The sequence below is a fragment of the Hydra vulgaris genome, chromosome 11, assembly GCF_038396675.1.
Source record: "Hydra vulgaris chromosome 11, alternate assembly HydraT2T_AEP".
NCBI classification, from domain to species: domain Eukaryota; kingdom Metazoa; phylum Cnidaria; class Hydrozoa; order Anthoathecata; family Hydridae; genus Hydra; species Hydra vulgaris.
Window position 1 is genome coordinate 44,889,450 of NC_088930.1, and position 72,089 is coordinate 44,961,538.

Consider the following 72,089-nt stretch of genomic DNA (forward strand, 5'->3'; position numbering starts at 1 on the left):
TTAATTAGATTAAAGATAAAGTTTGTTTGACTTCTATATTCAATACTTTTATGCTTTAATGCATTACTTAATTGAAATTGAGTGTTATCATCACAATATACTTTTCTATATTGATTTATAAAAAACCACTGAAAACTTTCTACACCAAAATCAAACAAAGAACTATGTTGTTTTAAAAAAAGAGCAACCATATTAAGTTTGTCTTGTTAGTTTGACATATATTCATTGACACTTTTGTTTTTATTATTTGCTGAGATTTGCTAATTGTATCTGTTAATTGTAATATGCCTGAAGTTTGCTGTTTTGGGATTTTAAAAGCATTTCTCATTTATTTAAAGCAATATATTTTTATTGAAAAGTTTAGTTACTTTAGTTCTTTTTTTTATTATTTGATTTGAAACCTGTTTGTTTTTTTCATTATTCGACAAAAAGTTTTTTGTAATAAAGTTATGAAGTTTATTTATAAAAATATGAAAATATTTATAAACTGTTTTTATAAATTTATATAAATCGTTACATTGACTATTTTAATTTATTTTTTTATTTGATTTGAAACTTATTTGTTTTTTTCATTATTTGACAAAAGGTTTTTTGTAATAAAGTTATGAAGTTTAATTATAAAAATATGAAAATATTTATAAACTGTTTTTATAAATTTATATAAATCGTTACAGTGTCTATTTTAATTTTCAGATATTTTATAAAGTAATCCATTAAATAAACCATGTGTTTTAAAACAAATTTTAATTAAATAAAAAAGTTGAATTTTAAACATTTAGATTTAATTTGTCGTTTTCATTTTCAAATATCAACCTCCAATTTTTTTGCAGACCAAAACATTTTAACAACCACAAACATTTTGTTGATTTAAATATATAGATAAATTTATATGATAATGCTTTGTGTATTATTTGGCATAATTACATTGATTGGCATTTGGAATACCAAGAACTAAATGTAAATACTGAGGATAAGGGTTCGGTCAGGGTTTTAGTCATGATAAAGTCATAAAAGACAAGTAAACTATAGGATTCAGAAAATGTGTCTGCGCATATTTTAACGGAAACGAAAAATTTAAATTATCTGAACCAAATGTCTGAAATTATTTTTGCATAATTATCTAATTATCTTACGAGTTTTTCATTACTTTTTTTTTTTTTTTTTTTTCGGTTTAAGCTACATATAATCAATCGATATAAACTTTTGTAAGTGTTTCTTACTTCAATTTAAAGTGATTTAGAATCAAGAAATCGTGTATTTTCGTCATTCAAAATGTTTAAAATGGAAAGCATCAAAATTTCGAATTATTTGATAAATCTTGATCGAGAGAAGCGTTCTGGCACTGCTTAGCAAGTAACAAAACTGTTCAATAGTCGAAGGAACGCCTTGCAGCGCATAAAAGATCAACTTGTCCAAACGCCAGTGTCGAGGAAAAAAGATTGTTTTCTAAGCGTAATTATGAATCGTCACATCTAATCAATGAATCCATCTACGTCTGATTCACCGACGCAGCATGTACATCAACCAAATTAATGAAGAGCTCAAAAATGATATCGACACGAAGCTTGCTAATTTCTTTTACCGTACGGGTATATCATTTCGTTTAGTCGAATCGGAGACCCTTAAAGATTTTGTTGAGTCACTCAATCCATCGTACGCATCTGTCATCCCGAATGCTAAAGCCTTATCAGGATCTCTGCTCGACAAACAATACACAAAATGTTCTACTTCTGTAAATGAAATTTTGAATTCTGAAACAAACTTAACACTGATGTCTGACGGCTGGACGAACATAAGAGGCAATCGCATATTGAACTTTGGTATTAAAGCGCCCGATCAGAAGGCTCTTTACAACAGGTATTGGAATTGCTTTCATGTTAACGCCCAAAAATGCTGCAGGTTTATATTTGAATGAAGATAAAACCGATTTTATCACTGCTACAGTTGAATTCGCCAAAAAGATCAAACCTGAAATTGCTGACACTGCTGAGGATGAATTGATTGCTTTTATAGGAGAAATGGCTGCGCTGCCTGAGAGAAGAAAAGAAACAATATTCAAGATGAACGCGCAAAATTATTGGAATATTATTGGTCGCGATAAATATCCTGTTCTTTACAAAATTGCTAAGCCTATAAAACGAAATGATCTGCTCATCGGCTACAGCGGAAAGAGCTTGGTCGACCTTTCGATTTATTCACTCGCGACTAAGAAATCTTCTAACGAATGAGAGAGTTGAAAAGCTGGTATTCTTGTATACCAATAGCGTGCTTATGGACACAAATGACAAGACTGATTACATTCTTGAAGAGGGTGCAATTCTCAATGAAATTTAATGTCAAGAAGTCACCGAATAGGCGCCAGCATTATATTTTTTTATTACTATAAGAATCTTTGAAAACTCCTATTGTTACTCATCACTGAATTTATAATAAAGTTAAAATATTACTTTAAACATCTTTTAAGTTTAAAACTTTTTTTGTTGATTTCAAAAAATCGTCTGTAAAGCAGTAAATTTTGTCGACGGCGCCGACGTCTGCGCAGAATTCTCCGCAGACAAATTACACTGTCTGCGCAATCTGCGCAGATCTGCGCAAATAGTCCGAACCCTAGTAAACTATCATTTCGTTAAAAAGTATTTAGTTAAACTAAATGGTTTTAACGTCGCGTAAATCAAGTAACGTTCTTCCACTGTAAACGGATGGAAGAAGAAAGCAGTGTTAGGGGACCTCGAGTATCACTATAAGCGACTGTACATCCAAGGCTGGCGCGAATGATGTGTGACCTCCCCCTCCCCTCCTTCCTCCTATCAATGAATTTTATTTCATTATGCCTGCAAATGTAGCTTTTTTAGACTAGCAAATCGGCATATGTAGATCATGGACTTTTAGTACTTCGGCAAATATGAAAAGTGAGGACCTTTTTTTTTTAAACAAAAAAATGTTTATGGTATTTTTGCTACTGTCAATAAAAATTCTGGATCCGCCCCTGAGCATTGTAAAGTTTCGCACATGCGCATAGAATATATTGCGTTTTATGTATTTTTTGAATCAAAAAAAAACTTTTGGAGCACCGCTTTCTTTTTACTTTACTTAAAAATAAGTTTTTCTCATAAAAAAAAAAAAAGGTTTTTCCAACTCGTCAATGTTGCAACACACCCAACCCGTCAGTATGTCATCATGGGAAGAAGTCATCATTTTCATTAAAACAAGCTGTGTCTGCCTTGTTTAAAAGATAAAATTAAGTATTCCACTAAGTGTATACAATTTGGATATAAAATGCATGAAAATTCCCTTATTGCACAGTTGATAATAAAATCACAATCTTAAGTATATGAAGGGAATCAAACTACAACAGCACATCCCAAAATCGATTTTTGTTGATTATAAAAACAATATTTGTGCACAAAGGACGTATTTTCACTAAAACTAATGTAAAGTCAGTATAATCATGTAGGTCTAATCCCTTTTTCACCAAAACCAATTTTTATGGAAATATGACCGGTATACCATCATAGGCGCTATGCCATCATAGGCGCCTTTCCCCTATGCATATTAAAAAAAAAATCGTGGGCCACTTTTGTAGAAAAGCTTTCCCATCATTGTTACCGAAAAGGATATTTCGCTTCATCATTTTAAAATTAAATCAAAGCGGTGTTTATTACACACAGATATTGATTTATCTAGTTTCTTTTAAAATAAATCAATAAAAAAAAAGGTCATCTAAAAAACTACATCAACTAAAAAACAATGTTATTAATTTAAGTTAATCTCAAATTCAATGACCCTGTAATTTCAAAAACTAAATTAAACAATTACTGACATTAATTACTAACAATTACTAACATTAACGTATTTTTTTATGGAAAGATTATCTACTCAATTCCTGCCATTATTGACGCTTCTCTGCACCGCTGTTCGAAGTCTTTTAATTTTTTTCCACAAAGTATTCATTAACAAAAGCAACGTACCTTAACGTACGTTGGTTAAACTACTCAGTTGATTAACTAGTTAAATTAACTATTTGTTGTTAGGCTTTAGATGTAACGGTGTCCTATGGAATGGTTTTTTCTGAAATCATTGGCACTCAAGTTTAACGGTGGCCCCCACAAACAATAAATATAGAAATACACCTTATATTGGCTAAAAGTGTTTCTGCATTCTTTTAAAAACAAACATGTTGTAGTACGTTTGTCTTGATGGGATGGGATGGGTTTCATATAGCATTGTACATTAAGTACAACAGCCGCGGTCCTAAGGCATAGCCGTTGTAGCGAAGACCTACGTTAAAATCATTATCGATAGAAAAATAATATATTACTCGCAAATTTTAAAAAAAGAAACTACTTTTAATACGGTATACTTCAATTTTATAAATTGTTGCAATGTCATATGTATGTCAATGTAAAACCAACTTTCAAAAACAATTATTCAGTTGAAGGCGGTATTTTAAGGCGGTATGTTATTATTTTTTATATTTTTTTACTTTAAGCTTATTTTTTGTTCTTTAACTTCTTAATTACATAATAAAGTTATTTTAACAGTGAATATATAAATAAAACAAAATATTGCAAAGCGTTTTTACAAAAATAATAAACAAACTTTACTCTAATACTGTAAAAAGAACGCGGAAAACTTGCAGAAAACCTATGGTCTAGTCATCAAGAACCGTTTTACATTGCCATAAATTTAAAAACATATTTGTAAAAATTTTACTTAAAATTAAATTACATTACAATGGTATTAAAGCGTTAGATAACAAGTATACCAATATATTTATTGTTTTTAGAGAATACGTTTCCTACAAAAAACACAAAAAATATCTAAACTTTTATACTTTAAAATGCTCATTTAATTAGTTTAATAGCTATAAATGTTTCGAATTAAACAACCATCAGTCATTCCACAGTATAAAGCAGTTTTGTGGCTGAAATAACATAATTTTACAAAGAAAAATTTATAAAATTTGTGTTTTTTTACAAGTAATTTTACAAATAATTTTTTATACTCAATTAAAATGAAGTAAAATTTTCTCATTAATTAGTACAAAAAAAGATTTTAATTGCTTTGAAAAATTTTTAGGTGATATGGTGACCGAACTTATGAAATGGTTTTTAAAGTGTGGTCAAACTAGCTGTTTTCATTGGTAATAAAATTTCGAATGTTAGCTTTTTTTCTTTATGTTTTTTTTAACAATTTAGGTAAATAGTTGTCTCAGAAAAAACTTAAAAAAAGTTTACATATACCTAAGATATAAATGTTCAAAGCTTAAGTGGCCAAACTTGCGCGATTTTAGAGGCAATTTTACGGCACATAACTATAAAAAAACTAAGCATAATCAAAATCAAGCAAAATTATTTTTTAAAACCCACAAGTTGCTGAAGATGACTTATTAGTCTATTATTAGTTGGAATCTAGGGGAACCTGTTGTACCTTTGACCACTTTTTGCTTTAAAGCGTTTTTTGCATAGTCTATTGAATAAATTTAAACCATTCCAACTATATAATAATCTCTTACTTAAGACTTTTTTTTTCATTCGATCAAGAAGTATCTTTTTACCGCGTTTTAAAAAAAGAAGTCAATTGGTCAAAGGTACAACGTGTACGTTGTACCTTTGACCGATGCGCGTTATTTCTTTGACAAAAATGTTATTATTAAAAAATCATGCAATGTTTGAACCTCTTTAATAAATTAGCTTGTTATATATTATATAGCAACTTCTGGCCTACCTTATATCATTAAAAAAACAAATCTAACTATTTTGTAATCAATCCTAATTGTCTAAAAAAAAAATTAGAAAAATCAATCTTTACAATCTTGCAAAGACTTGTGTATCGAAGTTACAATACTCAGTATTACTATTTTTTTTAAATAAAATTAGTTACTATAATTATTTAGATAAAGTCACATATTTTCTTTAGTTTTTGTTGGTCAAAGGTACAACATCCTAGTCTGGTCAAAGGTACACGAGATGGGTTTCTTTAACAATTATTGTCTTAATCCCCCTTTACGGTCAGACATAATCATCCAAACTTTTCAATAACAAAAAATGATGTTGGGTAATGTTTATAATGTAGTAGATAAATCAAACAACAATTTATCACATTTTTAAAATCAAAATAAGATTAACACAAATATTTACTTTTTAAGAGCCAAAACTTATAATTACTTGTGGATCGATACCATCTATCCCAAGTATGATGTTTTACGGTAAGAAGAGTCGTCATGGACTGTTATTTCAAATGGCACTTCACTTTTTTTTTTTTAAATAATAGTAAGCCGACAGAGGAGAGTGACCAAAGGTACAACGTGGTCAAAAGGTACAACAGATTCCCCTAAACGAATGGCTTGAACTTTCGGCATTTTTAATTCACCATAAAACGTTAAAGTTATCAAACCATATAGTTACGACGTTTTAACAATTTTGTGACGCTTCAACGTTTTAACAATTTTGTGTAATTTGATGCATGTAAGATTATTTTTAAAAAATGTTGCAATAAAATCTGTCTGATAAGTTAACATCTTCATTTCATATTTGAAATTTTCAGGCCAATGTTATTAAAAACTTGAAAACAGTTTGTTTTTTTTATGCCTTTTTTTTCATGTAAGTGCTTACACAAAATGACTGACATGTCTCTCATACATGTTCGACAACATAAAAAAATCACATTATGTGCTTCCCAACAACAAACCTACTAATAATTTGAATTCTTTCATTATGTGCTCAAGCGTTTAAAACAATTGTGTTACTATAGTTTCCTTAATTTAACTTTTTCCCCCTTTGTTTTTGATTGTATGAAATATTTTTGTGTGTGTTCTTGATTTTGACAAAATAAAATTTTCCAAATTATACCTTGCGCACTTTAGAACCGAAGAAAAAATTGATGTATGACTCTTCGCACCAAGATGAAACTTTGCAGCATTTTCACTTGTTGGTAGATGAATTTAACTGAAAAGATGTAGATTCTGTTTCAGATCCAGAGACAGAAAAATTTTCAAATAAATTTTCAATGAACATTTTAATTTTTTTGTCCAACTCATTCCTAATTTAAATTACCTTTCGGTAAATTATGTTACAGCTATTATTCTAGTTGACTTTTGGTCTATTAAAAATTCAGTGTCTCTAATGGCATCAGGAGTTCTGTTGCGGTCTGCTTTGACTGTTGTTACAATATTTTCGCAGCTTATGTCAAAAAGTTCACTTAAAGCGTTTTTGTTGTCAGTTTTAAAAATTGAAACTGGCAATAAAAAAACATCAAATGAACTTCTTTTTAAAAAAAAATAAAACATTTTTGCTTAAAAAGAAGTTCAACTTAATATGAAAAATATAAAAACATAGTTCAAACGTTTAGAAATTAAGATATATTAACCTGTTAAAATAAAAAAATGTTCATATATTGTTAAAATATTGAAAAACTCTTGTTTTATGGTCTATTTGTTTTCTCCATTTATTGTAAAGCCTTTCAATTTTATCTTTAATGATCCAACGTCTCATCAAGAAGTTGTTTTGAAAACCTGCTCTGCACCATATATTTATTAATTCTTTGACAGGACGCTCTTTAATACCTGTCTCATATTTTGCACCAATGATTTTAACTATCAACTGCATTCAACTCAAATACATCCTAAAAAACTTAAACTTTACTTTAAGGTGGTTATATGGTAAAAACTTAGCGATTTCTATTGAAAAAATTAATTTTTGTTTTATTAGCTAACAATTTATTAAACTTAACTGGCTTTTCAACCATATATAACATGATATGGTTTTAATAACAAAAAATAGTTAAAAAATTAGTTTTTTGATTATGAGTTAAGAAATTTACTTAGTTACGCCCATAGCAACCAATCTTCTTATTGATACATTTATCTAAGAACTAAATTTTAAATAGTTGTTTTTATTTTTGGGTTTGTATAACTACTAAACCGTAACAACCGGGGAAGCAGCAGAGTCATTTTCCGCCTCCCCCTTCCCCCAATAATTTTTCAAATAAATAATTTTGAAGTTAGTTTTTTGAAAGAAACGATTACAAATTAAGATATAAAAGAAAAATGGATTGAAAAAACCTAATTTTTTAATCCATATTACAGGCGTAAGTTCCTTTGACAAAAAGTTTTGACCTTCAACTGTTTGACTTATTGTCCCCCCTTCCCCACAGAGGCGGATTAAGATTTTTCGGGGTCCGGGGATATTTTTTTGGAGAAAAAATGACTTAAAAAATAAGAAAAAAGGGCCTTAAAACTATTTCGGGGTCCCTTAATCCGGCACTACCCTTCCCTCCCAATATAATTTTTGTTCCTACGGGCTTGTAAACTACTTAAAAACCAAAGTTGTAAATCTGGTAATGTTGTTAGTTAAAGTGAGTGTTTAAAGTTTTAATTTATTTTATTGCTTTTAAACTTTGAAGCTTGATTTCTCAATTGTATTTTTTTGTCTGACTGTGAACAGCAAATCAATCATATCTTTTTATCCAGATATGAAATTAACTTTAAATTTTCAAGGTTGTTTCTTTATAGAGATAAAACTCCAATACCTTACTAGAACTAACCTTAAACTTGTTTCCAATTGAATATATTTATATTTTACCAAAGGTTTTTGCACCAAAAATATCCTTTAAAATCAAAAGAGCTGTCATTTTAAAAATAATTATTATTTAAGTTTTTCTAGTAAGGTTTTGTTTATTACACTATAATCCATCAGTGCGGTAAGTTTTAGTTTGTAATGTCATAAAAAAACTGAAAAAATGTAGTTCTCTTTTTTATTGATTTTTCTGCATTTAATGCTGAATCAGCATAAAAAAGATTAAATAAATTTTTATTCCAGCATTTTAAATTAAATTAAGCATTATTTAGCCTTGCTATTAAATTTGGTATGTAGAAAAAGTTAGAAATCAAAATATTTTTTTTTTACTATATAAGTTATATAGTGGTAATATAATATCCACCTTAATATTGATTTAACATTTATAAATCTAGTGGTTGTGAAACAGGTTTTACATATTAAACTATTCAAAAAATTAACCAAGATGATTTATATATTCTTTGTGTATTGATCAATATGTTACGATGAAGTTATTTGTAAATATATGGGAATGTTAATCATTATAAACATGTAAACATATTGGAATATTTATTATTGTAAACATGTAAACATATCGTCGCGTTGCAACGCGACGATATGTTTACATGTTTACATCAAATGTTTTTAATGTTTACATGTAAAGATTAAAAAAAAAATTAAAAGATTTTTTTTTTAATTCTCCTAATATAAATAATTTCAGTTAGAACCTTGTCAAACCAACGCGTTAGTTTCAGTTAGAACCTTGTCAAACCAACACGTTGGTTTGACAAGGTTCTAACCGAAATTATTTATATTAAGAGAATTAAAAAAAAAATCTTTTAATTTTTTTAATGTTTAATTAAAGTTATTTATATTATTGTTTTTTTATTTGTTTATGTATTCTATTTTTGATTGATGTATAAAAATACATAAATAAATAAAAAAAAGTCATACAAATACTTTTATTTAAGTATTAAAAAAAAGAAGAAAAGATTTATTTGTTATTCTCCTTATATAAAAAAAATTAGTTACAACCTTGTCAAACCAACACGACAATACGGGCATTTTTATCATTGTAAACATGTAAACGCATGGAATATTTATTATTGAAAACATTTAAACATATCGGAATTATTGGGAAATTTTTAATGTTTATCATAAGGAGATTTTTAATGCATATCTTTTAATCTTTTAATAATATCTTTTTAACTGAATTTCTTAATCTTTATAATAAAGCATTCCCGGAAGTTACTAAAGTTATCAAAACAAAAACACTTTTAAACCCCTGGATCACGAGGGGCATTCTTAAATCCTCAAAAAAAAAACAACGTTTATATAACAAGTTTCTTAAAAAAAAAACTCTTAGAAATGAAATTAATTACAAAACCTATAAACGGCTATATGAATCAGTTTTAAAACGCTCAAAGAAACATTACTATACGGAACAATTATTTAAACACAAAAATGATTCGAAAAAAACATGGCAAATTATAAAGGAGGTAATCGGTAAAAAACGTTTATACGGTAATTTACTTCCGAAAAAATCTTAAAGTTAATAACAATTGTATTGTAAATAAATCCTTAGTGGCCGAAACACTTAATCAGTTTTTTGTAAATATAGGTCCTATTTTATCATCAAATATAGCAAATTCTAAAATACACTTTAAGTCTTACGTAACCTCAAACAACATTAGTGTTATGTCTAATCCTAAACTTACGGAAATAAATTATTAGACGCAGTCTCTTTGTTAAAGCCCAAAAAAAGTGTAGGTTTCGATTCTATAAGTAGTAATGTCGTTATTAAATCGATAAAATACATCACAATTCCATTATTACATATTTTTAATTTATCTTTAAAACATGGTGTTTTTCCAGAAAACCTAAAAATTGCAAAAATCATTCCAATTTTAAAATCAGGCGATCCTTCTGAAGTTGCAAATTGTCGTCCAATCTCAATTCTTAATTGTTTTTCTAAAATATTAGAGCGAGTTATGTATAATAGGCTTTATTCTTTTTTAAATGTAAATAATATTCTTTACCATAAATAATTTGGATTCAAATCTGGCCATTCCACCGATCATGCAATCATTCACCTTGTTCAGGACATATTTAAATCGTTTGATGAAGGCAAGTATACCCTTGGTCTTTTTATCGATTAAAGTAAAGCTTTCGATACAGTCAATCATCAAATCCTTCTATCGAAACTCAAAAGTTATGGTATAAAAAATACTAACTTGTCCTGGTTCGAGACTTATTTGACTAATAGGAAGCAGTATATAGTTTATGATGAAGGGAAAACTAATTATGAGACAATTACATGTGGTGTTCCTCAAGGATCAATTTTAGGGCCACTTCTATTTCTTGTTTATATAAACGATTTAAATAAATTTTCTAACATTTTAAATACAATTTTATTTGCAGATGATACCAGCTTGTTTTATTCCAATAAAGATATCAGTATATTATTTCAAACATTAAACAAAGAACTAGACAAACTAACCCAATGGTTTAAATCAAACAAGTTATCTTTAAATATTACTAAAACAAAATACACTTTATTCCATCGCCTACATAAAAAATCAGATATTCCCTTAGAACTTCCGGACCTTTTTATTGACAATCAATTAATAAAGAGAGATCAATCAATAAAGTTTTTAGGCGTGTTTCTAGACGAAAATGTAACCTGGAGGGAACATATAGGTGTAGTTGAAGATAAAATATCAAAAAATTTAGGTATAATGTACAAAGCAAAGCAGTTATTACATCGATCTTGTTTAAAAAACATTTACTTTTCTTTCATTCATTGCTACTTAAGTTATGCGAACATTGCTTGGTGTAGCACTAACGCGACGAAAATAAAAAAATTACTTAGCAAACAAAAACAGGCTATATAGATAATTTCAAACGTAGATCGCTTCTCACACACACAAACACTATTTAATGAACTCAATATCCTAAATGTATGTAAACTAAACCTCTATCAAGTTCTTATTTTCATGTTCAAACTTGATAAAAATATATTACCAATCTTATTTTATTCAATTTTTGAAAAAATAAATCACATATACCCTACTAGATTTTCAAAATACAACTACATTCAATCCAAAACTTATTATTCCGCTACTAAATTCTCTATTGTAAACCGAGGACCAAAGTTGTGGAACATAATATTAAATAATGAAATGAAAACTAATTATTCTCTAAACCAATTCAAAACAAAACTTAAGCAATTACTTTTGTTAACTGAAAATGAATTAAATTTTTTCTAATAAAACTTCTTTATATTAGAAATTAATAATTAATAGTTAATTAATTAATTACTTTAGATTATTAATACATAATTAATCAATAATTGTACATATATTTTTATCATTTTAAATGATAATCTTCTTTTTGAGAAATTTATTTTTTATTTTTGCGTTATTTATTAATCTTTTACTTTTATTTTATACTGTTTATTTGCTTTTACTTAATTGGCAATGAAAAGTATTATAAATATAATTAAATAAGTTAAACTATAAAATGCTCTACGAATAAAATGTTTTTATATAAAATCATATCTTCTTATTTTTCAAACCAATTCTTAAATGTTATTTTTGTCATTTAATATTTTAATAAATTTTGTTTCTTTTATTTTACAAAGCAATTGTTATATCTTATTTTTTGAAAAACTATAAATTTTAAACGATATGCGATATATTTAAATTTTCTTTTATAATATATATCAGAGATATATACATTGAAACTATATTTTATTGTGAAACTATATTTTGTCTAGTAATGACGCATTTTTTGGGGCTTAATGATAAGACTAAATTTGTCTTCTTCTAGCCACGGTCATGTAATTATTTTTTTATAAGTTACGACTGTAAATTTTTTTTTATCGGCAAAGTGTAAATAAAAAAAAAAAATATCATTGGGAGATTTTTAATGCATATCATTGGGAGATCTTTAATGTATATTATTGGGAGATCTTCAATGTATATTATCGGAAGATCTTTAATGTTTATTATTGGGAGATTTTTTAAATCTTAAACCAATTAATCAATATCATTGTACATTTTTCACGCAAGAAGTTAATTGATTTTAATTATTTGTTTTAATTAGATGTCTTTAGTTTATAAAAAAATGTTCATACAAAATTTTCTATTTAATTTAAGGCGGCTACCCACTATTTAAATAAAATTTTTAAATGGACCCTTTTATCCCCCCATATTTAAACATTTCAATTGCATTGGAATCAAATAAAACAAAAAAATACAAAAAATTTATAATTTTAAAATTACGTCATTAATTATGCGCATAATTAACTCAAAAATAGCATATTTTCTAACAAAGATAACGAGTTGCAGAGTTTTCCAAATTAAGTGAAACTTTTCAAAAACCTTGCTTCTTATATGAACTGTGTGCTGAGTAAATAAAACTGATAATTTTATTTAATTCTCTGAAATATACAATTTAGTATAAATCCCTAAAAAATGGCCCCATTGACCCAAATTTGAATTTGAATGGGATACTATAGCGCAGTGGGTCAGAATGCTCATTTTTGTGCCAAAATTATTTTTTTATTAAATATTATTAAATTTGATATAAATAACATACTTAGAGCTTCTAAACATTTGTGACTAAAAAAATGATTTGATTAATTTTTTTTTCTTAATAATTATAAATACAGCAAAAAAATTAAAAAATGCATTTTTTCACATCTTATCAACTCAATTCAAACACAATCCACAGAATAAATATTAAAAATTACATTTTACTGTTTTTAATAAGTACACAATCTTATGAAAAAAATACTTTCATGTCTTATCAACTCATTCAAACACAATTTACAACTTTAAGGCAACCATCTATGTCTGCATATATTTAAATGAAGTATTTACAAATTTACAATGTTATCTCCTGATAATAATAACTCCAAAACCTCAACAGGAAAAGTCTTTCTTTTTTGAAGTGCGGGTTTGCCTCAAAGATGCTATGACAGGATCAGATGAGCATAGAAATCTTTTCAAAATGTCCTCATTTGCCATACATCTTGAAGCTTTTCGAGCATGACGTTCACGTAACCATTTGAAAAATTTGTTTGTTGCCTCCTGCGCTTCTTCACTCATCATTCCAATTGGCAGTGAGATTCTATTAATGATGGCTGGGCCGTGGATCAGCAGTTTGTGGAGGCTTTGTGGCATGTAGTACAATGGGTACAGTTTTACAAACAACTTTGCAGTTTCTGTACACATCATGCTTGATATGCTTGACAAAATATTGTGCAATTTTAAAATTAGTTTCTTATTGACACCTGTTATATTTGCAAAAGAAATGGCATCAGTAAATGTTCGTCAGAAGCGTTGCCATCATTAGATGTACCAGATCCTCCAGACTTTGGTTGATCAACAACAAGGCCCATCTGTTGAAGAAAAGCTTGTTGAATGTGAGACTTTGTTTCAGCAACTTGTGCTTTGTCTTCTGCTGTTCTTGCTTGCCACTTTTTGATAGGCAACTTGTAACCAATATGCAGAAAACATTCAAAACATTGAATCCAGCAACGCAGTGTAGATAAACCATACTGCAAGCCTTTTGCCTGGTAATTTCTTACTATGCTAGCATCAATGTTGTTCATCTCTTTTGGTGAGCATCCACAGATAGAGCAACACTAACTTGAGTTAGTGGCCTCAGATAAAGCTGCGTGTACTTTTCCATCAATCATTGTTATTTCAATCACATGCTTTACTTGAAGTACTTTTCCATTGTTTAATATAATTTTTGTACAATTTAAATTCCTTACTTCTTCCTTTAGTTGAGCTTCTTCAGAGATTATAATATCTTTAGACTCTTTTTCAAACTGAAAGCGCAAAGGGCGACAATACAGAGTTGATGATAGTTTTAGGTTTCGCCACAAAGTTGTCTTTTTTCCACCAGCAAATGAGCTCAAGTCAAGTGGTACTATGCAAGTTAAAAACAATGACTCTTCTATTTGTATATTACGGATACCATCTTTAGACACTGTTTCCTTATAGACACTTTGTCCTGTTGAGCCATCAAATCCTGCCTTGTGTCTTAAAGTAGCAAATATGGTTGTATCACCAGCAACTGTTTCAATAACTTGATTCTGTACTTGACATAGTCTTTGTGCAGTGTGGTCGACCAAGCTCTGCATTGAGATTTTAGCAAAAAAATCATCTATCTCTATTTCATTTGGATAGCAAGATAATTTTGCTGCCTTTATTATGTGATATGAAGGATAAAGTTAACAGTTTTTTCTTAAAGCAGCATTTCGATGTAGTTGATATCCATCTTTGGTCATATTTGTATCTAAAAGTAAAGCTAGAGCCTCATTGCCAGAGAGTTGTTGAGATATTTTCTTTTTTAAGTTCATTCGATGATGCCCATGTTGTAGAGAGTTAGTGCGCCTGTACTTTGTTCGAAGTGAACAGTCATCAAAATTCTCAATTGAAGGCCTGCCACGTGTATCTTGTTTCACAGGAATATCAGTAAAAACATCAATATCTGTCTGTAGCCACTCTTTATGCTTTTTTTCAAAACAAATACAGTTACCTTTTAAGTCCTGCCATCTCTTTCTTATATGAATTAGCAATGTTTCCAGCTTAAGGTTAGGGTTTACCAGATTCATACTATTAATAACATCCTTTAAAACATCATGGTCAAAGATTTTTAACTTATTTTCTAGCATGTAGGTATATATATCAATGTATTTCATTTTAACCTATAAATTCTAAAATACATTCATCAGAAATCATTTAAATGACAGTATATTTATGCCTAAAAGTTTAAAGATGATGTGTTTTATTTTTAATTAAAAAGCCAAGTGATTAATTAAAAATAAACTAATTAAAAAAACTCGTGATTTGTTTGTCGCGGGCAAAATTTTAGTTATAACCAGCTATCTAAAAGTTAATTTGTGGGCAAGGTGGTACTTTTTTGAAGCTAAAACTAACTTTAAATTATAATATATATATACTTAGTAAAGATTTTAATGCATTTTCAGACTGGAGGATATTGGAGGTTTTTTTAATTAAATAAAGTAAGCAAAAATTTACACTAAAAAAACCTGTAAAACACATCATCTTAAAAATTAAATGAAATTTCTTACTTACAAGCAAAAAATTTGCAGGGAAGTTATTTTGTTTCAAAGAGTATCAATCTATCAATATATAAAAAAATCATTGCGCAAATAATTTTAATTAAAAAATAGACAGTTTCTGTGTAGCAACACATATATTTTATTAATTTTTATTTTAAAACTTACAAATCTGGCAAAAAAAATTAACTTCAACAGGCCATATAAAATTTAGTATAAAAGTTAGTGACTAAAAAATATTTTTTTTTAAAGCTTGATAAGTATGGAAAACAACTATTACCATTAAACCTACCTTCAACAAAAACTTTTTTTTAATTTTGGCACACCTTGACCCACTGTGCATAGTATATATATTTTTGACTCAGCACATTCATCTAACTAAGTTTTGTCTATGTAAAAAATTTCAAAGAAAAATATTGAACAAAACCAACGATATCTTTGTTAGAAGGTAGAAAATCTTTAAATGGAAAAAAACGCATTGGACAAAAAAAATTCAAAAATAAAAAGTTACAAATTCAAATATGGTCTGAATTTAGTATTTTTGACCAATGTCATTTAGCTCGGGAATAACTTAACAGTGTAGATAAAAATTTGGTTAAGGTACAGTAAAAATATGGAGAGAAAGTGCATGTTAGTTCTGGAGAAAAAAAGTTCCAACTGTCATAAGACCGTTGCTAAGGAACTTTTGGATGTTTACCCCTTTTTGGAAGTTTACCCCTTTTAAATATCAATAACTTTCGATAAATGCTGATGAATGTTTCACTATTAGATATTTTAATGGGTTTCATACTAATTTTTAGACCTACAATGAAGACGAGTATTATGAGCAGGTCCGAGATGATAAGACGCCATTAGTATTGGACAGTAGAGTTAAACAAGGAAGACTTTCCGGCCGATCAGCAGAAAAGGTCCGAAATCTAAAGCATTGGGTCAAATACAAGCCACAAGACCATGAACAGGTTAGAGGAGACATTGAAATTGTCAAACTTTTGCCCCGTTTAAATTTGCTATTCTCTTTGATTGAACATGAAGCTTTTAAAGATTTTGTTCACTTCTGGAACCCAAAAATCAATGTGAAAGCTGCAACAACATACTCCCGGTTCAAGTACGCAAAATGTTAATTGTTTTAAATAAATTTTATTTTGGGGTGGGGAGTCAATTCAATGGGAGTTCCGAGAGAACTAAATTTTTTAAAAAGCTGCTTTTTTAAGACCAACCAAGACCAATTTTTTTTTGGTCACCTTAGTAGGTAACCAAAATGATATGCAACGAGAAATGCCAATAGTAACTACTTTTTTATTTTAATTTTAGGTTGCCGTTGTTGTACACAAATGTGAAAACCTGGGTGGATGACATTCTAAAAGAGCATACGCCAAAGACCGCTTTTTTCGACAGTTGAGATTTGCAATCTCAACTGACCTCTGGCAAATCAGAAACAATGATGCATACCAAGCCGTTAAAGACGTTTGTGATTGGAGTTTTTCCGTTTCCCGGACGACATACAGCTGAAGCGATTGCTTTTCGTCTGGATAAGCATGTTTTATTATTTTATTTTTATTAGGTTAAAATTTCTGTAAATTAAGTTAACCATTTGAATTATTTAGATAAGTTTTTGTTACAAAAAAGCAAAACCCGCCCCATTTGGTTTAAAATTATATTTTTAACTTTTATAAAGATTTTAATTAATTTGTCAAATGGCACAAACTAATACTTTTATTTATATCTAAAGTAACAACAAACGTATTAGTTTGTATATTGAAACATCAAAAAGCTAAAAACTAATTTTACTTTTCTTTTCAGGAATGTCTCAGAGTTGGCCGGAAATAATGGATTTTTGTCCGTTGTGTGTGTCCATGATTTAGCCGCTAATATGAAGGCGGCAATTAACAAGTGAAATTTTGTAGATACATCTCTTTTGCGTGCTGATCATCTTTTGAATTTTGCAGTTGAAGCAACTGTCGAAGTTAAGTCATTAATAACTAATAAAAAGTTAACGCTCAAAAAGTAAAAACATATAACATAGTTAATATCAGTTTTTAATAATAGTAAATAGTACTAACCACCTTTTATGTTATGTTTCTTATAATTTTATTTTAATTTTTAGCTGAAGCTGCTGCTTGATGACAGTGATGCTGTTGGCAAGGGTAAGTTGAAATTTGTGAAAATCATCACTCCCGTGAAAACACGCTGGAATTCAACTTTTATGATGTTGGAAAGCAGTGTAAAAATGCGTTGTATCAAGCTGCTGCTTGATGACAGTGATGTTGTTGGCAAGGATAAGTTGAAATTTGTGAAAATCATCACTCCCGTGAAAACACACTGGAATTCAACTTTTATGATGTTGGAAAGCATTGTAACAATGCGTTGTATCATCAGCTCCAGCAGAGACATTCCTGTAAAAGATAACACAAAATTAGCTCCAGTCATTCCTTCAGAAGATAAATTCAATCTTTATGATGAAATTTTGCCTATTCTGAGGAGAGTTGCTAAGATTTCAGAAAGTTTCTCTGCTGACAAAGAAGTAAGCATTCACCTAGTTATCTCAGACATTTACACACTGAGGCACAAATGCCTGTATTTCATCAAGGCTTGTGGGGCATCGCCAACAGCAGAAATGTTTCACCAAAAATTGGCGGAAAACATTTTCGTTTTCCGGACACTGGTTGTCAAAACCTTTTTTACTCTGTCGCCAACTTGTTTTACCCCTTGTACAAGGGCTGAGCTCTGAAAGAACTGGGTGGATTTGATGAAGCCTATGAGGCACTGATTACTCAATCCAATGCTTATCAGGAATGGATTGCTGCAACAAGATTGTTTAATGAACGATTACATGCTGAAATCCAAGGTTATGTTTCAGAAGATGAAAATTTTCTATAATGTTGGACTGGAAGAAGCTCCTGCACTTATGACTTCCTATTCTGGTCCGGCTCCACCTCTAAAGTTGGACATCGTCACTGAATGGGAAATATTTCAAAAACTCCCGGGGATTATTGGTGTAGACGTGCTGGAGTTTTGGAGTTTTTGGGGCAAACAAAAACAAATTTCCTCTCCTCGCTCAAGCTGCTTAAAAATGGCTATGTGTACCTGCTACCTCAGCATCTTCAGAAAGAGTCTTCAGTGCCGGTGGTGCAATTGTCTCTAATAAAAGAACAAAGTTGCAGCCTGAACAAGTTGAAAAGTTGTTGTACATTCAGCAAAACTACTCTAAGGTCCAGATCAAAAGATGGCTTCTAACCAGTCAGAATGAAAAAGAAGAAGATTTGTTTGAAGAGGCTTCTACCAATGGCTCTCAGAATTCAGCTGCTTCAATTCAGGGAGCCCCTACTTCAACTCTTACACTAGCAGTTGAAATGGAACTAATTTAAATTGGCTCATTGCCTTAGTGGCGTCATTGGTCAACTTCACTGCTTAGAGTTTATAAAATTTGCCATATAGTGATTTAGTGATATTGATAAACCATATTTTTGAAATTAAATTTTAATCTTTTTCTTAAATTAAGTCATAAGCACAAGCCTTAACATGTTAAACATGTCAAGTCAACAATTTATCAAGTAAAACATTGTCATTTTTTGTTTTTAGCTGTTTTTTACTTGAGCTTAAGTCTTGAATAAATTAAAAAATCAAAACTACAAATAAAGTTTTGTTTACTTCTTTTTTAAATTAAATAGTTAATTTTCCAGTAATTTTATTACAGTTATTTAGGTTTTAAAAAAAAAATTTTTTAGTTGGAAAAATAAAAAATAACGTTATGAATCGATAAGTATAGTTATCGTTTTTATGATATGACTTACGATATTTATTGTAACTGAACAATAAATATCGTAAAAAATTGATAAATATCAAAACTTTATCGTGCATATTTTTAGGTACGATATTATCGTAATATATAAAAACTTATTATGCGCACATTCCGATATTTTATCATTTCGTATTGTAATTAGAAAAGTTTCGATACACAGATGCTTACATCAATCAACAAAGCTTTATTTGATTTTTTTATAATTGCACTCTAGTTCAGTTTTTTTATTCAGGTATAAGCTTTTAATGTTATTATTTTGCTTTATTTTTGTTTTTGCGAATACTTTTTTTAAAAATTTTCATTCTCTAAAAACAAGAAAGAAAGTATTAAAATATGCATTTTAACGAGTCAAAATATTCATAGTTGTTTTAAGAAATGTCTGGTAACTTATTAAATGAACTTATGGGGTTCCATTAATGATACACAATATTCCAGAGTAAGATAAAATATTTAAAGTTTTCTTTTGTTACAGCAATCACTTTACCAACTCATTTTTGACAAATTTCATCTTTAAATTAAAATAAAAAATTACCTTTAAATTTAGTTCATTTTTTTAATGTTATATCATTTTAACTGTGGTTCACTGTTTGCCTAGGCTTTATATAACTAAAACATGGTGACTCTAACCTGTAGACTTCAGCAGAATAAAATCACCATTTTGAATTATATTAATGTTATATGAATTATTGAAATATATAAACCATTTTTACAGAGCTAACCCAGTGGGCACAAGATGTAAAAAAGACGTCTTTTGAACGTCTTTTGAACGTTTTGGACGTCTTTTGAACGTTCAAAAGACGTCTTATCTAGGTCCTGTGCCCACTGGGAAGTATATAAACCACAGCTTTACTGTTTTTTTAACTAGTGAGGTTTGCAAAAATTATTGGATCTGTTTAAAATGTATGAGAAATGAATTAAATATTTTTAAAAAAATTTTATAGCTAAGGTGACCATTTCTTCTATTTTAGGAAAGACAGTCTTCTTTTTGTAGGTTCTGTCCTTCCTTAAATAGTTTCCTTTTTTTTCGATATCTTAAAATTGACGAAAAATATTACCATAGCGAATATACATTTAGTTAAATAATCAAAAGGAATGTAGTCATAATATATAGGGAGTAAAGAATTTAAGTATTCTTATATTTATTACCTAAATGTTTAATTTATTTATTATACTATTATTATTATTTTTTTTTTAATCTTTTATACTGGAAAAGGTCACCGTATTTATAGCTCTTTGTCGTTAAAAAAAGATTGTAAATTTACTTTAAACGTTTTTTTCTTAAATATAGATCAAAATGAAACTCTGAGCCTCGTAATAAAAAAAAAAAAAGGTTACAAAACTTTACCTTCGATTTAGACGAAATCCGTTATTGATTTAAACAAAGTCCGTTCCCATCTCTTAGCTGCTCAATGCTTATATAAATACGTCACATTTCTGAATATAAATTTTTATCAAAATGTTTAGAACCACCAAGCTCTTTGTTTGCCAATATTTCAGTTTTGCTGTTAGATTCAGTCCATAAAACATTTGTAAATGCCAATCATGTTTGCAATTGGTTTTCAAACTCTGATAAGTTATCATACTCAACATCTTGCTAAATTTCAATACTTATCCCAGCTAGCACACTTACCTTGGACCAATGTATGTAACTACATCGCGAACGTCGGCTGTTTTCTCCGATGCAAATACAACGTTGATCCAATGTTAGTTTTATCGTATTTATATTAATAAAAATCTGAATAGCGCAGTGATTAACATTAGTCAGTAAAATTACATTGGTTCAACGTATGTAAAAATATTGCAAAAGTAGGTGTTTTTTTTGTTCTAAAGATTTATAAGCAATCTAATGTATATGAATCAACGTTGACCAAATGTGTATAACCCCATACTGATCCAACGTATATGGATTAACGTTGATACAATGTTGATAACCCAATGTTAATCCGATGCGTATGGATTAACATTGGATTATATATATTGGATCAACGTTGCTCTATATACATTGGAATAACGTTGGATTATATAGAGTGGTTCAACGTTGTGTTTGCATCGAGAAAAAGCAGATAAAGAAATATATATTTGTATAATTTTTAAGAATTATTTTTTCTTCAAATATTTCAGTTGGTTATGGAAATATATTTTGCTTATAAATCTTTCTCTTTCTTATATAACAAAATATTAAGCCACAAGCAAAACTAACATAAATCTCGGAGTTCAAATCTCTCCCATCCTACTCCAAACTCTGAAAAAGTTTATTGCTACTTTCTATGCTACTCTATGGCTATCTATTATCCATCTTAACTTTATTCGCTTTAATGGCTGGTTTATAACTACTAAAACATGATATTTTTAAAAATTCTTTTATACTACTTTCTACATTTCAATGCTGATTATTTACTACTAATACTTGCTCTTTCTTAACTTTTTCTCAAATTAATTTTATTCTATTTCCAGCTCTCGCTATTAAAAATATTGCTATTTTTATAATTATTATTATTATTACTATTAATATTTATTACTTCGGAAACTCGCAGGAGACGTGGCTACTTAACCCAACAGTTTAAGCTAGAAAACGGTTTTGAGAGTATCAATTGGCATAATCCACCAATTCACAGATCATCTTCCAACGTCCTAATGCGTGAATTCACATTTAATAATGCTCGTCACAATTTTTTTACAAATCGTATTGTTAATGATTGGAATAACTTGCCGTCAGCATGCAAAAAGGTTCCGTCAGTTAACGCATTTAAGAGAAGATTTAACAAGTATTTTTTTTCTACAGCTGCAAACAGAACATCTTTTACTGAAGTTGAGCTGCACGTTTATTAATTAATTCGTGCTTTAGCACCTACAAATATTGGCTTTTTAGATACTATTTGTCATAGATGTAAACTTTAATTAAATAAAAGCAATCTTTTTTCCCAATTTTGATATCAACTTACTTGCTATGAAATAATAATTGCTTTTTTTTACCTAAAGTTTATATTTCACAAACCATAAATTTTTGTATAATTTGTTGGTTTTGTTTGTTTTTTAATTATTCGTCATTTTATCTACGAGTACTTATTTAAATATATTACTATTACTATTACTAATATTATTGTTGTTTTTACTATTACTATTAATAGAATTTTTATTTTTCTCGTTAGTATTATTATTATTTTGATTATTATTACCAATAACTGGAGTTTTTATTATTATTGCCTATTATTATTATATATACTTATACTTATATTACTAATTTATTTATAACGTTGTTACTGTATATTATTATAACCTACTTCTCTTGCTATATTTTAATTAGGTATATAAAAGTCTTTTATTCTAGATAGATGCATAAAAGTAAATTGAATTTTGTCCTAAATTTATCAAACTTCTTATTTAATTATTATTCCATAAAGTTTTTCATTTAAGTATTGTACTGTTTTACGATTTTTTTTTTTTTACGTTTTTTTTTAGTTTCTTATTATGATGTTTATTTAAAATTAGTACTTGTACTATATGTAAATATTCCATGAAATGTAAAATCTATTTCAGAATACGTTTGATTTGATTTGAATAATGCTTTTTCAATTAGATGGATAACTTTACTAGTTATAATAAGTTAAAACAAATGTTGACTCTCAAAATGGATGAAATATATAAGCACATATATATATATATATATATATATATATATATATATATATATATATATATATAAATATATATGCGCGTTAATATATGATTTGCAATGTATATATATATATATATATATATATATATATATATATATATATATAAATATATATGCGCGTTAATATATGATTTGCAATGTATATATATATATATATATATATATATATATATATATATATATATATATATATATATATATATATATATATATATATATATATATATATTAACTAAAATATAAAACAAATAAATCTATTTCCTATTAAAGTTAAATATAACATTCTGCAAACGTAAAATAAACGTTGAATTAACTTAAAATACAACGTTTCGATAACGTAAAATACCATAAATTTATATAAAAACAACGACAGGAGCAAGTAGAAGACAGAAGTCTTGTCATCAAGCCCCTATTGTAAGCGTAAAGTATTTTTTACAAATTTCTCATTAAATTAATTTACAAATACTTGTTATATAAAACAAGTTAATACATACTTACAACAAGAATCTGATAAATTGCAAAAATTAAATAAATAGGTAAAGTTAGAGATATTACAAGATTTTTTTTGATTTAAAAGTACAAAAATATATGTTTGTGTCTGTTAATTCAAGTAAATACTGTTTAACTATATTTTTAAAACAATTTATTAAAGTTATACTTTTCATATTTTCATCAAGAACTATGTTCCACAGACAAGGTCCTCTATATGAATTAAGTAGTCAGGTGTTTTAAGAGTTACAACGTTGTGCCAACGTAAATTACAATGTTGAATCAACGTAAAATATTACGCAATGCCAACTTAAAGTACAATGTTGGGTCAACGTTGTTTTTTTGGTTGTTGGTGACGTCGCATTTGTAACCAAAATGATATAAAAACAATATTGGCGGTCGATGTTGGGCCAACGCAATGCACAACATTGTTCTAACGTTTTATCAACGTATGTGTGCTAGCTGGGGTAGCTGATTCTATAAAAAGGTATGATAATAAAAATATAATTCAAGTTTATTTAGTAATCATAAGCTCAATTAGAGTTTTATTAAATCTTTCAGTTTACATTAGAAAGTTACATTAGTTTATTCTAAAGAAACTACCCAATTGAACCTTTTCAAAAAAAAGATTGCAGTCAATTTTTACTAGACACACACTACCGTGGGCATATTTTGAAGCCCTATACAAACTTAGAATAGGCTAAGATATGCGCAACTTGATTCGTTGGTTTTACAAATAAGGTGTGTGCTCAAGTAAAAATCAAATGTCAAATAACATATTGAATAATTTTTTTTTTTTTTAATTTAGGGTTTCCCAAGAAGTTCTTGCGGTCTTATTACAAAGCACCGCGGATGAGCATTTAATAGGAAGTTTACGCTTCTTTCCTAACCGATGTCGCAAACTTGCCCAGAGGTGGGGTTTGAATCACGGATCCTTTGTTTCTGAGGTAAGTGCGCTACCACTGCGCCACGGCTGCTCAATACTAGCTGCTCAATACTAGCTGAATTCCCAGATAGCACATAGACGTTGGCCCAACGTCGGATCAACGTCGAAAAATTCGTTGGCCGTTGGTCGGCAACCGATATCGAGCCAACGTGGATTTGATAGTCGGCGCGACGTCGCAACCAACCGTTGGGCTAACGTTGGCCCAAACTCGGATTTCGACGTTAGGCGAGCGTCGCATGCTGACGTTGGTCCAACGTATAACTCAAATAATATTAGTTTAACTTGTTTGCAAAAACTTTGATTTTGATTCAAAAAGTATGCTCATCTTTTCAATCAAAAAAAAAGCTTTTGCAATCAAATTAAAACTATTTATTTGACTTAAGTGTAACTTTTTTCAACTAAAGGGTAACTATTTCTTTAAATAAAGCGTAACTATTTCTTTGTAATGTCCAAATAAGTTTGAATAAAATTTGACGCTGATGAACGAAAATAAAACATTGATTAATGAACCAATTTAAATTACACAAATACTTAGAGAAAATCAATATTTGTTGTAATAAACAATATAATTATGTCAAAATATTTGTACACATGTTCTAACAAAATAATGTTCTTCTCGACTGCTAAGCATCTTTACGAATCTTGCATCTTTACTTCTCTTGAGACTAACAACAACGTTCGAATGCTCCTCGTTATAAAATTTGGTAGAAATCTTTGAATTTGCATCTTTCGTTTGATGAGCTTTAGGCGTTGCCATAACTACTGTTGAAATTATAGGTATTCATATATTTTTGTGTTTATATATATTATTACCAAACACTTATCAGTTTTTATTTTTTTCGTCAATAAGTTTCGTCAATAAAGACTGTTCAGAAATCTGGAGGGGGAGGAGAGTGTATATATATATATATATATATATATATATATATATATATATATATATATATATATATATACATACATATATATATATATATATATATATATTTATATACATATATATATATATATATATATATATATATATATATATATATATATATATATAGAGAGAGAGAGAGAGAGAGAGAGAGAGAGAGAGAGAGAGAGAGAGAGAGAGAGAGAGAGAGAGAGAGAGAGAGAGAGACACACACACACATGAAATATAAAATCTATATTTAAGTAATAAAATAATTAATAACAAACATATGCTAAGCATAAGCACAATATACAAATAAAATGTCCATAAATAAAAAAATAAAATATTTTTTTTGGATATATTACCTGTATAAACATGGCGGCAAAATAAATTTTTTTAAAATAATTACTACATTCGTTGATATTTCGCTTTCATTTTTTAATACCACATCTGAACAAAAAATTATTGAAAACTATTAAAATAGTATCAGTATTTTACTGCAAAAACTAGAAGTAATATGCTTCAAAATTCTCATATACAAAAAATATATGAATTCCAATCACCATTAAAATGCTGCAAATGCATATAAAATACAATACCATATCCCTCTTTAACAGCTGTTAAAGAGGGATATGGTAACAAATGACGAATTACAAAACAAATGCTTCACTAGACATAACTGAAAAAAAAAGTTAAACTAAAGTTTCATTCAGTAAATAATGACACGTGTTAGTAAATAAGAATGAAACAATGAAAAATCAAAACATACGAAAGAAACATTCTATACAGAGACAACAAGTTATATAATATATTATAATTTTAAAAAAAGTAAAAAAATGGTAAGCACAGAAAGTACGGTCTTAGTAACAAAAGAAGTGCTCCAACAGCTACCAAAGAAATTTTAAAATTAACACACCACTCAGCTAAAGATGTGATAATACCTTTTTCATCAGGATTGCTATCCAGATCACTTTCATTTTTACTCTTCTTCTGTTTGTTGCATAGGAAGCAGCCTTCTAAACAATTATCAGTTAAATTATAACGTATAATATTAGTAGCATAATATTATTAATCTAAAAAAAACAAAAAAACAAAATTTTAAAAAGATTTTACTTGACTACTTTAAAAATAAGAAGAGCAAGAGGTGATTTGATTTAATTTTATAAAATAAGTAAAAACATGGATAAAGTTAAATGGAATCATCCTTCTAAAATAATTACATATGACAATAACAAAAGGTCATACTCAGAAAATGCAAAAGCAATTCACACATTCTACCGCATTCTACCAGATTTAACTTCTACACAAACAGAACAGTGACAATTAGAATAATTAAACAGGAGAGATATTCAACTCTGATAATGTGAATGTCTTCAAAAACAAGTTTGATCGTTTCAAAAACATACAAAAGAAAATAAAAAAAAATAATGAAAAAATGAAAAATAAAAAATAAGCACTTTTCCAAAAGCCGTCAAAGTTTAACATCTACAGGTGTTAGATTCACCACATTGTATGTGTACAGCAAAAAAAAATTGTTATTATTTTTGTTGTTATTATTATAACATTCTAGCATTTTACATCTTTACCAATTTTACATCTTATTACAAATATATAAATACAGTAAATTACTTAAAGTTTTTAAGAACATTAAGAAATTTACTATCAATATTGATTAGTCCAAATATTGATTCATCAATTCAATTCAACTTTAATTAAGAAATATATATCTTTTGAATAAAATAAAAACGTAAGAGCATAAAATGAAGTCTTAATGCATGATATGGTAGCCTAATAGAAGCCTTTTTGCACAATTTTGTAGATTCTCCTGCAATCAGTGCTGCTCTGAGGAGAATTTGGTGAAGCAGCACAAACTTCGTTCAGGCCATGATAATAAATGGGGTACGCAAGTTCTTGATATAAATTTAAAAAATTCTACTATCTTTAATGTAATATAGACAAGTTTATTTACAATTATGTAGCTACATAATTAGTAAACTACTAATTTAAAGTTAAATAAACACAAAAATGAAAATAAATACCTGTATCTCTCTAGCCAACTGGATCCTAACAAAGGGGATTTTTTTTTCACCACCACTTCTTCGCGTGATTCAATCTTTTTTGATTCTTTTAATACCACTTCTTCTCGTGGTTCAACCTTTCTGAGTTCTTTAACGACTACTTTTTCTCGTGATTTAGTCTTTATTGATTCTTTTAATACCATTTTTTCTCGTGATTCAACCTTTCCGAGTTCTATAACGACTTCTTCTTCTCGTGATTTAATCTGTTTGTTTTAGAATAAATTCTTTACAACTTCTTTGCATAACCCACAGCTAACTAAAAATGGGATTTTATTAAGTATGGCCGAAATTTTTTTTAGCACTAAAACCTGTAACACACTGAACGTATTCAAAAAGGCAAAAATTCAGTCGTATTCCGACGTTGGCCCGACTTTGGTTCTACGTTATAACTTGAGTGATAAAATAAACCAACGCTTCCGACGTTGTGCCAACGTTGGCCCAATGTATGTGTGTTAGCTGGGTTGTTTAATACGGCTGTATAATACTAGCTGACGAGACCCGTAAAAATATGGGTCTATGTAAGTTTATTCCGCATCAATTTTTCTGTACTTTTTCTGTCTTTTGAAGGTCTTTTAAACATTTTGGATGAACTTTGCAAGCTCAAAAGATGTCTTTTTCAGGTCCCGTACTTAATGGTTTAGTGCACCGTCATCGGTGTCGTTTTGGGGGCTCAAGTCCTCTCCTTAGCGTATGAAATTCAATCTTGCTATATATATTTATAGCAAAAAAATAAATATAGCAGAAAAGACTCTTAGTTTTACCAGCCAAGAATAGCTATTTGTCTTCACAGCACTCCCTTCTGGAGTAGCAGGACAGGCTTATTAAATTTTTTCTTTGTTAAGTTTCAGACTTTAATTATTTTCAGACCATCCACAGTTTATTAGGACTAATTACCTGAGTACATTACAGGCCCGTAGCAATCGAGGAGGGGGGAGGGGGGGGGGGGGAAGCAGGGCATTGCCCCCGCCCCCCCCACCGCCTAAATTTTTAAATTCTTAATTTTGAAAAAATGACTAAAAAAAAAAAAAGAGGTCTTCAAAACAATTTTGGCCCTTAATTCAGCACTGCCCTAAATCCCCCTCCCCAAAATATAACTTTTGTTCCTACGGGCCAGCATTAATAACACATGTACCTATCATGACTTATGCGAAACATATTTCTCCCAGTGTTTGGATGTTTTTATAAATTTTAACCTTTTTATAGAATTTTCTCCCTTTTGCTTGTTATAGTAAATAATATCCTTATATATGTATGTATATATTTATAGAACTTCAAAAATGTTTTATTTTGTTTTATATAAAACCAAAAAAGATTGAAAAAATATATATTATTTCGATTTTAATGAAAATATTCAGCAAAAGTGCTGCTCATAAAAATCAATGGGAATAAGAAAAAAAACATTTAAAAAAACCTGTGCTTTAAATTCCTCAATATATAATGAATCATTGGAGAAACTTTTAACTCTTTGATTTTTAGCTTTACTTTTAGATGAAATATCTAAAAATTTTCAGACGCTACAATATTTTCCGACGCATTGCAACTAACCGAACTATTTTTTATACTATTTAATATATATAAATATAGGTTTGTGTGAGTGCGTGCTTGCGTATTATATACAGAGCCGTTGCTAGGCTGCCCAACTCCTCAAATAAAAAGAGGAGAGCGGCAAATTTAGAAGGCTCTAATATATGTATATATATATATATATATATATATATATATATATATATATATATATAATATATATATATATATATATATATATATATATATATATATATTCACACATATAAATATCAAATAGTTGATATCCATATGAAAGAAGTTTTTACACCACTTAATATATTTAGTAAAGTAAGTATTGTAGTTATACAGTTATCGTAATTTTACTATTATGAACCAAACTATTTGAATAAAAATTATGAAATCAGACTTATACCAGACAAAAGCCAGTAAATGACAAGCGATTCAACGCTCCTTTGTTACTTAATAATTAATAAAATCATAACTTTCAGAACAAATATAGATTTCTTTTTTTAAAGCTAAAGTTACATTTTAATATTGGATTGTAAAACGAAACCATTTTGTAATCTTTGTTTAATTAATTCACTTAATAATAGAATCAATCAAATAGATAAATAAGTGAAAAAATTGTCAAACAATAAAGTGAGTGCTCTAGAACCGAGGTTGCTGATCAACGTAAAAAAGAATTGCTCAAGCAAAAAATATGTGAGTAAACAAACAAAGTTAGACGAAAAGTAAAGTTTATATATTACTGTCTATACGTAATTTATTTCGTTTAACTTTGTTTATATTGTTTATATATATATATATATATATATATATATATATATATATATATATATATATATATATATATTATATAAGATATTCTTTTTATTACCAATAAAAGATGGTCGATGCAATGAATCAAGAGTGGTGGAAAAAAGCAAGCGACGTTGTCAATGCTTTCCATAAAGAAAAGGCTGCCATTCCTAGTAATGCTCAAAAAGCAAGAGAAGACTTAAAAGAAAACATAGCATTTCTCAGAACCTACTTGGAGTTCAATTACAATTTATGCGATAAAGTTGTTTTTTCAGGTTTGAATTTTCAAACAGTTTTTCTTTTTTCTTTTTTTTTTTGTAATAAAAATTTAGATATTTTATTTTGAATGAGTTTGAAAAGATAACTGACTATTTAATATTTGTATATTATCTTTTATATTTACTTGTGTAAATAACAAAATTCCTCTAAAATAGTACCTAAAACAAAAATTGTACCGCTTGATTTATTTACACCAAGATGATATTTTTAAAAAAAGTAAAAATCAGTAAACCGTAGCATTTGCACTTGCTTACATTAATTAGAAATAAATACTTATGCAGTGGGTAACAGGTCAAAAAGTTATTTTTATTACAAGTAAAGCCCAGCTTTTAAGAGAACGGGCTACTTTAGCTTTTATTTTGTTTAAAGAGATGCTAGGTTAACTAGGTGTAACAATATGTCTACTTTATTAAAGTAAAAGCTCTGTGTTGTTTGAACACGGTATTAAAAATCACAGTGTTATTAAAAATAGATTCGAAATTCGCATTTGTATCATTATTATTAAAATTATTTTTTTTAATATATAGTTTTTTAAATAAACGAAAATAATAAATGCAGAAATTTTTATAAACAATTTAACCTACGCGTGTTTCGTTACGGTTCATAACCTCCAATATGTTTGTTTAAACTTGGATGTGGTTCGGTAACAATCAGACTGGTTCAGATCAGGTTTTGCTTGATGTATTAGTGTGCACCACGTTTCTATTAAGCGGTTAGAGTTTCAGAATATTAAAAGGCATTAAATTAAAAAAAAAGATTTGTTTTCTTATGCAATTTTGATTAAGTTAAGAAATACTTTTTAAATTAAAGGGAAACGATCTTAAGCTTATTTGTTCGGCTACTAACAAAAATGCCCAATAACTTTTGATGTATTTTTGTCATTTAAAAAAAAAGTTTTGTTTTTTCATTTAATATATTATTTTTTTGATTCACTATTTAATTTGATTAACCAAATCTTATTTATGTATATTTAAAACTACATAAATAGTATATCAAATTACATTTATCATACATCAAAATAACTAGGGGAACATGGGGCAAGATGACAAATGTTTCGGAAAATGTCTATATCTTAGTCACCGTTGGCACCGGACCAAAAAAAGACGTCTTTTGAACGTTCAAAAGATGTCCAAAACGATCAAAAAACTTTCGATACGTTTAAAAGACGTTCAAAAGACGTCTTTTTAAGTCCCGTGCCCACTGGGCAATAACTGTCCCAAGAATGAAAACTTAATTTGAAAGTGATAAAAAAATCAATACGCGTCAGTGATGTATCAAAAAACCACTCTAAAAGTTGAAAATAGCTGAGAAAAAACTCATTAAATGATGTTAACTCAAATCGTCATCTTGCCCCGCATGCGGGGCAAGATGACGATTTGAGTTGATAAAGTTTAAGACTTTTAAAACAGATAACTCTACGAAGCCATAAACGCCTCAAAAACCATCATCAAAAATTCTAGTTTATAAAAAAGTAACACAAACGGAGGCGTAATTTTTAGGAATAATAAATTATATATTTATATCAGGTTATGCAAAAAAAAACAACTTTATAATCAGTTTGTCGCAAACTCCAACGCAACAAAATAAAACAGTCCAAGTAAATTTCTGTTTAACATATTGGCCACAAGTTAAATGACACCAGTGTTAACAGGATTGTCATCATCAAACAATGGATCAAACAAAAAGTTATTAGATGTTTACTAAGTGCAAGTTGTCGCTTTGTTTAATAAGGTTTAAAAACTTAATCAGGAAGCACAAGGAAAACCCATAGTTTTTACAAATATTGGAAGAACACGATGAAATTCAGTACCCTTTAATTGTTAATTACACGAAAACTACTAAACAGCGAAAACTACTTTAAATTTATGAAATAATGAAGCTAATTGAATTTATCTCAGTAACTTTTTACATTTTTTATTGGACGCTTATTTAGAAACCAAATATCTTTGCGAGTTCTTGACATCATCTGCTGGATCTTGCTTTGAGTTACTTTTTTTGAGGCGGCTATCCATTTTTTGTTAAAATCTTTTATATTTGTAGCTAATTTCTTGTTTTTCAATAAGATTCCTTTTATAATTGACCAATAACTTTCAATAACTCGCTGCTCAGGACAATTTGGAGGATTGCTTCCTTAGGTACAAATTCGACGCCATTTTGTTCATACCATACTAGAGATTTCTTGGAGTAGTGAATTGTAGCCAAATCAGACCAAAATATTGTGGGCATTTCATACTTTTTAATAAATGGCAAAAGGCGTTTCTTTAAGCATTTTTTTTATATATAAATCTGCGTTCAAAGTTTTATGAATGGTGTACTTTTGAAACCATTGGAGCAGATTGCTTGCCATATTAAGTTTTTGAACTTTGAACTTGGGAGCAAACTTTTCAGTTTTAAAATCCTTGAATTTTTTTGGCAACATATCTACCTTTCGAATGATAAAGATATTGCTGCTCTGGCAATTTTGAAAAGTTCTTTTTGCAATAGGTTTCATCGTCTTTAATTATGCACAAGTTTTCTCGGTTTAAAAGTTTATATAGCTTTTTTGAACGACAAATTGCTTTAATTTCTCTATCAATGGATCATTTTGGAGTTTTCTTTTTATGATGTGCTTTATATTCTTCAGATCTAAGTACTTTTCCTATCAAAGCTTGGCTGCATTTAAATTTTCTCGCAAGATCTCTCTGCGAATGACACGGATTTGTCTATATGGAGCGAATGATTGATTTTGCTTTATATTTATCTTTAAATCCTTTCTTTTTCCACTTCCAGCTTCTCTTTCAATATATTGAGTCTATTTATATTGCCGCAAAATAAATCCAACTGATGATCGAGAAACAACGGTCAATTTTAAAATTTCAACTCACAATGAAAGACTTTGAAGAAAAATTTCTGAAATTTTTTTTCGATTTAATATTTGTTTACTCATTTTAAACCGATAGAAATGATAACCAATACTTTTTACTATTACTTTAAGAAACAACACATTAGATTTCGTGTGCAAAAAATGTTAAAAATTTGTCAAGTAGTTTTTGAATAATTAACGATTAAAAGGTGCTGCATTTCATCGTGTTCAACTGACACTTTATATGAAGCGAGTTGAAAGTACATTTAACTTGTTCATTTACACGATGATTTAAAAAACTTGGCTTTTTTTTGATCGCATAACAATCATTTGCATTGCTAAATATGTATATAGCAGTATTTTTGAAGACCTTTAGAAAGTTGTTTAGAAGCCCTTTAGACACTTTTTGCTTGAAAGGTTGTCAATCTAAATGATTCTAAAAACCAGATATAAGATTAGAAAACAATCTTTGAGAATTTAAAAATAACAACAGAGAGTGACACATGTCTCTTTCTATGCTTAAAACGTTCAGGCAAATTGTAAATCATAAGTTGATGAAACACTTTTGTTATCCGATAATTTTGGAAGCTCAAAAAATTTCCTTGAGCAAACGTTTCATAATGCCGTAATAGGGATTTTCATAAACTGCGCAACGCTAATAAAAATATAAAAACAGAAGTAGATCATTTGCTTATTTAGGCGCCGATTTTCATGGAATAAAAGCCCTATTATGATTTACATACATACATGCATACATACATACATACATACATACATACATACATACATACATACATACATACATACATACATACATACATACATACATACATACATACATACATACATACATACATACATACATACATACATACATACATACATACATACATACATACATACATACATACATACATACATACATACATACATACATACATACATACATACATACATACATACATACATACATACATACATACATACATACATACATACATACATACATACATACATACATACATACATACATACATACATACATACATACATACATACATACATACATACATACATACATACATACATACATACATACATTCATACATACATACATACATGCATACATGCATACATACATATAATACTGTTATTAATATTATTACCATTGTTATTACTAGTGTAAATCATTTAGGTAGCGCTTATGAAGATTTAAATATATCTGGAGACAATATAGAGTTTGATGTAATGTTGATTGCTCAACGCTCTAACTTTTTGTACTTTACAGAGTGTAATAATGGAATTTGTAAAATTAGGTGCAACAGTCCGTTCCTTAACTATCCTTTTGATGAAGATTTCAATATAGATTCAGATAAATATCGATCATTTTTTTTCGGACTTATTCAAAAATGGTCTAACATAATGATGACTCATAAAAAAAAATATTTTACATTAGTTAATCATGGTGTTGCAACTCAAATGAACGTGAATGATGAGAAAGGAATTCTTTGGTACCAAGTTGATTTAGTACCATGCTTTCAAGCAAAATTAAGCTTAACCAGTGAAGGTAATTATTATAATATCTATTAAATATTTATTTTATAAAATAATGAAAACTTTTTATCTTGTCCATTTTGATTTCTTATATTATTTAAAAACTATTCTTAAATTTTTTTTATCTCTTACTGTTATTATATAATATGTGATTTTTAAAATTGAACTAGTACCTTGATTTAGAAATTAAAAATTTATATAAAAATGAGAATGAGCCAAAAATAAAATTGTTTTTGATAATTTTTAGGATACCCGCGTTTAAATTTAAGGGCCAAATATTTTGGATGTTTTAAACGTCTGGCGAAAACATTATTATTATTATTATTTTGTTTTTATATAAATTTTTATATTCTTTTAAAAGGTACATAAAGGCTTAAATATAAATTAATGAACTGCTGTAATGAAATTTTGTAAAAATTAATGAATAAGTCTGCAGGAAAATCAGAAATTTTTCTCAAAAAAGGTATTTTATTACTCGGTGGCACATGAGTATTTTTTTGGTAGCGCATAAAATTTTTTTTGTCTGGAACAAATTAGCTTGAAAATTTATTGTAATAGTGTCAATTTAGATATTAAAAAATTTTTCATTGAAAAAAAATCTTCGATCATTAGGGTAACCTGCTCCTTACACTTATTTTAGTGGTCCCACGTTGTTAAGACTTACTAAGTTAATAGTTTTTATACGCGCGCGCAGTAAATTTGCATATTTCAGGATTTTAAAAAATGGCTACATACGGATAATACACAGATACCAAAAAAAAAATTTCTCCTTGGCAACGAACTACTTGTCTAAGTTTTTTGTTATTAAATATACATTTAGCCGTTTATTGAACGGAAAATGTTATATAAAAAATTTTAAACTACAGAATACCACGATTCAAGTATAATAAAAACCTCTCAAAACGAATAAATTTTAAATTCAGCAATAACTGTTTTAGTTTGTTTTGTTTAATATTTTCAGATCTCTTTTAAAAATTTTTTGACGGAAGCAATTTATTATAATTTAATTATTTCAATAGATGTGGTTTTTATCTTTTTTAGAATGTTTACTAATTAATTAATTTTTTGTATCAAAAATTTGATACAAAAATCAAGAATCAAATAATATTTTTTCAATTTTTACTTTTTCTAAGTTGTTGCAAGAAGTCCTTACGGTTTTATCACAGTGCATTACGTGATTTAAAAGAAGTTCACGTCTCCTTCTTGACCATTGTTATAAAACTTTCTCGTTTTTCTAAACATCTTCACTTCGAACAAGGCTGCAAGCAACCACTACTAGAGTTGGAAGTTAATGAAAAAGAAAAGATAAAGTATATAAAGCAAGATAACGATTAACAGATAACTTAAAAAATTATAGGTTATATGAGTTTGAAAAAAAAGATAAAGAAAAAGAAGAGAGAACTCAAAAAAACTGATGTTCGAGTAAAAAGACTAGACAAATAAGAACTTTTGGAACACTTAGAAACAGTCACAGAAAAGTATGAGACTTAATGGAATAACGAGACAATGGTTGAATGTTGGCCGCAAGAGAGGATCCAACTATGTTTACAATGAATTTTTGTACCTTATAAGTCTAAAAGAGAAAGATCATTGTTCAAAGATCCGCTCCAGATATGGCATACAAGGATGTTTTTGAGATTTATAGAGATAAAGAATAGAATCCAGAGTAAGAACGTGGCAAGAACGATAAAGAGATGCGACCTTAGCAGATGCTAACATGGTTTCCAAAAAAAATTGGAAAAGTCAATCCTAGAAGACGAATGGTAAATGACTCATCGAAAACATTACCATTCATAAATATAAGAAGATCTAAATTGTTACAATAACGATTTGTTAAAACTATTGAGTTTTACCAATGTTAAAATTCACCAGCCACTGAGTATCCCATGCTGTAGCAGAAGTGAGATCCTTATCAAGCTCAAATGCCCCCTCCAAGCAAACAGAGAATGTTGGCTATTAATTTAGACAAGAATAAATGGTGGTATCATCAGTAAACAATGGCACCTTAGATGTGAGAATTTCTGGGAGATCGTTGGTGTAAATCAAAAATGTTATAAGGCCAAGGATAGAACCTTGAGGAATCCCTGAAGATACAGGAAATGAAAAAGATTGCTGTCAATTGAGGACATTTTTTATTCTACGATTGGTGAGGATGGATTCAATAATCTTAAAAATGTTACCTGATACACCGTAAGTAGAGAGCTTACGGAGAAGACCAGCATTCCAAACTTTATCAATGGTTTTAGAAATGCCAAATGCAATAGCCCTAACCTCTTCACATCTATCTAATGCAAGATAAAACCTATCGGTAATAACCATTATGTAACTGCTAACAATACTGTATAAAACGAGAAGGTCAAAATTCATATTGGTGATCAGAAAGTATGTGATTAGATTAAAGTGTTGATTAAAGACTCAAAAATCTTGCTTATGTTAGGAAGAAGACTAATTGGAAGGTAGAGATAACAGATGCTACTTTCCAGAAGGCTGGAAAACAAGACTGATAAGCACTTTTTATATAGTTTTGAAAATATAGACGACAGCTCCAAACAACATTTTTGCAAGACTATATCAGCTATGTTGTCCAGACCACAAGCTATAAAAGTTTCGAAGCATGAAATCACTTTAGATACAGAAGCTGGAGTGATAAAAATGTCAAGCAATTGATCAAACTGTTTGTCGGCTGTATCAGGTAGAATGTAATTATTGGAATAAAGAGATAAGATTAATAAAAATTTCTTAGCAAACAATTCACTTTTGTCTTTAGGCGGACATGTTAGCCCCGTTACTTAAAGCCCTGGCCTCTACAGTTCTTTAAATCAATTCAATTTTGATTTAAAACGTCTATAATCAGTTTTGCGATTTCAGAACTCTTTTTATTTTCTACCTTTTAAAAACGCTCTTCATTCATTGGTTGTCTTTTTAAAAACGCTCTTCATTCATTGGTTGTCTTTTTAAAAACGCTCTTCATTCATTCGTTGTCAGATCCTAGGTGGACAAATCGAAAAACAAAAATGATTCCATCATCAATAACTGAAAAATAAATGGCTGTGTGCATCTCTTCGACCATAGCAGCAAAAACAATTTACTCACATGCTATAATAAACTCATTTTGAGTTTATTATGGCATGTTAAACTCAGTTTGAGTTCTCCAACTCAAATAGTGCGCTTGCATTCTGGTTCCTTGTTTTCGATGTCGAGAAACTTCTTCTAGATGTAACTAGAGTGTCTTATTGTGTTTCTCCAAAAGCTCAAGAGTGGTAAAAAGTTATTACCCTTTTATTATCTTTTTCCTGCATGATGAATATAAGATTACATCTAGATTAATATTCCTTTTCCAGCATGATGAATATAAGATTACATCTAGATTAATATTCCTTTTCCAGCATGATGAATATAAGATTACATCTAGATTAATATTCCTTTTCCAGCATGATAAATATAAGATTACATCTAGATTAATATTCCAAGCAACATAAATAATATTTTATGAATATAAACTGTAAACACACCTCAAAAACTTAGATTTCTCGAAGCTAAATGGAGTGACGTCCAGGACGCAGCGTAATGCAAGTTTTGAATTGATTCCTGTCTGATTTTTTAAGGTTTTAAAATCTTATTTCCAGACAATGTATTAATTTCTGTGCTAAATATTAGACTAGTGGCTTTAATCTTTTCTTCTAGTTTTTGCCAAAATCTTTTATTCTTCCAATATGATATCCAGGGCTTAAAACATGTTTTTGTCCAAAAGTCATTTGTCGTTTCCAACTACTTGATCACCAAGTTGAATTGCCTTTTGATCCCTAATTAAAACAGCATTTGAGAATAATAGCATGTTTTTAATATTTGCAGATATTAAATGATATGTTTTTCAATATCGGCAGATATTAATATGCAGACACAATTCCCATTTTTGGGAGTTCAGATTAAAAACACCAGCTAAATCTATTGCTTCAACAATATAAAGTACTGCTACCGCAAAGAAATTTAACTTGAAATTAGTAATTGTCTTAATGTGTCAATTGCGTTAACTTATTTTATGGCAAGTCAGATGAAGAATGTTTTGAACTTTTCCGTTTAGAATACAATAAACTGTGACTTATATATCCTTAAATGTACCACTTAATTTTGTTACATTAAATTTAATCCTAAATGGTTTAACCCTACAAATAAAGAAGTTTGCAGAGAAAAATTTCGTCTATTTAAGAAACTCCAATGCACTTCATCTAAACATAAAGATTCTAAACGCGTTCTTTATAATAAACAAATTCGTATTGTCAAAAAACAAGTTACAACTGCTATCAAAAAAATGAGAATTACATTATCTCAAATTCTAAATCCAATCCAAAATGGCTCTATTTATATGTGAACAGTCAAAAATCTTGTAAAAGTGTTTTTCGTTCTCTTTTTGACTTAAATGGTAATTAACTAGTTGATAAAAAATTAATTGCACAATGTCTTAATCTTCGTTTTTCCAAATATCTCCCATCACAGTTAACCTAAGCTTACCGGTGTTTAATATTAGAGTTAATGCAATCTGTTTTCGAGACATCAGCACCCTATTCTCTAGCAAAAATTTACAAGCTTTATCATCATCCCTTGATACCTCAAAGTGTACTTTTTCTGGATCAGTACGACAAGTTCTACTTGTCTCTTGGCTCGGTTATCGCTCCACTTTTATTTTTAAATTTTACTAATGACATGCCTGAGTTTTTATCTAACATCTGAAAATTATTTGCTGATTTTAGTATGCTTAACTCATCAAACACTCTTATTCCTTTTGAAAGTGTCAATATTGAAAAGTCACCAGGAGTTTGTTTCAACAATAAACATGAGTAGTCTTATCAAATAAATAATGCATCATTAAAAGCTAACCAGATGCTTGGTATTTTTAAAAGAACTTTTACTCATTGGAATGCAATTATGTTTTTAAAAACTATATGCTACCTTTTTACGCCCGCTGCTTGAGCTTTTCGCTCCAATATGGAAAAGAAAGATAATGAGAGACTCAAAAAAATTTAACGCAGATCAACTAAACTAGTTCCTAAATTAAGAATCATGAACTACAAATTTGGATATTTCAAAATCTAAAAGAATTTAATGAAATCAAGTTCCTAAACCCAAATATATCACCCACTTGTTTTTCAAATTGTCCTGCAGGAAACTTACGAAATAAAATCCACAACCATGCCATTGTTAGAGAAATTTCAGTTAACTCGCATAGACATTAAATTATTTCAAATAACTCACATAGAAATTTCAAATAACTCGCATAGACATAACTTCTTACCTAATAAAATTGCATCCCTATTGAATGTCTTGCCTACTTCTGTTGTCTTAATTGTTAATATTAATTCTATTGTAGATAACAATAATTATTAATAATAACTATTAATATTAGTTTTATTGTAGATAATAGTAATAGTAATACTTCATGAAATAAGAATGCGTCCCAAATTCACTCGATTATCATCTTCTTCTTCAGAGACCGTTGAAAAATTTAAAGGGGAAGAAGGCTTTGTTGGACTCAAGGGTTCATCAACATTGTTGGTAGCATGGTCTATCTAAAAAAGAATTGTTTCAACAATTTTAGAATGAAGTTATGATTATCCGAGTGGGAATTAAAAAATAAAGCTGTTAACCTATACCTTAACAACTTGGTCTGACGTAGAGTTGTTAGATGCCTTTTATTTTTAATTTTATCAAAACCACACTCTTCCAGTGTATCAAAACCACACTCTTCCAGTTTATCAAAACCACACTCTTCCAGTGTATCAAAAGCACACTCTTCCAGTGTATCAAAACCACACTCTTCCAGTGTATCAAAACCACACTCTTCCAGTGTATCAAAACCACACTCTTCCAGTTTATCAAAACCACACTCTTCCAGTGTATCAAAAGCACACTCTTCCAGTGTATCAAAACCACACTCTTCCAGTGTATCAAAACCACACTCTTCCAGTGTATCAAAACCACACTCTTCCAGTTTATCAAAACCACACTCTTCCAGTGTATCAAAACCACACTCTTCCAGTGTATCAAAACCACACTCTTCCAGTTTATCAAAACCACACTCTTCCAGTTTATCAAAACCACACTCTTCCAGTTTATCAAAACCACACTCTTCCAGTGTATCAAAACCACACTCTTCCAGTGTATCAAAACCACACTCTTCCAGTTTATCAAAACCACACTCTTCCAGTGTATCAAAAGCACACTCTTCCAGTGTATCAAAACCACACTCTTCCAGTGTATCAAAACCACACTCTTCCAGTGTATCAAAACCACACTCTTCCAGTTTATCAAAACCACACTCTTCCAGTTTATCAAAACCACACTCTTCCAGTGTATCAAAACCACACTCTTCCAGTGTATCAAAACCACACTCTTCCAGTTTATCAAAACCACACTCTTCCAGTGTATCAAAAGCACACTCTTCCAGTGTATCAAAACCACACTCTTCCAGTGTATCAAAACCACACTCTTCCAGTGTATCAAAACCACACTCTTCCAGTTTATCAAAACCACACTCTTCCAGTGTATCAAAACCACACTCTTCCAGTGTATCAAAACCACACTCTTCCAGTTTATCAAAACCACACTCTTCCAGTTTATCAAAACCACACTCTTCCAGTGTATCAAAACCACACTCTTCCAGTGTATCAAAACCACACTCTTCCAGTGTATCAAAACCACACTCTTCCAGTGTATCAAAAGCACACTCTTCCAGTGTATCAAAACCACACTCTTCCAGTTTATCAAAACCACACTCTTCCAGTTTATCAAAACCACACTCTTCCAGTGTATCAAAAGCACACTCTTCCAGTGTATCAAAACCACACTCTTCCAGTGTATGTTTGTTATTGGTTTCTTTAACAACTTTTTCTGCAGCTTTTTTCTGACGTTTTCTCAAAGATGTATAATGGTAAACAGTTTTATTAGAAAAGTATTGAATTTCTATTGAGAAAACAAGAATTAATAATTACATGTCTAACTAATTCAATTTTCTTTTCACTATTTGCTTTTTGTTATTAACATTTATTTAAATGTTTAGAAAAGTTTTATTGCGTTCCAAAACCTATTGCAAATCAGAAATTATACTGGAGATTGTCGTATTCAATTGACGAAACACAAATTGCAAAGAAACTTTCGAACGATGCAAAAAAATGCATTCGAATTATTAAAGCCTTATTCAAATTAGAAACGAACGGTTTGTTCACCAAATTCACGTCGTATCATATAAAAACATCAGCGTTTTATTTGAAAGAACGTGGAAATTGGCCGAACGAAGAAAATCTTGGACGCAGTATTTACGACTTTTTAGTTTTTATCAAAGATAGTTTGAAGAATGGTGAACTGAAGCATTTTTTTGACCGCACTATTAATCTTCTAGACAAAATTGAAGTCTCTACGGAACAATTAGCAAATACTATTAATGGCTGGCTAAAAAATGAACAAAAATTCTTGGCAAAGTTTTCGTCATCAATTGATCCTAACATTAAACAATTGGCAATAAAATGATTTATGAACTGTTTTTATTTTTTTCTTTAAAAAAGTAAAAATAGAAAATAAACAAAAACAGAGCTTTATTAATTTACTTTAATTTATTAAAACAAAAACTTTGATTAAATTGATTTTTGATAATATAATAGTTGCTATAATGTTCATAATAGCTTTTTATTTTTATTTTCTTTATTTTTACTATTATTTTTTATTTACTTTTTTTCTTTTTTTTTTTTCTTTTTTTTTTTTCTTTGCATGAGCATTGCATATAGGCAGTAAAAAATAATGATTTTTTTGAATTTTTGAATTATTCATATTATATTTTTATAATATGTAGACAAAAATTAAGTATTTGTTTTTAATTCTTTGTATTTTAACAGTTTTTTTTAAAAAAAACTTTTGACGTTTTTTGATAATTACAAAATTATATAAAATTAAAAATAAGTTGTATTTACAATGTTTTTCTTTAAAATCTGTCTAAAAAGGTTACAAATATAAAGGCTACAAATGTACAGCTGTTATTTAGACTTGAATTTAAAATGTTCATTATTCCTAAACATAAAAATATTTAGTATCAGTGCCATGGCTAGTGGGTTGAAGATCAAACCCCCTCCCTCCCCTACGCACACACATACACATATATACACACTCTCACACACTAAAACCTCTTATTAGAACGCCGATTTCCGAAAAAAAAATTCTACTTAAATTTTTTCGCCTTTTAGCTATTTTACCTTTTTTTTTAATTTAGAATAATCAAAAACAAATGATACAATTTAAATTAATTATTCAAGGAGACAAAGTTTTTATCCTTAAAACCTATTGTTGACCAGCTTTGCGCCACTTCTTTATTTATTAGGTTAGCGTAGATGTATTTATTATACATTGTTTCCAGTTTAGAATGTTGAATGCTAGTTCTTCATAACTAATTGCATGTATTTTGCTTGTGTCTTTGTTTTTAGAACTAGACAACTCATTTTATTATCTCTTAATGAGGGTACAGCTCTAGAACTCAGTTTTATGGTTCTGAGGCCAACTGGTAGTCAGGTTTTCCGAACTTTTCCGTAGCCCTCAGAGAGACCAATTCTATCTAAATATTAGAGTACTAACAGTGTCATGTTGCGCATGGATGGAGTCCTAGTTCGTACTTTTGGTGTGTATTGTTGAGGCTACATTTGGAGACTTTATTACAGCTTAGGGCTTATTAATAGAATTGAAGCAATTGTTTGGACTATTAGATAGTGTACTGAGTACTATCTGTGCTTCAATTTAAGTTCTTTAGTCAATTTAAAAAATAACTAAAGTATCAAAAACTATAAAACACATTGTCATAACCAAACCCATTGTCATTACCAAGTTCTCTAAACCTATCAATCACTATTATTCGTGGTCTTTGAAGTCATATTTCTTTTATGTGCTGTCGTTTAGATCACCTTTCACTATGTTCTATATCGCTCTCCTTTGTATCAAGACTGCACTCTTTTTGATGTTATTTCTGATCAAATTAACCAAGCTCTCTCTGTATCCTTCAGGCAATATCGTTGTTGTTGGTGAGTTTAATGATTATCACACTGAATGGCTTGGTTCTAGTGTTAGTAACTCTGCAGGTGTTAAGGCCCACAACTTTTGCCCTTCTCAATCTCTAACACAAATTGTCAATTTTCCAATTTGCTTTCCAAACGGTCTGAATCATTTACCTTCTCTACTCGATTTATGTCTTGTTTCTGCTCCGAGTCAGTTCTCAGTTTCTTCACATTCACCCTAAGGTGCTTCTGATTACGGTTTGATCTCTCTAAAACTGTTATCTCCTTCTTCTTCACCATCAGAATCCCCCTATCATCATTCCTCTTACAACGATTTTAAAGCTGACTGTAACTCGAGACCAAGACTTTGGCCTCGAGATCTACATCTCTGATTACATCATACACAAAGAAAACAAATATTTTATTTATATTATATAAATAATGTATACATAAATTATATATATATATATATATATATATATATATATATATATATATATATATATATATATATATATATATATATATATATATATATATATATATATATATATATATATATATATATATATATATATACTGTTTTTTTATGTGAAGTAAAAAAAAAATTAAAACTCAACTTAAAGAAAAAACACAAACAATTGTTTGTTTGTTTTTTTAAGATGAATTTTAATTTTCTAAGATTTAAATCCAAAAGACTATGCGTTATAATACAACCGTAGGTTGAGTATATTAATAAATATTCCTGGAATATCATTGACTGGATTCAATTATTTTGAGCTTTAAAGCATTTATAAATAGTAATAACAAGAAGAGACAAAGAAAGATCAATATTAGTAAATGATCTTTTTTATATAAAGAAAAACTTGAGATTTATTATAAGGTCTAAGATTTCTAATGACTATAAAGCGGTTTTACTTTAACCAGTAGCACTAAAGGCATACTTATAAGCTGCTGTTATCGCCCACGATCTGACCATATAGAAATCTTTTATGCATTTTCGAGTGATAATGTTAATAAAATAAAAAAATTTTGAGGAGCGTTATTAGCAACGTTAAAATATTTTATGACGACTTTTTTTTTAAATGTTGCAATCCCATTAATTAACAAACCAACTAGAGTAACCTCAACATCGGCAACTTTAATTGACTTAAAAAAGGTATAATTAAAGGTAATGTTTCCGATCATTTCCTTATTTTTTGGCTCTATTAATATTGACAAAAATTGATATAAAACTTTAAAATAGTACTTTTTCAAATTTAAAATAGTACTTTTTCAACACTTTTTCATTGATTCAAATCTCACATTGTTTAAAGATCAATAATCCCTAATAAATTGAAACCATATAAACAGTTTATTTGAAGAAAATGAAGCGTACAACACATTTTTTTCTAACTTTTTTTGGAATATTTACATCGTATATTTCTAATTTACATTGAAATATACAATGTAAATATTCCAAAACGTTAACTTGTTAAAACCAATAAGTGTTTAAAGCCTCCATGGGTCAATGAAGGTCTTACAAAATCCTCAAAAATTAAGTAAAAACTGTATACAAAGCACTTAAAAAACATCCGAAAATAAAATTGTTTATAAAAACTATGCTAGGGTAATATAATCAAACCTCGCCTTCATCCGCGCTAAAATTGATGCTGACAGGCTGTTTACAGACTAACACCGCTGCATTATCATCATTAGATTGCTTAGTCTTTTACCTACAAAATGATAAAGGCTGATTTTTTATAAGAGTATTTGACATGACCATTAAAAACTGTACAGGGTTTCAATAGCACTGAACCTCGTCTACTTTAACTCAATCTTAATATATTACGAGGTAGCAAAATAAAATTTTTGAACTAATAAAATAATATAGTATTTAGCAAAGTTTATAGTATCTATAGTATCTTATAGTATCTTTTTTATTATAGTATCTATAGTACCTATAAGTAAGTTTAATGTATATATAGTATCTATAGTATCTTGTCATCGAGAACCTCAACAGATTTTAAATAAAAAATAATCCTTTTATAATTTATAAATAAATATTCACCTATAAATACACATATAATTACTTACACACATGTAAACATACAAACATATAAATATATATACTTACACATACATATATATATATATATATATAAGTTAATATAAAAGATTTCGTATATATAAATTACGATAACAGATTTCTCAGTCGCTCTGAGGTCAAACAAAAACAATCGCATCGGCAGTCATGTTGAATGAGGTGATAACATTACGAAAAATAAGAGAAAATCCTTAAAGAATTTTTGATAATTAAGAATGTTATAAGAAAATCATTGTAAAGACGTGCCAAAAAAATGATATAGTTTTTATTCTAGTGAAGAAATATGTACTAATATTTACGCCATGCGTTATAACGGCATAGTTTCTTTTTTTTTTTTGGAATTAAAAATTGATTTGATGGTTTAAAAATAAATTCTTTGATACGTTCTTCTCAATATAAAATGTAGACTTCCCACTTTGTGAAAAAATAATAAAGATAAAAACCTTGAATAGTCCATGGATTACCAAAGGACTTAGAAAATCCTTTGTAATCAAACAGAAACTACAGTAGAATCCCGTTGACTCGGACTCTGAACGAGTATATGTATTTTGTCCGACTTAGCGTATGTCCGAGTTAAGCGAAGCTTTTGGTATGTATAGAGAATTTAAGGGGAATTGAAGATATGTCCGCCTTAGTCCGAAAAGTCCGACTTACCCAGGGTCCAAGTTAACGGGATTCTACTATATAGATAAAATATTTAAAAACCAAATCAGATGAAAACCAACAATAATATAAAAATTACCAACATTTATTTGAAAAACTTCGTAAAAATTAAAAGAAAATTATTATTCAAACTTAATTAGTAAAATTTAAAAACGACTCAAAAAATACTTGGAGAACGTTGAAAGAAATAAAAGGAAACCAAAAAACAAATTCAAACTTCCTTCCTAAAGTAATTAAAATAAATAAAACAAATATATATATATATATATATATATATATATATATATATATATATATATATATATATATATATATATGTATATTTTATATAATTGCAAACGAGATTAATAAATATTTGATTGATATAGGAACTAATTTGGCAAATAAGATTCTTATTACGGAAAAAGCTTTTATTGATTTCCTAGAGCCTATAAATGACTCGCTTTTTATAGACAGTTTATATTCTGACTTATCTTTTGATGAGTTTGAGAGAGCTTACAAATCTCTCAAAAGAAACAAAGCTACGGGTGCGGACGAAATAAATGGCAACATGGCTTTGAAAATTTAAAATGTATTCTTTATAAAGTCTTCAGGGCATCTATACAGTAAGGTGTATTCCCCGACCAATTAAAAATAGCTAAAGTTACTCCAATTTACAAAGACGGAAAATTAAATCAAATATTAGTAATTATCGCCCTATCTCAGTTTTTTCAACCTTCTCGAAAATTTAAGAAAGAATTATATACTATAGAACATACAATTACCTTTATTTAAATAAGCTTCTATATAAAAATCGGTTTAAAAAAATTGTTCAACTGAACAAGCCATTACACAGTTCAATCGTGAAATTCATTTTTTATTTGCATAGTAAAAAAAAAAATTTGCAAAAGTCTGTTGCTCAGTTAAGTGCGAGAAAGTGGTAAGGTTAGCTGTACGAGAGAAAGAAAGGTTGTATCACGTAAAAATATGGCTATAAAAGAGTTAAGAAAGATTGTATCGCGTGAAGAAGTGGTTATTAAAGAGTTATGAGATTATGCGAAGAAGTGAATATAAAAGAACCAAGAAGTTGTTAAGAATCGGTAATAAATGTGCTAAAAACTTGTTGCGTTTAAAATTGTTCAAACAACAAAATAATGTAAAGTAATGTAAAGATTTATCTTAATCACTTCTTTACATTTTTCTTTACTTATAAACGTACACACAATATAAACATACAATGATATCACAAATTATCCATTGAAAAAAGGTTTAAACATTTTACTAAAAGAGTTACTGACTAATTAACAATAAATTATTTTTTACTGAAGCTCAATAAGGTAGTTTGAAATAAAAAGCAGCGTAAAAAACGTTTACATTGTTATTAAACTCGAATGAAAAAAAATAATTTAAACGATTTTTTTAAAGGTTTTTTTAATGTTTACGTTTTCAGAACATTTCACGGCTTTTACCATTTCGAATGGGGTGATAACATTACAATCACGTGACAACGTTGACTTTATCGATAAGGTCAACGTTGTCACGTGATTGTAATGTTATCACCCCATTCGAAATGTATTAATGGGGATATATCCCCATTAATAGAAAACAAAACAAACTTAAAAATATATAAGAATGTTTTCAGTTGGGAAAATAATTTTTTTAAATTTTCTTTTAAATAAGAAAAAGCTCGATTCTTAAGAAAAATCCAAAAGTTTTAATAATACTTTGTTCCATAAAAATGCTCCTCTAAATGAAATACAAAATTTTCATTACGCAAATTGTATTTGTTTTTAACATTTATAGAATATAAGTTGCGAAAAGAAATTGGAGATGTGCGTGTTTTACGTTTAAACATTAAACACAATACATTAAAAATATTAAGTTGATATATATTAAGAATATTCATTTCATTTATGATAGGCTTAACATGATAAAAACGATGTTTAAAATTAATTAGACGTGTAACATCTTTCTGTTAGCGATAAAGCGGTTTTAATTTAGCTTTGCTAACACTACCCAAGCTGCATTAGCATAGTTTAGATGGCAATGAATAAAAAAGTGCTAGAGCTGAATTAAAGTTTATTTAGCATGCTAGTAATAAACATCTAATAAATTGTAACCGATAAAAATGTTGTGTAAAAAGCAATATTTAGGCCTAGACATCACTATCTTCATTATCTGCACAGTATTTTGATAAAAACACTAGATACATAATTATTCAAACAAAATATTATTTCTTAATTTACTAAAATTCGTGTTGTTGCTATAAAATTGATGATTACTTCATGAAATGATTCACTTACCATGGCAGGAAGAATTTGCAAATTAAACTTTGGTGTTTTTATTCTATCTGCAATCTCATTTTCTTTTGGCTTAGTAAAGTTGGTATAATTATTAGTAAAGTTGGTATACTTATTATTTAAGTTGGTATACTTATTATTAAAGTTGGTATAATTATTAATAAAGTTGGTATAACTATTAGTAACATTGCACAGTGATTTAGAAACACTAAAAATTTGGCCAAAATATAGTTTTTTGAGTAGCGTAATTTCAATAATATTATTAGCCAACTATTTTACACAGTTTCTTATGATTCTAATGGTATAAAAAAATAAATACTAAAATAATCGATTTAAACTATACTATACGATAATATACGTTTGAAATTGACGAAAACAGTTTTTTTTTATCATTAAAACTTTATCATTATTAAAACTTAATTTGTTATAAAAACTAAAATAAAATACAAAGTTTTTTATTTTAGTTTTTATATCATGCAAAGATAATAGATAATTCTATTTTAATTTATAAAAAAAATTTATATATGTATTTATACAAGTTGTAAAAAATGCATTTAAAAAATGCTTTTTTAACGATTTTAAACTGTTTTTTATGGTGCTAGGACTTTTTACCTTAGACTTCTTTCACGAAGCCAATTCTTTTTTTAAAGAGAGTTTGTATCATTCTATAAGAAACCAAAAAAGTTAGCTGCCCCAACCTGCCCCATTCGGAAATAATGTAGTTTTAAAAAGTTCATTTTATAGGAAAAATCAGCAACTTTCATGTTTTGCGAGTTTTTCCTGACACGTCTCAACAAAATTTTTAATTTTATTTTATTCTAGCTTATGTAGTTATCTATGTTGTAGAATATATATACATATATATATATATATATATATATATATATATATATATATATATATATATATATATATATATATATATATATATATATATATACATATATATATATATATATATATATATATATATATATATATATATATATATATATATATACATATATACATATATATATATATATATACATATATATATATATATATATATATATACATATATATATATATATATATATATATATATATATATATATATATATATATATATATATATATATATATATATATATACATATATATATATATATATGCATACAAAAGTTAAAATAATTTCTCTCTTTTTAGTTTAAAATGAATATAAAGTTTATTAAACATCAGCTTTATTTAGTTATTAAAGATAGAGTTTTAATCGAAAAAAATGAATTGCTTCAAAATTTACTTTTTGATTACATTTTGAAAGTTAATCAGACAGACTTGCATTTTTCTAAACAATATAGAAGTATACTAAAAATAATGGAAAATTTTATTCAAAACTTAAAAAAGAAACTTAATAATCATAATCAACAACGTGATCGCTTTGAAATTAAAGAAGCAAGTTGGCTTCAATCAGATCTAGTTATTCTAGAAAAATTAGAAGAACATTCCATTGCGTCAACTTTTAATAACATAACGTATCAAAATGAAAAGAAAACACTCAGAAGAAAATGCCTTGAATGGGAACAATCAAGCAGCAGAACAAAAAGAAGAAAGAGTGAAAAATGGGAACAAACCATACTTATGACAAGTTGATCTTATCTGCTATAGCAAGTTCAAGGAGAAGTCAATGCTATAGTCTGTGTTTTACTTTAAACCAATTGGTTTCTTCTTCCAGTCAACCCAATAAAGTAGCTAATATGATTAAAAATGAAAAGCCTATTATAAAATTGTCTCCAAAAGAAGGTTTGGCTTTGATGGTCTCAGCTGGTTTGCCCCAAAGAGCTTATCAGAAAATAAAGATAAGGAAAGAAATGCAAATATATATCCTTTATATAGTGATATTTTATTAGCAAGAAAAGAATGCTATCTTGATGGCATTATATTTAGTGAGCGAAGTGCTGAAATTAAACTTCAAAGTTTTCTTGATCACACAATAATTCGTTTTTTTCAAATTGATTCAATCATAACTCAAATTATGCAACTAGAGAATAACAATAAAACAAAAGGAATATTAAGTTGTAAATGGGGGTTTGATGGTGCATCTTGTCAAAGTGAATATAAGCAAAAATTTGACAATGATAGTTCGAAAGACTCTGATTTATTTAGTACCACTTTTGTTCCTTTGGATCTTTCATTTGGAAATATTTCTGTTTGGACAAACCCTAAACCATCGTCAATTAGATTTTGTCGACCAATACGAGTTTATTATCTAAAGGAATCAGAAGCTATTTTGAAATTTGAAAAAGAATATATTCAAAATCAAATAAATTTACTAGAGGATTCAGAGTTTGAGTTGATAAATGGTTTAGAAGTAATTGTAACTAAAGTTAAATTTAATTTAAAATTAACAATGATTGACGGTAAGGCTGCCAATGCAACATGCTCAATTTCTTCACAACAAGTTTGTAATATATGTTCAGCTTCTCCGAAACAAATGAACTCTATTGCATGCGGCTCAATACCAACTCCAACTTCTAATATAGATAACATTGAATTAGGTCTTTCTCCATTGCATGCTCGGATAAGGTGTTTTGAATGTTTGTTACACATTTCTTACAGACTTGAAATAAAAAAATGGCAAATTCGTGGTAATGACGACATAGAAGTTTTTGGAAAAAAAAACGAATCATACAAAATAAATTGGTTGAAGAATTAGGGTTAAGAGTAAATTTTCCAAGGCAAGGTGGTTCTGGAACTTCAAATGATGGTAATACTGCCAGACGAGCATTTAAACATTTTGATTTATTTTCTTCTATTACAGGCATAGATAAAGAATTAATAGAACGTTTAGCAAACATTTTGAACATAATAAATTCAAGTTATGAGATAGATACAATAAAATTCAGTGAATATTGCACTAAAACAGCAACGCTTTATTGTGAAAAATATAATTGGTTTTATATGCCTGTATCTATGCATAAGTTATTGCTTCACAGTTCTGAAATAATTTCAAAGTTCTTGTTGCCAATTGGATTATATTCAGAAGAAGCTCAAGAATCTAAAAATAAAGATAATAAACAATTCAGACTTCACAATTCAAGAAAAGATACAAGACTCCATACAATTGAGGACCAACTTCACTATCTTCTTATTACAAGTGATCCAATAATATCAACTATAATAATTTCTCAAGATAGAAGTAATGTTAAAACAATTCAATTATCAAAGAGCTAACTTGTTAAAAAATCAAATAAAAATACCATTGATGAAATCCAAATTGATAATGAGTACAATGAGTATAACAATGAAGACGAAGATGAAGAAAATTATGAATTAGTTACTGAGGAAATAGATTACAAAGATGTATATGAACATAATGAATAAGACAATCCTGATTTATTTTAAAGCTTATTTTTCAATTTAGGTGAAATATAAAACGTATAGATCATGTTAACTAATGATTTTCATAATTTTTGATTTGGTTTTCAAAATAATAATTAGTTTAAAACTTAATTAGTTAAAATTACGCAGGGGCAGGGTGGTGGGGAGGGGGGCTCAGTAAAAGTTGCTAACCCCTGACCATACTTAACCCTTTTAAAAATATTTTGAGTTTTCTCTCCTTGTCTACTTTTTTTACATCTTAGAGTAAATTTTTAGCAATTTTGAATAAATTTTTTGACAAAATTAATTTTGGCCTAATTTAAAGTTATTCCTGATCACTGAGCATTGGTATTATTATTAGTAAAGTTGGAATAATTATTTACATTGAAATCTTAATCTTATTTTGCTACTGGATCGTTGGCCATCGGTGTATGCTCGTTATCTTTAACAACAATTTCTGTTTCTAAAATAGAAGCAGGGCCGCCGAGAGCTTTCATGGCACCCGGGGAAAAACAATTAGTTGACGCCGCTTTAAGCATGTATTCTTCTGAAAGAAAGGATTTTAATTAGAAGAATATGCTACAATGCATATTTATGATTGCATATGCTTTAAAAATGATTTATTTTTCAATGATGTATACATACGGGAAAATAGGCTGTAGACCCTTCGAATGTAAAGAAGAATCAAAGAGTTTCCAGGAGTAAAAAGTGAAGATCCCTTCAAACAATTAAGATGTATAATTTTTTCTATAAAGTTGTCTTCTATGACATCATTAGCGTAGACTTGCTCTAACTCACGAGCTTTTATCTCTAAAGAATCTAGTTCTTAATTTGTCAACAAGATGAATGAGAATCTTGAATAAACAGTCTCTACACTTTTGAATCTTGATTTAAATATTAAAATGATCAAGGTAAAAGTTGAAAATATTCACCTCAAATTGTTGCTAAGGGTTCTCTCAAAGCAGAAAGCTGATTTTGCAGGATCATCGTTAAATCGTTTTGCTCTCTTTTTCGTCTATGTCAAAGATTCCGTTTCAAAGCTAATAGGACCTTCAACAGCTTCATCTAAAATATTAATCCATGATGAGAAGTTGAGGCCAAAATCACTTTTAACCTGTTGAATGAGAATAACCTCACAATCTGTAGTGAAGTTGACTAAAACAAACAACTTACTTTGCCAACAACTAGGAGAGACTTGTACCAAAAGGCTAGAATTACAATAGTTTCAAAAGATTTTAAAAACTTTTATCAACAGCTTAGTATGATTTAGCATGTCAGCAGTAAGTTAAAGGTCGTCTGTAGTATAATTGAAACGAGCAATAGTTGTTCGTGGTCGTTTTGCAATCGGTTTAATAGCGATCTGAACTGACCACCTGGTATCTGAAAGTTTGTGAAGAGAGATTTCTGTAGACTCTTTCAAAATTTTCCTCCTAACCGGACTGCAGCTAAATAATACGTAAAGAGTTTAGATGTTACCGAAAAAATCTTGATCTCAGCGCAAGATTCATCTGCAGGTACTACTGGTAAATTAGGGCTATAGGCGCCACAAAGAACATATAAAGTTAATAGATTATTCTTCAAAATTAGAGTTTGCATACCAATATAAAGTCCGTCTATAATTGAGCCGTTGTCGTAACCTTGACATTTTTGCAAATCAAGTGTCTTACTTTTATTAACACCTCAAAAATTAGATTGGCAATATCCACTCCCTTTTTTTTCTCCATGTCTTCAACACACAAAAAAACGACGTTTTACCTTCGAGATTTATTTATTGAAAGTGCAAAAAGCAAAGAATAAAATTGATTTTAAATCATTCAGAGCTCCAGAAATTTGTCGTTCACTTGTTCTTCTTGAGCAGAAGTTTGACCTGTTGCAATAAAAATAGAAAAAACGGTAAAAAAATTCATCGATGGTTTGGTTTGACAGAGCTGTTATTATATGCTTTGATGTGATAATTTAGTTTCTTCCAAACGCCTTTGATTCCACCATTTCAGCGAAGTACATTAATCTTCGGCTAATCTATGACTTTTGCACCTAAATGGGCAACAAGGAAAACACAGAAGAAACTTATTGTTGTGCTCCAGAGTTTTGCACTTTCGCTAGTTAGGAGAAATACAATGGTTTTCTTCTCTTTGCGAAGAGGTTTACCAAATCTTTATCAAAATCATTTAATATTCAAGAAAACAAATTTACTGCGCATGTCATCGTAAAGTGTCACGCCTTTATTACATTAATAAACACATTTGATCCTAGTCATAGCATATGTATTTTTATAAATTATACTCAAGCTTGAGTTAGTACTATCGCTCTCAAAACATAACATTATTTATATTTCCTGTCGTAATAAATCGTCGCCTTTTCTCTCATGAATTGTGTTTGCTCTACGCTATTTATTCTTCAAATTGATAAAAGACTAAAATTAATATCTTTATCATCACCAGATTAGCATAATATTTATGAGTCTAATAGCAAGTTAAAGGTAAAGTCACATGTTTCTGCAGCTGTTGGGCAGACCGGGGCTAGTTGCAACAAAATTAAAAAAACTGCATTTATCTACTTAAATTTTAATATTTTTGAAATTTTTTTTCAGGGTTATAAAATAGTTATTAGTGACTTATTAATCCAACATTCATAAATATAATATAAAACTTAGTTATTCCGCAATAGTAAAACAAAAATGAAGAAAAAAATGTTGAAACTTACCCCGCATTGGGGCAACTTGCAACAGTGAACGGGGCAAGTTGCAACACAATACTTTAAAAGTATAAGCCTTGTAGAGTACACAGAAAAATTACTAGTTAATCTGTAATTTCTATTTGGCAACATAAAGTTTATAATTACAATAAAAGAAAGTAGTATTTTCCTTGAGTTGAAATATATTTATTATGCTAGACTTTACATATACCTGATTTGTTTAATAAACTAAAAACTGTTTTTGAAAAAAAAAAATTCTCTTATTTTTTTGATCTAGTGAGTATTTCTTTCCTAGGTTGTGCTTTTGGTAGAGGTCCTACATTCTCTGGGGAAAATTCTAATGATGCCGCAGATGGAATTGCATCTGATATTGAAGTCGATATACTAATATCAATACCTGCTTTAGATTGAGTTGCTGGACAATCAGTAACAAATGATGGAGCAAAATCTGCATCTAAAAATATATCTTTATCATATGGGAATATTCCTGCCACTCTAAAACCAGATGTTATGTTTTGTTGTGTAAGAGAATGCTGTTAGGCTATTTTTGCAATTCCTGGCAAATCATATATACTCATTGTTTTTCCTGGCCATTGTTTCATCCATGAGTCTTGTGCATTAGTTACACATTTTTTGAATGGTCCGAATACAGATCTATCTAGAGGTTGCAACTTATATGAGAAGGAAAGAAAAGCAAAACTATACCATTATCTTTACACAATGTTATTAATTGAACCAATAAATGAGACTGATGGTTGTCTTAAAGTAATAGCACAAGGCTTTCTTTTGTGGGCTTGACATACCGAACAAAAGTGGTTTAAGTAAGTAACAAAGCACTCCTCATTCATCCAGCCTGCCCCATTCGAAGCACCAATGCATTCATTTGGTCCGTAACGATATAAGTGTGTGTGTGTGTGTTATATGTATATACTTAATATACATATAACATATACAATATAATATATATATATATATATATATATATATATATATATATATATATATATATATATACTCATGTATTATATATTATGTTTATATATATAATATATACATATGACATACATGTATATATATACATATATATATATATATATATATATATATATATATATATATATATATATATATATATATACATGTATGTTATATGTATATTTTACATAATACACATATAAGATACATGTATATATACATAATATGTAATACATAAATATATATATATATACATGTAATACATAAATATATATATACATATGCTTCATATATATTATATACATGTAGTATATAAGTTATATATTATATACATACAATATATAACTTATATATTATATACATATAATATATAAGTTATATATATTATACATATAAATTTATATTATATACATATAATATATAAGTTATATATTATATACATATATATTATATATATATATGTATATTACATATATATATATATATATATATATATATATATATATATATATATATATATATATATATATATATATATGTATATATATATATATATATTCATGTATTATATATTATGTTTATATATATAATATATACATATAACATACATGTATATATATAATATATATATATATATATATATATATATATATATATATATATATATATATATATATATATATATAGATGTATATTATATGTATATTTTACAAAATATACATATAAGATACATGTATATATACATAATATGTAATACATAAATATATATACATATATATACATATGCTTCATATATATTATATACATATAATATATAACTTATTTATTATATACATATATATTACATATATAACTGATATATTATATATTATATACTGATATATTATATATTATATACATATAATATATAACTTATATATTATATACATAAAATATATAACTTATATACTATAAGTTGTATATTTTATGTATATAATATATAATTTATTAAACATAAGTTGTATATGTATTATTGTTTGTATTACTATTGTTTATATATAATTATGTATTATATATTATGTATATATACATGTATGTTATATGTATATAATGTATAAATTTATATATATATATATATATATATATATATATATATATATATATATATATATACATATATATATATATATATATATATATATATATATATATATATATATATGTATATACATTCATGTATTATATATTATGTTTATATATATAATATATACATATAACATACATGTATATATATATATATAATATATATATATATATATATATATATATATATATATATATATATATATATATACATGTATATTTTACATAATATACATATAAGATACATGTATATATACATAATATGTAATATATAAATATATATACATATATATACATATGCTTTATTTATATTATATACATATACAACTTATATAAACTTATCTTCATCATAAAATTTTTGTTTTCGTTTATTGTTACGCTGTTATATAAAAAAGCGTTTATTATTTTAGAAAAAACTAGTAAAGTGCGTATAATCAACAAAACCCGCAGCTAATTTATGATTCAACTTACCCCAAGCAATTTGATGCAACTTACGCATTAGGCATTGACATGCCGTAGAAACACATCATAATCACTCTAGTCATTGTATATAACTATTTATATTGGAAAAATATTATTTTTTTTTGCTTATTGTGTTTGAAAAAGATTTTTCTTAACTTACCATTACTTTATTACGGCCATATACATCTAAGTTTAAAGTAAAACCCAAAAAAACTTCTAAAACCAAATTTAGAATTTTAAAATCGAAAAAAAAATATCAATAACTTTTGAAATTTTTATTCAATAACTGCAAGTTTTTACAGCTGACGTGTTAAGGTTATAGTTATATTATTTAAGAAAAATTTAGGAAAATTATATAAAAACCATTCTTTAAACCGCATTGTTGCAACTTACCCCTGTTGCAGCTAGCCCCGGTCTCCCCTATATTTTTAAAATTTTATTTTCCATGTAAATAACTAATATAATCAAACAATGATAATATACTTTTTTAAATGTTTTAAAATTGTGTACAAATCATTAAAAAAAATTAAAAGCGTTTTAACACAATAAAAAACACTGTTTCTATAATATGGCACAGTGTGTGTGTGTGTATATATATATATATATATATATATATATATATATATATATATATATATATATATATATATATATATATATATATATATATATATATATATATATATATATATATATATATATATATATATATATATATATATATGTATATACACACACACGCACATACTAAAAAAATACTAGTCTAGACACTAAAAGAATACAAAAGAGCGTAATTTTTTAATATAATATATTAAAAAAGGCGAAATTTTTTAAAGGGCTCCCATATTATGGTAGCTCTTTAAAACAATTTTCTTTGTCTTCTAGCGCCTCTAATATCTTAGCACCTGAGGCACTAATGCCTATTTGCATTCTCCCTCTGTTCTATTAAAGTTGGTGAATTAAAATTATTACGTATACGTGGTAAAAGTCACGTAGCTAAACGTGATGAAAGTCATGCATTCACTTACGGTTTTTAATGACTATTGTTATTTTATAATTGTCATGGGAATTTAACTTTGTAATTATATACGATTTTTTGTAATAAAACAGAAGGTTGAAATACGCTCAGTTGTTTTTAAAATATGTATATAAACGAATACAAGAATGCAACACCCTCCACTTTTATCTGCGGCGTGGAATTGTTGCTAGGTTGCAAAGAGTGATTTTCGCCATCTTTTTCTATTTCGTTTTGTATTTGTTCTACAAGATTAGCAACCATTTCAGAATAAAGTTTGTATCAAATGTAATAAAACTTTCCTCTTTCGATTTGACATCGAACTCTGGAAAAATAATTTCTTGAAAACTAATGATTAAAATTCTAAAGAAAAGGGTTGTTAAATATTTATATAAATGATATATATATATATATATATATATATATATATATATATATATATATATATATATATATATATATATATATATATGTATATATATATATATATATATATATATATATATATATATATATATATATATATATATATATATATATATATATATATATATATATATATATAAATGATGTATATATATATATATATATTTATTGTAAATATATATATATATATATATTATTATAAATATATATATATATATATATATATATATATATATATATATATATATATTTTGCGTTTGCGGCACAAGACTAGTAAGACGTATTCTTTTTTTGAGCATAACTTTATTTACAATAAAAATGGAAATAAATATTAAAAATATAGAAAAAATTATCACAAGCAAACTAGAAGAACAAAAAAGAATTATACTAGCAGAAACGGAGAGATTACTCAAAGATCATGAAAAAAACTTCACTACAATAATAAGTTCGAATTTCAAAATAATAACAGCAAGGTTAGACAAAATGGACGCTGAAATAAACAATAACAAGTTAAATATCAGATGAGTTGAAAATGAAGTTGACGAAATAAAAGTCAGCTTAAATTTCCAGGAAGAAAAAGCTAAGGATGAACTTATTCATATAAAAACAAAATATGATAATGAAATTTTGATGTTAAAAAAAAAATCTATTGACTTAGAGAATCGCTCGAGACGTAATAACTTACGTATCGATGGCATAAAAGAAAACCTTGAAGAAAACTGGAGTGATTGTGAGAAGGCTGTAAAAGACATCTTTAAAACAAAGCTAAATATATTAAGTGAAGTAGTTGTGGAACGAGCGCACCGAGTCGGTGCAGTTAAAGATAATAAAACACCAAGATCAATCGTTTTAAAGCTTTTGAATTATCATGATAAAAATAAAATATTAAGCTCAGTATATATACTTAAAGGAACCGGTATTTATATTAATGAAGATTATGCAAAAGAAACGATGTTAGAAAGAAAGAAGCTTTGGGAAGAAGTTAAACGATTACGAAACGAAGGTAAATTTGCAGTTATTAAATTTGATAAAATTTATTGTAGAGATTTTAGAAAGTAAACGCGCGAAGTTTAATTAAGCGAAGCGCTATTTTAACGATTTTAATTAACGACTAACTTAACAATAGATTTTGAAAAATTACACTTTAATGTTTTCAATTCAGCAAATGTTTTACTTAATGATATTTCTGACGCTGATTTGCATTTTTTTAATGAAAACAATTTTAGTTCGTCCTTTTTTGAAATAAAAACTTTTAAAAGTGAACTAAAAACGTTAAAGAGTAATTTTACTGTAATACACATTAACATAAGAAGTATAAATAGCAACATGGATAAGCTAAAACATTTTCTTATCGAATGCGAATATCTATTCAATATGATATGCCTAACAGAAACGTGGTGTTCCGACGAATCATGCAGAATAAATTCAAGTTTAGAAATTCCTAACTACAAATTATTATCATCTGAAAGAAAAACTAACAAAAGGGGAGGTGGAATTATAGCTTATATTAGGAATGATCAAGTTACCAAAATTAGAGATGACCTTTCGATCTCAGATGCCGATAGTGAAATAACTAGCAACAAATCAAAAAAGTACAATTGAAATAACTAGCAACAAATCAAAAAACATACTGGTCTCCACATGTTACCGGCCACCTGAAGGTGATTTATTTAAATTTTCCAATCATTTAAAACAAATTTTTATAAAAAACAACAATGAGCAAAAAAAAATATTCTGTATTGGAGACATAAACATAGATTGTTTACAATATGATAAACATGCCAATACTAAACTTTTTTTTGACGAAATGCTTCAACATTACATCTTCCCAATTATTAACAAGCCAACTCGAGTAACTCCAACTTCAATCACTGCAATAGACAATATATTAACTAATTCATTGTTTGATACTTCTCTAAAGGCAGGAATAATAAAGGCAGATATATCTGATCATTTTCCTATTTTCTTCTCCTTGACGCAAGATATAAAATCTAATAATAGTTGTAAAATTAAAACTTATAAAAGAAAAATCAACAAATTTGCTATTCAACAATTTAAAGACTCACTGTCGGCAGAAGAGTGGGATAAGGTATACCATGAATGCAATCTTGGGCACACTAACTCTGCTTATAATAACTTCGAAAAAATTTTCCTAAAAAGCTATAATATGCACTTCCCAATTAAAGTAAAATTAATAAAAGAAAAACATTTAAAATGTCCATGTCCAAATCACCAAAGGTATTAAAAAATCCTCAAAAAAAAAACAAAAACTTTATATTAAATACTTAAAAAACAGAAATGAGGCAAACCTAAATGTTTACAAGCAGTATAAAAACTTGTTTGAAAAAATTAAAAAAAATTCAAAGAAAAACTATTACTCAAATAAAATAAAAAACACAAATGGTGATGTTAAGAAAACTTGGGATATCATGAAAGAAATAATTGGGATAAAAACCTGCAAAATAAATAGTTTACCTGCTCAAATTGTCATAGATAATAAAGAGTATGACAATAATAATGCAATTTCAGAAAAATTTAATAGTTTTTTTGTCAACATAGGCCCAAATCTAGCTTCAAAAGTCAATTGTCCAAACAACTCATTTGAAACTTATCTAACTAGTGTCAACAACGAATTAATATTTAAAGAACTAAAAATTGATGAACTCGAAAATGCAATAAACTCTCTTAAAACAAACAAGTCTCCAGGTATAGATGACATTTGCAGTAATATCGTCGTCAATGTCTTTTCGGAGATACGCAAACCTATTTTCGAAATATTTAAATCATCAATTATAACAGGAACTGTACTAGATAAATTAAAAGTAGCTAAAATTGTACCTATTTTTAAAACCGGTGAAACATATCTAATAAACAATTACAGACCAATCTCAATACTTCCAACCTTTTCTAAAATACTTGAAAGAATAATCTATAATAGATTATATGAATACCTAATTCAAAACAAGTTCTTAAATAAAAAACAATTCGACTTTCAAGCACAGCACTCAACAGAACATGCAATTTTAGATTTAGGTAATAGCATAAGTGATTCTTTTAATAAAAAGCAATTTGTATTAGGAACTTTTATAGACCTATCCAAAGCATTTGACACAATTAATCATGATATCTTACTAAAAAAAATGGAAAAATACGGAATAAAAAATACTAGCCTAGATTGGTTTAAAAGTTATCTGTGCAACAGACAACAATGTGTTATTTCGAACGATAATAAGTATTCTAATTTACTAAAAATAAAATGCGGAGTTCCCCAAGGTTCCATTCTTGGTCCTCTTTTATTTTTAATTTATATTAACGATCTTCCACAATCACTAAAAAAAACTTGATGCAATAATGTTTGCTGATGACACAAATTTATTTTATTCATCAGCATCAATTGAAAATCTCTTTGAATCTGCAAATGATGACCTTGAGAGTCTAAACATTTGGTTTAAAGTAAATAAATTATCTTTAAATCAAGAAAAAACAAAATACATCTTGTTTCATTCCAACCAACAAAAAAACAAAATACCAAGCATGCTACCATTACTAAAAATTGATAACATAAACATCGAAAGAACTGAAACTATTAAATTTCTAGGGATAATTATTGACGAAACGAGTTCTTGGAAACCCCATATAAAAACATTAAATACAAAAATATCAAAAAGTATCGGCATACTTTACAAAGTCAAAACTATACTTTCCCAGGAGAATCTGAAAGTTCTCTAGTTTTCTTATATACAAAGTTATCTAACATATGCTAATATTGCCTGGGGAAGTACAAATAAATCTAAATTAAGTTCTCTATATACACACCAAAAACACGCATCAAGATTGATTTATAATAAAAATAAATTCACTCATGCCGATCCTTTACTTAAAAACTTGAATGCTTTAAATATCTATCAAATTAACATCTACCAAAATGTTTTATTTATGCTCAAATATAAGCTCGGACTTGTCCCAACTCATTTTACTAATAACTTTTTCAAACCAACGCCAACAGATATACCACACGAGGAACCGGAAACTTTACATTGCCCATAAAAAAAACAAAATTTTCGAGATTTTCAATTGTATACCGTGGCCCCTATTTATACAACAAAACAATACCTCAAAATATAGAACTTACTAAATTGGATAATCTTATTGCCCTGAAGAAAAAACTAAAAGATCTCATAATTAACAAAACCAATTTTATCGATATGTATTAAATATAAAAGAACAATTAATATAATAAAATGTAAAAAGAACAATTTAAGCTATAAAAATAAATAAAAAATAAATAAAACATAAAATATAAAAAAATAAATAAATAAAAAATGTTAGCAACTATACATAGTTAAATTTTTTCTGAACAGTAGACCTCAAAAAATTAATGTGTGTCTTTACTCTTTAAATTTTTAGTTTATTTTGTATTTTAAAGGTTCTCGATGAAAAGACTTTTCTTAGTCTTCTGCGAGTTTCCTTACAACTACATAGTACTACTAATATATGTTGATATATATTTTCAACAAATAACATATATTTTCAACGACAACGACAAGCAAGTCCCTAGTAGCCCTGTGGTGCGACGGACTTGCGCATATTTTTTAAATGCATGGGTTAATAGCCAGCACATTATATTATAAACCACGAATTTATTATTTTAATTCGCATGAGTTAAAATGTCAAACGCGCATGCGTTAAACAGCATTGTTAACGCTCTTTAGATATTGTAAATATTTGTGGTGGACATTTATATAAACTGGAGACATGTAAATATTATTTGTTTTTGAAATATATAATTATGATTGTTGTAAAAAAAAAAAAAAAAATATATATATATATATATATATATATATATATATATATATATATATATATATATATATATATATATATATATTATATGATTATATATAAATAATAGTATTTAAATGCAAGTTAGTAAAGTTTTTGCTTTATGCAGAATTTAGCATCAAAACGTACATAAAATATGAGAATAAAGTTGCTAGTTAAAATTTAAGTTATAATTTTTATTTTATAGTAGTATTAGCAGAAACACAATAGGATAATTCTAACCGTATATCAATTGACTTCAGTAGTTTCCGTTTCTCTTGCCATTGCTTGATTTTGATGTTCAGACATTTTTGGACATGATGTTCACAACTAAATGTTTCAGTCGTTTTTAAACGGATAGTTGTAGTTTGTTAACTGAGCAGAATTTATTTTAATCTTCAAAAGACCTCCATTGCATTCTCCCAGTGAAAAAGCGCACATGGGATACGCGTGGATTTTTTCCATATGTAACCCATGTGGGGATTATTATTTTGTCCCATGTGGGTTTCATATGGTAAATCCCACATGGATTCCATATGGTAAATCCCATATGGGATACGCGTGGGTTTTTACCATATGTAACCCATATGGGGATTATTATTTTGTCCCATGTGGGTTTCATATGGTAAATCCCACATGGGTTTTATGTGGTAAATCCTACATGGGATATAGGTGGAAAATACTACATGTAATAGATCTTAAATGCCACATATTTTAATCCAAATGGTATAAAAGTAGTCAATACTAGACAAATGAAAGTCCGAATGCTTCTATGATAATTTTTAAAATTCTTTTAATTTAAAAATTACTTAAATAGTAATTTAAAATTAATCATTGAAACTTTCAGAGAGACCTAACTTAATCTGGTATTTGCTACTTTATCCCATTTGGTATTCAAAATATATAGCATTTGTGATCTTTTACATGTGATGTTTTCCACCTATAACCTATGTGGGATTTACCTTAAACTATTATAACGAAATTTTATAAAATGAAAAAACGTGTTGCAAAATGAATTTATTTTAAAATAAATGCTATTAATCAATACATCCAAAATGAATATTAAAAAAATTATTTTTTCTTTTGCGATTTACACGCCGTTTTTTGTCGATTGAATTAATTAAATCGCTTCGGCTTGCATAATACCAAGGTTTTTAGTATCTTCAAACTTTCTTCAAACATTTTCTAAAAAAAAAAATATAAATACAAATATATATAAATATATATATATATATATATATATATATATATATATATATATATATATATATATATATATATATATATATATATAGAGAGAGAGAGAGAGAGAGAGAGAGAGAGAGAGAGACAGAGAGAGAGAGACAGAGAGAGAGAGACAGAGAGAGAGAGACAGAGAGAGAGAGAGACAGAGAGAGAGTAGTCAAACAAAAAAACAAAAACAAAAATGTAAAAACCTACTTTTTCAATGATGTAAACGTTGGGTGCAATAGCCACTGGATGCAAAAGTGTCTATACTTTTTCGTCACACACACGGCCTTCTATAATAAAAGTCCTTGACATCGCGCAAAATGCCGTAAAAACTGAAGGCCGATTAAACTTTCACTTTTACTTATATTGATATATTTTTATATTAGGTAGGGTGTAATGGCAGTCTATGTTTTCTAATAATAATCTCTAGTAAAAACGGAAATATAAAAAGAAAACCAAAAAGTTGTTAAAAGATAATCATATTTTTCGTATTTCAAATTTCATTAAGAATATTTATGTAATATAAAATATCATCAATAACAAGCAGAACCATAACAAAGTATATATCTATATATTAAAAAGATAACTGTATTTTTAATTTTTTTTGCTAAAAATGGTAACAATAAAAATCGCCAACAATAAAAAACACCAACAAAAGTTGATTCAAGCAAAAAAAAAGTTTTATCAATATATCTCAACAGGGTAAATATTTACAAATCCAAACATATTGAAAGACATATAGGCTAATGAGAAAATAAAAAACATAACAAGTTAATAGCATAATTAATTACAAAACTAATTTTCACATAAATTATGATAGCTTTAGTATTTTGGGAGTGGTAATTAGTGAGTAATTCTTTAGCAGAATATTAGAATATACTCTGCATTGTTTTTTTGTGATTTTAAATTAATATTTAGCAGCAATGAACTAAAACTGAGTAACACAAAATTTTCTGTATAAAGGGTCAGTAGCACCTTGAAAAAAAAAAAGGCACAATATTGACCATTAGAAAAGAGCATCAGAAGGAATTTCAAGTCCGCCTCTGTTTAGGCTATACAGATAACTTCCATATTTATAATAATAATTGGTAGAATCATCATAAATTTTTATTTCGCTTTTTTGCACATAGCCAGCTATGTAAACTATAGCCACTAATGTAGATTTATTAACTGAGCTTTCAAGATCATGTATATTATCCAGAAGTTCTTTTTCATCAGTAGAAATATCTCTAAAACATATGTCACAAGTATGACCATCGATACCATCAACAGGAATGTCAAGTTGTAATATCAGTTTAGTAAGTTGAATATTAATTTTTTCAATTACAGATTTAGCGTTTATAAAGTAAGTACCTCCAGATCCCTGTCAAAGCTTAGAAAAAGCTTTTTCAAGTGGATCTGTTGAAAACCAACCTAATAAGACATACTTTGCTCCATTACTCAACAAAGTTTCTACAAGATCAATAAAGCCATAACATGAATGCGCTATTGAATTGCTAGTATCTAGCGTAAGCTGTTTTACACGCTTACCTGTAGGTTTCATAAAATTTGACAGTTCAGCAATATCTCGTAGCAGTTGTAACAGTTGTTGATCACTAACTGAGTGGATTTCTTCGCATAATTCATTTCTAAACCGAATGCCAGCACCAGGTGCTTTGACATTAACAACATTCGAAAAAAAATTATTTTTTCAATAAATACAGCAGTACCTTCAAATGCTTTATTTTCAATCTCTGGATGCGTTCTTAATGCAGCTACTGTTTCTTTGCAAAAAATAGACAAACAAAACTTTACAGATTGTCTCTCTATTGGTTTTGGATAAACTGATTTAGCTGTAAGTTTAGAGAGTTTAAAAAGACTATTGCACTCAGCTTTATATATAGTTTCTAAATCACTCCACTTAGCCAAAGCCAGTTCTTTATTGTTCAAAAATTGAAGTTCCCCAGTCTTTTTTGTCAACCAATTGTTTCGTATAGATTTTAGTAGATGCACATAATCATACAATAAATATATACCTGATGTTGTTAACCATGGTTTACTATCAACTGTTTTAAACATTCCAAAAAGTCTTTGATTTACACGGTTACCATCAGTAATTATTACCAGTGTCTTACTATTTTCAATATTATTTATTGTATAGACAATTTGTTGACATTGAGCAAACTGAAATTCAGAGGAAAGATTTGCAACAGGTTCAGCTCTACATACAAATTCTGGACCTCCAAAAAGACATTTAATCATAAATGATAAAATTGTTTTAGCTAACTTTTCAGGGTAGTTTACTGCTTGACCAAACAAAGCACCTCTTTGGTAAAGTAATGAAGCTTTGACATAGACCTCATCAATTAGTAGTATGGAAATTCTTTTTAATGGATTTAAATTCATTAAAATACTATTTATGAAACTTAGGTCCTCCATTGAGCTTATTTTTGAAGTCAATCGTGTTAAAGTCCTTATACTTGGCAACTTGTAATCAATACACAAACAATCATATAAACTTCGTTGTAGTTGTAATTGATATTGTAGTTGTAGTTGTATAAATTTATATTTTTGTTGTAGTTGAGATAGTTCGACTTTCAAAGAGATACACAGCATTTCAAAGGCATTTTTAAGGCATTTAAAAAAACTAATCGTTAGTTTGACAATATTATTACCTTACAATGTTAACGCCTTGAAACTTACAACGTTATCGTCTTGAAGTTGCGCTATCTAATTTATAAACCAATCAAATTTTAAAGATTTATTAAAAAAGTGCTAACACAAACTTTCGTCTAATGTTAAAAGATGAAAATGTAAACACAGTATTAGGAATTGGCCTTCAGTTTAACAAATTTGTTGCGCGATGTCAAGGCCTGTTATTATAGAAGGCCGCGGTCACACATAATATAATATTCTGAAACTAATAAACAAACATCTAAATTTCTATAAGTAAATTTATTCTTTGATCATTGCCTTTATATCCTATCTTATTTTCATATCATAATCTATTATGGTATTATTTATATAACATATCACAACAATATTATTAAATTTGTGATGTTCAAATATCATATGAACATTCTCTAACATGTTCATATGATATTTGAATATAGTTCTTGAGTATATTATCTGCAAACAATTGACTGATGCAAGTTCAAATGTTGTCAAAAACCAAGCATGCATGCATGGGATACTGCAGTGTCCTACAAAGAAATGCTGGTTTGAAAGTCAAATTTTCTTTATTAAAAAAAAAATTAAAATAGGGGGGAGATAGGGAGGTTGCCGTAATTTTTTATAGGCTCCAAAACTTTTAACTTTATATATAATAAGGTTCATAAAACTTAAGGGACTAACGAACATTGACGAACAAAAACAGGATATTTACAGCAACTTTTCAATTTTTAATCTGGAGTACCACAGTGTAATTGGGAATAAAGTCTCTGGGTCCAGTATTCAAAGTAATATGATCTAAAGTAATATATAAATTAAATAAAATGCTTTAAAATGCATGCAGTTATACATATAACTCCTGATAGTTAACTATATGTATAACTAGTTATACATAAAATTTATTATATAAACTTATTTTTTAAGGTTATGCTTGAACAAATTAGAACCAATTAATTCAAATTCAAGATTTAGTTCAAGTTCAAGTTATTTGTTCATTGTTTTTTCACTATTTTATATTTATTTGTTCAAATTTGTTAACTAGTACTAAATCTTACTACAGTAAGAATATTTATCATTGTTGAACGTGATTTTATTAGTAACTTAATTTTACTTTCAACATATTTTGACAACACCCTTTACATTTTAAATGATGACAGCTTTACTTTTCTATTGATGTTAAATTTATTACGTTTCAATAACTCAGATTGAATTTTACTGAATTATTGTAAGCTTTGTAAGAATTTGTTGTATATCAAATGGTGTTGTAAATATTATATTATTAAGTAAAAATTATATATATATAAATATATATATATATATATATATATATATATATATATATATATATATATATATATATATATATATATATATATATATATATATATATATATAGTATTTAGGCTATGGGATCATCCATAAATGATGCCAGTAGATAGAGGGGCAGTGTGAGTTTAACAATAATTAACAATGGGGAGGGAATGTTGAGACCAAAATAATGTCAATTAAAAAATTGAATTAAAAAAAAAAGTAAATTATTTTATTTAAAAAAAAGTAAAACAATTTATGCTAGCCATGAGCAGGTTTTAGAGGTATTTACACCAACAATGTGGTCTAAAAACTTCTTGCTTTTGTTGCTTAAAACTGTAGAGGATCATAGGAAAAACAATTTACATTCAGAAATTAGCTTGCTTATCTGAAAGAACAATTTGTTTGTTTGTTTTTTACTTTTAGTACTGTTGAGAATAAATGTATAATTGAACCAGAAAAAAATTGATGGTAATTGCATTTTTTATATTATATTAACAATTCAGATATACCATCATAATATGATAACAAAAACTAACATCATTTTCAATGGGAGATGGCAAAAAATTGACTGAGTTTGATAAAGGGTGAAGGTGTTCAATAAACCGGGTCATCATCTGACATCATTATGCATAGATGATCCTATGATTTAGGTAAAATAAGTAATCAATTTGCCATATTTCTCTTTAGAAAGTGTAAGAAAAAAGCATTGTTATTCTGAAAACCTACCTATTGAGCAAGCTTTGACCACCTATTTTATAAATTTGAGAGACAGAAGTGGAAGTGCGAATCGCAAAAGAACTAATAACAATGCTCTAAATTGATTTTAACTTTGTAGACTAACATTAATATAGTATTTAGAAATAATAAATGAAGTTTACATGATTTTTATAATTTGTATTTATTTCCATTAATTATCAGTTGTCAGTCTCTATTTTATAAAACGAATTAAAAAACTATTTATTTATAGCATAATATTAATACATAAATACTAGCTTCCTAATGCTATTATCATCACAATGTTAATGGTATTCGTTTTAAAGTGAAACTTTGTATCAATTTTATTTTTTTAATGTTGTATATATATATATATATTATATATATATATATATATATATATATATATATATATATATATATATATATTATTTTTACTTTATTTAAAACACCATTTGATATACAACAAACCCCTACAAAGTTTACAATAATTCAGTTATGATACGATCTGAGTTATTGAAACGTAATAAATTTAACATCAATAGAAAAGTAAAGCTGTCATCATTTAAAATGTAAAGGGTGTTGTCAAAATATGTTGAAAATAAAATAAACAAATAAAATCACATTCAACAATGATAAACACTCTTACTGTAGTAAGAAATAGTACTAACTAACAAATTTGAACAAATAAATATAAAATTAACAAAAACAATGAATAAATAAGAACTTTAACTTGAACTTCAGCTAAATCTTAAATTTGAATTAATTGGTACTAATTTGTTCAAGCATAACCTTAAAAAATAAGTTTCTATAACAAATTATATGTACAACTAGTTATACATATAGTTAACTATCAGGAGTTATATGTATAACTATATCAGGAATTATATGTATAACTATATCAGGAGTTATATGTATAACTATATCAGGAGTTATATGTATAACTATGTGCATTTTAAAGTATACTATTTTATTTAAACATTACTTTAGATTATATTACTTTGAAAACTGGACCCAGAGGCTTTATTCCCAATAACACTGTGGTACTCCAGATTAAAAATTGAAAAGTTTCTGTTAATATCCTGTTTTTGTTCCTCAATGTAGTTTGTAAATCCCTTAAGTCATAAGGACCTTATTATATCTAAAATTAAAAGTTTTGGAGCATAAAAAAAGTTACAGAAACTTATCTCCCCCACCACCACCACCCTATTTTTTCTTTTTTAACAAAGAAAATTGGGAATTCTTTGACTTTCAAACCTGCATTTCTTTGTGGGACACTGTAGTGTCCCATGCATGCATGCTTGGTTTTTGACAACATTTTAACTTTCATCAGTTAATTGTTTGCAGATAATATACTCAAGATCTATATTCAAATAACTATTATATTATCCTAATAATACGTCTATTTGCACAAATCTTAATCTTATTTCTATAAAGAAAGATAAACATTATTCGTGGTACTTACATACTTGCGTGCCATTCTCTATATTAATATAAAATATTTTCACACAATATAAACGTAACGCAACGCCATGTCGATTTAAAAATTTTTATTTAGTTTTTTTAAGAAGTTTTTTTTTTAGTTTCCAGCTTTCAAATTAATTCCCATGCAAATCCCACATGAAACCCACGTGGGATTTCCCATGTGTGTAAATACCATATGGTTCCCACATGTAACCCATGTGGGATTACCCACATGGGTTTAAGGTGACAAATTTCCATACGGATACCACATGGGAAAATCCGTCCCACATAAATCCCATCAATCCCACACGGAACCCACGCGGAACCCATGTGGGACGCGGTTTTATTTTTCACTGGGCTCATGCGCTTTCAGATTTTCATTCTCATTTATGCTAATTGATGACTCATCAGTACCATTAGTAATTGAAATGTCATCAACGGTTGAATTAGCTGAAATATCCTCAACTGAGTGTAGATAGTTTGTCAAATATGCATCCCTTGGAATAGCCTGAGAATCAAATCATTAAATTTCACACAACCTAAATCCAGATACAGTATTTTTGGTGGATTGTTTTTCTCATGCTGAAGCAAATATATCTACAAAATTTGAGCGACAAGTAATAACTCCTGGAAAATGACCCATCAGATCTTGTGCTGTAGAGCGCTAATAATTTTTAGTGGCTTGAATAAGGTGCAGTCGAATGGCTAAAGCCAGTTTAATGTGTGTGAAAACATTTCAATTACTTGGTTCTAGATAGCAATACTAATTAGATCAATAACCGTGCTCATCTAGAATTAAACAGTTGAGGACATTGTGTGCCAATGTTTTTCGAAATTGTAAACCATAGCTTTGCTAGGCCCTTTTAGTCCAACCTTTTTCATACCAACTCCAAATTGTTCCTGGTTGTGCCAACTCTGTACTAAAACCTATTAAAGACCTAGATGTTTTTTCCTTCACTATCATTTAAGGTAGAATGAACTTGCCCTGTGCGTTCACAAAGGCAATCACGGTGATTGACACTTAATTTCGACTATGGAGAGTATTTGTGCTTTTTGGTGCAACTACTTTTCTTGGTTTTACGTCAAGTTGTAAATCAGTTTTCATCCATATTCTATATGGATTCTGGTTTACCTTGCAAACCATTTTTCACGAAAGTACTTTGACAGCTATACTTTATCCATTCACTGATGCCGTACGGAGGCTGTACCCTCAGGTTGTTGTAGAGTAAATCTATGTCCGTGCAGGCTCTTA

General features: G+C 28.0%; 2 protein-coding genes and 2 long non-coding RNA genes across 5 annotated transcripts; 2 read left to right on the plus strand and 2 right to left on the minus strand.

The window, feature by feature from the left end:
- Positions 1–25,840: 25,840 nt before the first annotated feature.
- Positions 25,841–27,716, minus strand: LOC136087273 (uncharacterized). Its single transcript, XR_010641679.1, has 3 exons — positions 27,502–27,716; positions 26,404–26,478; positions 25,841–25,912 (listed from the first exon to the last, which is right to left on the minus strand). It is a non-coding gene; the product is annotated as an uncharacterized LOC136087273 (long non-coding RNA).
- Positions 27,717–29,643: 1,927 nt separating this feature from the next.
- cglr (Cyclic GMP-AMP synthase-like receptor) lies at positions 29,644–42,500 on the plus strand. 2 transcript variants are annotated; one of them, XM_065808958.1, is made up of 4 exons: positions 29,644–29,769; positions 29,954–30,140; positions 34,182–34,553; positions 41,595–42,500. In XM_065808958.1, exons 2-4 carry the CDS (start codon positions 29,954–29,956, stop codon positions 42,059–42,061), a joined length of 1,026 nt encoding a protein of 341 aa, XP_065665030.1. In that variant the 5' UTR covers positions 29,644–29,769; the 3' UTR covers positions 42,062–42,500. The 2 variants fall into 2 exon arrangements, with proteins under 2 accessions (XP_065665030.1, XP_065665029.1); XM_065808957.1 differs by having other exon boundaries at positions 29,692–29,798.
- LOC136087449 (uncharacterized) lies at positions 39,986–41,442 on the plus strand. Its single transcript, XM_065810224.1, has 2 exons — positions 39,986–40,086; positions 40,263–41,442. Exons 1-2 carry the CDS (start codon positions 39,986–39,988, stop codon positions 41,440–41,442), a joined length of 1,281 nt encoding a protein of 426 aa, XP_065666296.1.
- Positions 42,501–60,364: 17,864 nt separating the features above from the next.
- LOC136086692 (uncharacterized) lies at positions 60,365–60,863 on the minus strand. The gene is made up of 2 exons (XR_010641517.1): positions 60,715–60,863; positions 60,365–60,639 (listed from the first exon to the last, which is right to left on the minus strand). It is a non-coding gene; the product is annotated as an uncharacterized LOC136086692 (long non-coding RNA).
- Positions 60,864–72,089: the final 11,226 nt, after the last annotated feature.

Coding starts and splice junctions, on each gene's coding strand:
- LOC136087449 (XM_065810224.1), top strand. CDS start 39,986: ATGCGTCCCAAATTCACTCGATTATCATCTTCTTCTTCAGAGACCGTT. Junction 40,087..40,262: donor CTCAAGGGTTCATCAACATT/GTTGGTAGCATG, acceptor ACACTCTTCCAG/TGTATCAAAACCACACTCTT.
- cglr (XM_065808958.1), top strand. CDS start 29,954: ATGGTCGATGCAATGAATCAAGAGTGGTGGAAAAAAGCAAGCGACGTT. Junction 30,141..34,181: donor CGATAAAGTTGTTTTTTCAG/GTTTGAATTTTC, acceptor TAAATCATTTAG/GTAGCGCTTATGAAGATTTA. Junction 34,554..41,594: donor ATTAAGCTTAACCAGTGAAG/GTAATTATTATA, acceptor TTAAATGTTTAG/AAAAGTTTTATTGCGTTCCA.